This window comes from Pholis gunnellus (assembly GCF_910591455.1).
Source record: "Pholis gunnellus genome assembly, chromosome: 2".
Taxonomy (NCBI): domain Eukaryota; kingdom Metazoa; phylum Chordata; class Actinopteri; order Perciformes; family Pholidae; genus Pholis; species Pholis gunnellus.
The window spans coordinates 13454764-13526852 of NC_136536.1; the positions used below are offsets into that span (position 1 = coordinate 13454764).

The 72089-nt window shown below is 42.2% G+C and overlaps 3 protein-coding genes across 4 annotated transcripts in view; 2 read left to right on the forward strand and 1 right to left on the reverse strand.

Moving 5' to 3' along the window:
- Positions 1 to 17699: 17699 nt before the first annotated feature.
- arhgef25a (Rho guanine nucleotide exchange factor (GEF) 25a) lies at positions 17700 to 46727 on the forward strand. Of its 2 annotated transcripts, none has more exons than XM_079180820.1 (16): positions 17700 to 17821; positions 33345 to 33652; positions 34203 to 34313; positions 37545 to 37669; positions 38068 to 38134; positions 38819 to 38922; positions 39144 to 39213; positions 40734 to 40823; positions 41365 to 41457; positions 41912 to 41962; positions 42075 to 42152; positions 42282 to 42473; positions 42636 to 42816; positions 43299 to 43528; positions 43766 to 43900; positions 44774 to 46727. In XM_079180820.1, exons 1-16 carry the CDS (start codon positions 17716 to 17718, stop codon positions 44897 to 44899), a joined length of 2067 nt encoding a protein of 688 aa, XP_079036946.1. In that variant the 5' UTR covers positions 17700 to 17715; the 3' UTR covers positions 44900 to 46727. The 2 variants fall into 2 exon arrangements, with proteins under 2 accessions (XP_079036946.1, XP_079036947.1); XM_079180821.1 differs by having other exon boundaries at positions 44777 to 46727.
- Positions 46728 to 48572: 1845 nt separating this feature from the next.
- On the reverse strand, positions 48573 to 50124 carry sp5l (Sp5 transcription factor-like; the record flags this gene model as incomplete). The annotated part of the gene is made up of 2 exons (XM_079179623.1): positions 49981 to 50124; positions 48573 to 49613 (listed from the first exon to the last, which is right to left on the reverse strand). The coding sequence occupies exons 1-2, from the start codon at positions 50032 to 50034 to the stop codon at positions 48573 to 48575; spliced, it is 1095 nt and encodes a 364-aa protein (XP_079035749.1). The 5' UTR covers positions 50035 to 50124.
- Positions 50125 to 69278: 19154 nt separating this feature from the next.
- Positions 69279 to 72089, forward strand: part of slc26a10 (solute carrier family 26 member 10) — a gene marked incomplete at its 5' end in the record, with an annotated part of 5761 nt that continues 2950 nt past the window's right edge. Inside the window, 8 exons of the mRNA XM_079182084.1 lie at positions 69279 to 69543; positions 70015 to 70125; positions 70260 to 70417; positions 70563 to 70727; positions 70830 to 70982; positions 71078 to 71160; positions 71251 to 71398; positions 71492 to 71605. Of these exons, the coding sequence (XP_079038210.1) occupies positions 69279 to 69543; positions 70015 to 70125; positions 70260 to 70417; positions 70563 to 70727; positions 70830 to 70982; positions 71078 to 71160; positions 71251 to 71398; positions 71492 to 71605 (1197 nt within the window). The remainder of the gene's footprint in view (positions 69544 to 70014; positions 70126 to 70259; positions 70418 to 70562; positions 70728 to 70829; positions 70983 to 71077; positions 71161 to 71250; positions 71399 to 71491; positions 71606 to 72089) is intronic.

The following is a 72089-nucleotide window of genomic DNA, read 5'->3' on the forward strand; positions in this document are numbered from 1 at the left end:
TGGAGTGGGACCAATCTGTGACTTTGTGCATGTGAATGTAGCCTGCCTTATGCAACAACTCCTCCTCTGTTAGCGGGGTGCACTGTCCTCTTCTGATCAAACTGGGTAATGCAGAGTTGGACACGAGCCCTGTTTATGTAGTTCATCAAGATGTTTAGATAGCTCAAGTTTATCAAATTAATCCTCACTGAAGGTTCCAGCTGCTGTCTATATCACCTCCAAATATACCCACCAACTTACAACAAGGCACATCTTGTTTGCTCTGAACTTACATGTTGCCCATTGCACTTTGTGAAGGAACACACCATTAAGAAGTCAAATGCCTCATGCCAGCACCGTTACGAGCAAAACTATTTCAATATCAGTTGTCGATCATCGTAGAGCCCTGTGTTGACTGAGGAAAGCCACTGTGACAAATTGTGAGTCATTCAAAAGCTTTTTGATCCGGAGAATTATAGTCGCTGATCTGCTCTGTAGAGTTAACTAACAGAGACATGTTGTTAATACCAGCCATCTGAAGCGGACACACCTCCAGCAACATAATCTCACTAAATCCCATCAAATGCCCCAACCAATTACTTTTTAGAAGCTGCCTCTTCGGCTGTGAACCACCAAATCGGAGCTATAGCATCACACCAACCTGATCCATTACTCAAACGTTGCTATGTTTAGACACAGGAGCCTGAGGTGGGTCTTGACTTCTTACTGATATGAAACTCAGGAAGAGGAAGAAAGGGCACGCTCGGGGGTGAGGATTTATAGCTTGTGAAAGGCCAAAACAGAAATTAAGTTGATAAATGCAGAGGAAAGGGATGTCAGTTTGGCACAACAGGGTGGGGTAGCGGTGTGTGTGTGTGTGTGTGTGTGTTTGTCTTTTCCTTTATCCTGTTTGATACACAAGAATGATCCAACAGCTTTACCAGACGAGGGCAGCACAGCACACGTAGCACACAGCAGCAGTTTGTGTTTACCTCAAAAGAAAATCCAACAGATTTTTACAAACTATTACTAATCCGATGAGTATGAGTTAAAGAACATTTTGTTCTGATTCACACCACCTGATATACTAACACTTTCCTTTTAGGGTCAGAGTCATTTTACTCCTATTCTGCAAATTCCAAGCAGAGTCATTCACTCATCACTGCAAAAGGCTTTCCAACTTCTCCCCAGACGCCAGAGTACCCAGGAGAGGTCAGTGGTAGAGAGCAATAGAACTTGGAAAGAGGCTTGGGAAGCAATTAACTAAGTTTAGCCAGCTTAGTGACTGATTCTAAAGACAGCCATGTGCTGAGCTAATATTAGACTGTTGGCAGTCTCTTGAAGACCAGTCTTACTAGCACTTTGCTCAGACTTTGTGAGCATCTGCTATATTATCTCCAGCTATGTGGTTAAAAGACAGAACCCCCCCTAAGCTATACTTGTTCTAAAGAGTCTAAAAGCCTGCAGGGGTCATATAAATGGAAGGAAGCAGGGTGGAAACAGAGCTAAACGTGTTCACGTAAGACAAGAAGGAGATTCTGGGTCATTTGGCAGAAATTATTTCAATGAGAAGTGGAAGTTTGGCGTGTTTGTGCTTTGACTCAAGGGTGGGTGAATCAGGTACGAGCAACAACTACGAGCCAAAAGTCCAAGATATGAATCTTATATGAAGTTTTTTACATCCATATCTCATTTGTAATTTTAAATACTAAAATAACATTCACATGTACCAGATTTTTTCCTGGTTACCAGCTAAAAGGTGATTTATTGTTGTGATCTGGGTGTTTTAGATGTTATTTACATTTAAAGATTATCTTATTTAAAGATTATATAATGTGTATCTTGGCAAAACCATTAGTGGAGACAAGGGTTTTTCTGCCTCTCCCTGCACTGTATATTATTTGTTATATTTGTTTGTGTATTTTTAAACTGTGCAAATAAACTTAAACTTATTCAAAATGTTTCACATCATACCAAACAGGTGTGTTGATTTCTGATTGCTTCAGGTGTGTTAATTAAAAATTGACGCCTCCGCCTCCTGGGAGGTTATTTCTTCTGTGTGTGTTTGGCAAGCCTCTATTTGACTGAAAGCAAAGAAACTGGCTGTATTCAGTGGAGGGAAGTGTGTACATGCATTTCATCAAATATATTCAGGAGAGATGTCTTTACATGACTTGTGGAGCTTTCATCTTCTACACTTTTCTATCTGTTTTGGGAGCAACCCTCAAAACAAATGTGACCAATACATTAGAAGTACAACACAATCAAATGGTGGAAGAGACACAGAATAATTAAAGCAAGATTCCAATGACGACACCAAGATGGCAGCCACCCAAATAACCCTTGGCTTAGACTGTGTATGACCAAAACAGAACAGCGTGAGGATCGCTGCACTTGGGCTCAGTGGAACTTAAAACTTTGAGACATAGGTTGTCCAAAAATATTCCTGCAGCAATCTGGAAACACTCAAGTGTCTCAGACAGTTCAAAAGGATTTACAGAGTTTACAGGCAAAAAATATGCCAGTTTCCATGTGGTTTAAAGACGAATATGGTTTTAGAATCTACTGAGCTATTTTGCAAGACTTTGTATGTTTCTCCAGGTTCAATGTCAGCATGTCGGCTTTCTGCAGGGATGACATATTTTTGTAGGCCAACACGGAAATTAACATTGGTTCTGCAATCGTTCCCTCGACAAACCCCTCATTGGATATTAGATAAGTGGAGAAAATAAGCTCTGTGGCAAACAAACGTTTATGGTACTTTCACATTTTGTTTAACAAGATAATTGTCACAAATGAACACCACTGTTATGTTATTTGAAAAGCAAATACTGTGGCCAGAAGTAAAAAGCTGACATTAGACTATAAATGAACTACGGCCGCATAAATGTACATCCCCGCCACTAAAATAAAGGCAGGCTAGTGTTCGGTTTAGTAGTCTTATTTAGCCACTTGTTAGCAACCATGTTTTTTAACCCTCGTGTTTGATGCCAGCAGTTTAAACATCTAGAAAATGATTGTAATTGGAATTATTACCCAACTTTAAGTCAGGTTCTTTGTGTCGGTTTGTTGACTATCTAAATACCCCTTAAGATGAAATCCACCCGTCAAAACCCCTTTATACATCAAGAGTACCTGTTACGTGACTTTAAAAAAATATGCAAATCACCATAAAATCTCACAGATTGACGTAAAATTGGAAAGAAAGATGCGTTTGGTATTTTAATACAGAAGTTCTGGCTTGTTTTTTCATTCTGTCCCCAACATGGTAAGCTTGCTTTTCAGCAGTTCCTCACCCATGGTGTAAGATCAATTGCGATTTAGTGACCTTTCAGTCCTTCGACCATGTCTAGCGCACCTTTAGCGCCCTGGTTCTCCTCAGGTGCTTCCCCAGTATACACCTGCATATTCCAGGCATAGCTGGATTTTGCATCACCTGCTGCTTTTATTTCGATACCCTATTTGTACGGGTTTGTTTGCTATATATTGTCTGAAGGGATAGTGCCCACGAAATGCAACCAGACATTTATCCACAGTTACGTGGGGGCCTGGATTGTAAAGAAAGGAAATTGCTGAACCTACGTGTCCCATGAATCCTGTTTGTTGTTTGTCACAATGCATATGACACAGAAGAAAACATGGAATGTCTTCAGAGACATGGTGGCTCCCCTTCATTGTCAGCACTCCAAAGGCTCGCTGTTGCTTTGGCTTTTGACTTGGACACTCCAAAAGGATCCACCCAATGTAGGCTTGCAAGTGGATCACATGCAAGTCTTTCCAACAGTCCTCATACAGTGTCAGTGGGGAGAGGGACCATGATAACTTTCCATTTCTGGAAGGTAACGTGTCCACTCATGAATGCCAAGAGAGACAGACAACAGAATCTGCTGGCGTGACTGACGTGCCTATTTTTATGTAGAACCAAAAATTAAATTGATTTCAGGCTTCTAACCAAAAACCCATTCAAAAAAACCCATTGACTTTGAAATGAGGGAACCAGAAGTGAAAAACAATTGCATGTTTATTTTTTGCAGCAGCAGCTCAAAATACCATTCTGCCAAAGCACTGCCTCATCAAGCCGCCAACTCTGGCTCCTTTTCTTCTTGGTTATATTGTTCATAACTGTGCAGTCACAGTGTGCATATCAATAATATAATCTGCCAAGTGACATATTCCAATTTGTCTCATGTTTGTGAATGTATTCACACAATTATATACAATTATTTTTTAAGTAGCCACAAACAAACACTACTGGTTGGCAGTGGTGGCTGGTGGAAAATGTTCTAGTTAGGGCTGTGCCATATCCAATCAATTTCAGCAAACATGATTTAATGCAAAAACAATAAGGTATCAAACACACATTACTACTTTGCAGTTCAATATTTAACATTTATTCCAACAGGAAAAAAAGCAGTAAATAACACTGACAAACACGTCAGGACATCTTATTTTTGTCAACCCTCACAGGCAATTCAGTATAATATAATAATATATATATATATATATCATATAATAATATTCAGTATAATATAAAACACACACATATATATACATAGAATATAATAGAACATGTTTATTTATTGAGATGCCCCTATGCTGTGTGTGTGTGTAATTAGGAATACTGGTGTTAAATTAAGCTATGATGAGTTTTCACTGTTAATTTACCATTTCAATGAAATTGTGACGCCTCCATGACCAAGTTAAGCAGATGAGACTGAGGACAACTATGTACAAGAAGATTTGCCTAATATGTAGCTTGACAGAGTTCTCCATGTGTGCCCTGGTGTTCTCATGTTTCCTTGCCTCCTCATCCCTCACTCCCTAGCTGTCCGTGCTGGATCTGTCCCCGTTGTTTTAAAAAGCTAAATAAGTTATTAGCATGACTGCATCCAGCTAGCCAAACCTGTCTGGTGTACAGCTACTAGAGAAGCTTCGCATGTACTGCTTCCCTTCAGGTCAGGTTGATCTGGGATCAGCTCTTACAGCTGTAGTTTCTCCGCCAAAAGTCCTCCTCTCAAACGGGTCTTGGAGGAGTAGTGCTCGCGCTGGCCTGTAGAGACTCGTTCTGACGAGGACGCGCAATTTGGGGCAAAACCGATTCTGCCCCTGGCGGAATCTATTTGAGGACGCTGATTGGCTAGCGTATGTCACTCATTTATATCTTTAATCAGCGATTGGCTAAACTGCTTCACAGACCCGCCTCCTGTGGGCTATTTCTCCACGGCCCCAGCGCTGCTGAGACATGCAGACAGGCGGACGTGCAGGAAAAGCATATATTTTGCGCAGATATCATATTTTACACATATTACTGGATGCATTCCATATTTCAAAAACAAAAATATTGACAATTTGTATAATTTTTTATTTTTTATTTTGTGTTATTTTTTGTGGCTCAAGGGGGGGCGGCACCCTAGCGCCCTCTATTGACCAGCCGCCGCTGCTGGTTTGACTGATCAGTACTTCAGCAGCTAAAGAAGTTGTGTAATGAGTCTGTGCGTGTGCGTGTGTGCAATCGGTGACAGTCTCTTAAATAGTTGAGCTTCATGGACTGTGTATTTATACCTTATTTGGGGCTGCCCCGCTGCTCAAGAGTTCACACAATCCATGTGTCACTGCCTGAGACTTGGGCAAAGATGAAGAGCGACTGCAGGGTGCCAGGATAGTTCAAAGAAAGACTGGAAGAAAGATATATAGAAAATATTGAGATAGTTTAAGATTGGGGAAAAAAAATTAGGTAGCGAGGTCAAGGAGGAAAAAACGTAAGATGAGAAAGAATGATGGAAGGAGGAGAGGTTTTGGGAAGGGGGGTGGTGATCCTCTATAGCCAATGAAGAACAAGAAAGGAGGATTTCAGGGTGGGTTATGTGCTCAGTTTGGAAGTCATGGCTCACCGTTTCAGCATTTGGACACAAGGACAGGAGAAGACCAACCTCACAGAGAAATACTTCCACACTGTCTGGACTCCTCATTTAGAGCGACGGCAAAGAAGAGGACAGTTTACTCTGCTGAAGAAGGCCCAAGAAAATCTTCAATCTGAGTTTCCAGGGGAAGCATATATTTAGAGCACAAGGTGGATATTTTCACTGGACTAAGCCAGAGTTCGAGACACCTCCAGTCAGCTTACCTGTGTCTGAATTCGGGGAGTTGAGAGAGGGCTAAGGAAGAAAGAGCTCTGAGGCTCCTGTCCAGATGGAAACATGCCTCCCTCTTCCAGGATCAATTATTCATATGCATGAGATTTCCTGTGTATCAGGCTAGAACAAGGCAGGCTGCAGCTCCACAGTGTGCCGTCAGACAAGAGCTGAAGCAGCAGAAAACAGGGGAACAAGAGAGATAGAGGACCCAGAGAGCCAAAGGGTCACAACAGCAGGGAATAATTTGAGGACAGTGTTTTTGTTTGCCGTTTGGGGAGAATGAAGGCTCTACAAAAGAATCAGGGACGCACTGACCAGATGTTGGGAGCCATGGCTGACGTGCTCACTTCCGTGGCCATGCCCAATCAACAGTGGGTGAGTTGTGGATCCCACTGTGTGTTTACTGGCTGTTAATATGAAAGCATAATGAGTCAAAAAGAAGGTATTTTTCAGGGCTTGCAGAGCATGACGTCCAGCTTATCTCTGGCCAATATCATTTCATACCAAGTTTATTTTGTGTCATCTCTATAATTTGAGCATAAACCTAAAATGTCAAGACGAACAAGCAGAGAAAGAAGAGAGAGAGAGAGAGGGATGAAAGGATTGCTTGTCTCTGTTCAGTGCTTAGGAGGAATCTTGGATGTTTCAGAGGAACAGGAAGCAGAGTAGTGGTGATTAAACCATATGACCATAAACAAACTCATGCAGGTCTAGTGCCTTACTGCAATCCAGCACATTTCCAGCAATCCTTCCCTTAATCTGCCATTAAAACAGAAAAGGGTTTTTACATTACAGGTGATCTGGTTTCCTGAAGTAATGTGCTTTCTGGTTGGTTGAAGGAAACTGTGGCAGCCGAAACTATTTTCATTCTAAAATATGAATATCATTACTATTATCATCCTCCTCAAATGCAGTTCTACAAAACCAATATCGAGTGTGACGTTTGCATTTAATGAACTTGATTAAACTACAGCGTGTAGGTTTTGACACAGCATCTGGAAACTCAAACGTACAGAGGTCAGAGTGCACTCAAATATCTAAATGGGTTTCTTTTTGAAACTCTGCTTTCTCTTTAAAAAAAGGTTTATCTTGATGAATAATTTCCTCCCTGGCAGAGAGTGGTAAAAACCACAACAGTGGTTATAATCTCCCTCCATCCCCGCAGAGGACTGATAACTGCCTCTATTAACCTCCACTCCGGTGCTGCTGAGTTTTTAAATAGATTGAAACCGCTGTCTGACAAACAGTTCTTATCCAAGCTCTGTGGCAGAAGTTGGACCTCAACGATTTCTTTTGCATTCTTGCTCAGTGCGTAATGGAGAAAGGGATGAAAAAGATGCAGGGAATAGTGGAAAAACACAGCCACTGGTTTAATGTTTTGTGGTTATGTGACTATAAGCACTCTGTACAATCTTACCATCACTTCCTCCTTGAGAGGGCTCCACCGCTGACAAAGGCATCTCTGTGTGTAGCTCTCAGAGGGGGTTGAGGCGGACCTCCCATCAAGCGAGGAGGAGAAGGGGCCTGTGCAGGGCCAGTGGGAGCCAGAGGGGCCGGAGTGGGAGCAGCAGGCCACTACTACAGAAAACCCAGAACAGAGAGAAAGAACAGGTAAGACCCGAAAGGGCTGCACTGAGCGTGACAGACCAGTTTGTGACGTCAAACCCACAACGCTAGTCCAAACATTGGCCCTCACCAAACCAGTCAGCTTAGAGACTCACCGAAACACAAACTTCCAGACTCGGCTTTGATTCTTTGTGTGAAACAGATTTCTGTGCTGTGACGACGTCTGAAACAGCCTGCTCAGCCACTTCATCACTCATGAAAACTCCTTGCTGCAGTCTGTGTTAGTGTTAACATATATGCAGTGATGATGTATCGATAAATAAACAACCCTGAATCTGTTAGTGTGTACGTTCCACGTGAGCTGCTTTCAGTTTCAGCTCAGCCTGCTCTTGCATGCCAACCATATGCGCATTCAGGATAAAAAACAAGCCTGAGTCCCGTCAGCCATATTTGATGGTGGTCATTACGCAGTAATAACTTCAGGGAAAGTATCTGATTGGAGTCACTCGAGGGTTGGTAGTTTACTCTTATTAAACTCCGCCCTCTGTATCCTCTATTAGCACTGATAGCACTAAATTGCTTCGCTGTAATGTGCCATAAATAAGTATGTTTGAGAGAAAAATAGTTCTTGTGTGTATACACATGCAACACTTTCCAGATGGGGCACGAAAACATGTTCAGCTGAACTCCCTTTCCCCTCCTGCCCCAACCCTGTTGGTTCCACTGGATTTTGCTGGGAAAGGGTTGCGTACATTGCTATTCTCCTTGAGTGGAATTGAACAAAAGGATCTTTGTAGCTGGAACTGGGTTTGGGTTAGAGGGAGTGTGTGTGTGTGTGTGTATATATGGGGGGGTTTGGTGGCGAGTACCATGTGGCTGGAACATCAAACTGTGGGGTATATGGCGTACAGAAGGGGCGTGAGTGAGGCCAGAGGAAGCTGTCAGTGATGGCTATCTGTAATGGTCTTACTCAGATGGGGTGTGCTGTTGAGGCTTTTCCAAAATATTGTTTTCATGCACAGCACAGCGCTCAGAAAAGCCAAAAAGCAAAGAAATGCATTATTCAGGGCCATGTGGAAGGATAGCGGCCGAAGACTGTTTATTCCATTCATTGACAAGCTCCTTTGCTCAATTGTTTTTGCATAGCCCAATTTCCTCCGGATGGAAAAATGAAAGAAACACAAGGCAGAAAAACATCTGAACCACATCAACACGATACAGACGTCGTCGTAGCACAGAGTGAGGCTCGACGAGAACTGTTTTAATTCATTGGCTGTCCGTTTAATCGAACCATGACCAAATTCCCAGAATGAAATATCATGGTTCATAATTTCATCGTCTAAAAGAACAGATTTCATTTTAAGCATTTGAAAATAATAGCTTTTCAAAAGAGTTTTTTACATGAAACATTCTTTGTAAATATCATAATATATCAATATGAATTACTGATAGCAATTTTATATTGATATATATTATATACCCGATACACTATTTACAATCGAGCCAATTAGCGGGCTTGGCAACCTAGAACATCAAAACATTAATGAGGTGGACATTTTGATACACTCTAAATGAACTTTTTCTCCATAAGACATTTTACACACTTGCCATTTAAATAGATTGTTTTATTATGATTTATTTCAATAAGATAATAGTTATTAAAGTCTGTCTTAAACATGTGGAACACGTGAGACATGTGATTACATTTAGCTACGGTTTGACTGACGGAGGCCACGGTGTTGTTTCCATCCCTAGCTGTGGCAGTGAAAGAGAATGGAAAAGAGGAGAGGCCTCTGCTTTCTTTAAAGGCCGTGCTTCGTGGGGCTATAAGGGCCATCTGTTATATGTTAGACACGACATGCCTGCTAGTGGCTTTCTAAGAATCACAGGACAGTGCCAACCTCCGTGAATTCAGATCCCCTTTCCCCATTTCTCAATTACTTTGCTCTTCTTCCCCCCTCTCGGGAGTTAAACTTTTACAGTTTGGCCTTTTATTTTCCCCTGATCATCATGTTTCCCCTCTCTTCTCCCTTTTGTTCTCCCCTGTATATCTTTTATTTTTCCTTAAAGCCATGAAGTTGAGGTATTTTAAACCTGGCTTCCCCTCCAAGTACACAGAGCTGCTGATCATATTTCTCTCAAGTCAGTCTCTTGGCTCTTCAGACTCCCAGCAGCCATATAGTTCATGCTCTCACTCTCCCCAGACAATGTGTCTACAGCGCCTGTTTCGTAACACCGATCAGTGATGGATGGCTATGTTTGTCCAAATTTTTTTACGATCTTTTCTTTTTCAAGGTAAAATGCATGAAGCTACATCAACAGGAAACTGCACTGAACCAGTAGGAATAATATGAGTACTATTTGACACATTTGCACACACTGGTCATGTGAAGAAACACACACACTATGCACTCTAATCAACACATTATTATGAGTGTAAGAAAAGTTATGCCATTGAATTGTGTTATTTAAAGGAAACATGATATTCTGTTAGAGATACAGAAATAAATATGAACATTTGAGAGTAGCATACTCTCTGTGCTACAGTCTTTACAGTCAATGGACACAATTAGTCTTTTTTACTATTACAGTTACATTTTTTTTTCTACAAATAAAACCCTGAAATGTTAAATGGATTTGAAACACTAGAGATCAAAACATGACTTTGTAACTCCTACTTTAAAAAGTCAAAAGCCACTTTTTCTGTCTCCTGATGAAAAGCAATACCCATGAAAACATGGTTATGGTTATGAGCACGTCATTGCAGTCATTCATCATTCACCATATTCATGAGATGTGAGTTAAACTATGTGGAAAATGCGTGTCCTTGTCCATATCGGGTTTCTTGAGAGGCTGGGAGAGTGTGCCATCCAAAGAGGAGTGCTGATCCCAGAGGACCCTGGGACTGAACGGTGTGTGTGTGTGTGTGTGTGACCTTAAATGGGCAGAGATCAACCTGAAGCTGCATCATATTGTGTTATAAGGGCCAGAAACTAGACAGCATTACCTCACACCGGTGGATGGTGTAATTGTGTTTATTTACATGATTATAATATCTCACATGTTTTCTATTCTAATGTAAAATAGATGTACTCTGTCGGACGACTTCATAGAATCTGAATCACAAAATATAATTAGTCCTACCTGCATGTTTCCCATGTGTATAATAGCCTATCAATTATTAGACATGACCATGTTGTCAGACAGTTATACGTATTTAAGCTCTCAGAGTACTGTGTGTGTTCCCTTGGGATGCCAAGACAGTTTGTTGTTGTGCGATGTTGTTATAAACATTGCACAGAGAACAGGCCTGGTTCTGTTATCTGCACCTTTGACCTAAAGATCTGACCGCTTCTGAAAAGTATTCTTGTGAAATAACGGCCATTTACCTCACGTATATGTGGGCTTTCTGTTGAGTCACAACAACTGACTTTTTGGCAAACAGACGTTTGCAGTTACAGAGCAACTTTATTAATCATTTGGAGTCGTGTTTGTGAACAATTAGCAGATATGAGAACAATATTCACTCTGTTTTAGCTCTATTCCTGGTCTCTACCAACTCCTGAGGGAAATGTCTGGTGCTTTAGTCACTAGTCTCTAACCTTGTCTGTCTGCTGAGCAGGTGCTGAGCAGGTGTGTGTGTGTGTTTTCTAGAGCTCTTTGATGAATACAGCTGCCTGTTGTGCCCTAAATCGACACTTTGAGATCGGTCTTGACAGACTGGACAGTTGAAAGAACTGCAGATTTGGGTGATAATTCTCAGCAGGTTCATCACTACAAGCAACCCCTTTCACATCGATGCATCTTTAAAATGTTGAGGACCACAGGTTTATCATAAGCAAAACATGTGTGAGTGGCCTGCCCTCTGTGATATGAAAAACTGAAACATGTGAATCAGGTCCTTTTACATGAATAAGTGGGCTAAAAGAGTTGAATGTGTGTATTTTGTATGGTTAAATTGTAGAAATTCATGTTGTGTTTCAAAGTGGGTCAGGCAGGGCTAGCTGGAAGGCTTAGGTCAGGCAGGACACCGCACAGGTCACTGCTCTGCAGCACAGCTGGCATTTGGACTACAGACTGACCAGTAAGGAAGGAGGCATAAACACAGTGTTACAGGCACATGCATGTGCACAGATACATGTATCTATATACATTATTGTGCTCCCATACGTGCAACATACACTGACAAACAAATACAACAATCAGTTTTTCAGGGATTTACAGCATAATTCAGACGGTATTTCAATGTAGCAGAAACACCTTCTCTAATTGTCTTTCCTACAGAAAAATCTCTTTCCCTTGACAGAAAAACCTTTGGTCTCAGTAATAATTAATCATAGATAAAGCAGCAGCCGCGTCTCTCCGTGTGTGGTCCCTGGGTTTGCTTTTCTTTAATTAACAGTTTCTCCGTTGGGTGGTGTTTTGGCTCAGGCCTTGAACACGGTGAGTAGCAGTTCCAGAATCTCACTGCTGGCATTGCTGCTTCTAGAACAAGGTTCACAGAGATAAAGAGAGGGAGGCAGGCTGGATGTCAGGTGGGGAAGCAGAACTCTGACAAGCTTCAGATTAAGTACCATCACCGTGGTTTGCTGGAAAAAGAGGAGCTGGATGGGGAAAGGAGTATGTGTTTGTGTGAATGTACAACGTGTGTCTCTGTGTGTATGCTTGTAATTGTGGGTGGTATGTGAGTATCGGGAATATTTCGGGTGGTTGACCTCCCCTTTGTGCAGAGCTCCTGCTCACTGCATGGTGAGGTACTGTGTGGTACTGATGGTAAAGTGCACACACACACAAATGCGTGCACACTTGTGAGTCTCCCTGGTGTATGCCAGCAGTGTTGTTTAGCCTAATTGGATAAAAACAGCAGCTCTCTGCAGACCAGCAGCACAGAAGAGAACAGGACAGTTTCAGTACTCTGTGACTTCTGCCCCATGATGGGACCTCGGCCAAAAGGCAAAAACCTCCCCCTCACACCGCCTTGTCCAGAATGCCAGTTTGCCTTAATTGGCGCTCAGCTGAGAGACGACATGAGGAAGAAAGAGAGAGGAACTAAGGGAGGAAAAAGCAAGGGAGAGGGAGGAAGGAAAATCTAAGTGAAGCATATTTTGGCAGGCTTTCAACTGGCTGATGGGTTGAGGAGAGGCTAATGTCAGAGGGGGGTTGGGGAGCTCACTGCGAAAAAAGCTGAACGAAGACTTGCTGTCGTTATTCCATGCTTATGTAATAAATGGTGTATTTGCCTGTTCCTTCTGCAGTTTCAGTGTGTGTGCATTAATAGTGTACATTATGAATGAGTTTACTGTCCGGGATGTCTTGTGTATGCAATATCTGTATTCCAGAAATGTCACTACAGAAAAACATGAGGACATGCATCGTGTTCATTTACATGAGCTGATTAGCTGTTTCATAAATCATACTCAAGATTCCTCTCTGAACACGCCTCCTAAATGTGACTGACTGTCTCCCACACAGAGTGGAAAGACGATGCGTTCTCCCCGTTTGGCTGGCTCGTCTCAGACAAAAACACACACATCCATCTACTAGCGAGCTTATCTTTAGCAAGCTTTTAAATCCAGTCCGGTGTGATCGTACATGTATGGATTGTATTCATCCTATATCACTGTAGCAGTCCGGGTCTCTCTCTCTCTCCCTGTCTGCACAAGCATACGTGTGCGGATGAATCATCTTTAGTGCGTCCCGTGTGGGAGATGGAGAGAGAGCGAAGGAAGGAAGGAGTGAGGGAGCAAAGATAAAAGGAGAGAGATGAATGGATGTTAATGCACGCCTCACCTCACATCCCCCCGCTCCCCTCTGCAAGCCAGGGGAGGAACATTTTTTCAATATTTTTGATAACATTCAGGGCTTTGTACATGTCTCCCGGGCCAATTTGGGTGTTCACATATTCAAAGGTTTAATTTCACACTGAGAAAGGGAGCGTTCAATATATCAACTACATGTACATTTTTTTTTACATTCCAAACATTTGTGTTGCTGTCATTGCAAAAAATATTGATCTATGAAAGTAGAGTAAAACAAAATGTTCACCTCTGTGGTGCTTTGAAGAGGCTCTGCCAAGTAAGTGAACCAACCAATCTACCTTCTGCAACAAGTACAAATGCCCCCTACTGGGTGCCTTGTAGAAACACACTCTGGCATCCTTCAACTTAAGAGCACATGAAAAGATTTCCCTGCATTCACTTCATGAATTTTGAATGCATCTCAAGAGCAGCGTATTCTTCATAATCTCTCCGCTGGGTAGTCGGCGTTTGTGTAAAGCGCAGGCAGTGTTCACTGAATTTGTAATGCTTTGCCCTCCGATTCTCGTCTTGCTGCTTTTAAACCCTTTGTTCTGCTGTCAAACCCATTGCTTCTCAGCCCTTTTTGAATTGTGCTCCTATGCCTGGACAGTGTTTGGCAGCCAAATCGGCATCAGACAAGTGGAGACATTGAGCAGTGCTGTTCAATATTCCTCTGGTGAATTGCCCCTGCAATCGCAGTCGCTTAAAGCATCCATTGTAAGCAAAAGAAAGGGCGAGATGGAGGGAGGCCGGGAGGAGGAAGCGGGGGATTGTGATCTATCTATATCTATGCAGAGTGCAAGTGTTGCATGTGGAAACCCAGTGTGCTGTCTGAACCTTAGAATAGATGATAAATCTCCTCTCACTATAGTTGCATTATTCAGCCCTGTGTGTTTGTGAGTGATGGTGAGAAAGTAAAGTCTAATTCAACTGATTGTGTGTGTACCGTACTTGTGTGGGTAACGGGTGAGGCAGCTTCTTTGTTTACTCTCCTGTAGATGACAGAAACATCCTGACAGCAATCTGCCACCACCCTGTCACTGTGGAGATGGATAATGGACAGACAGCACTGCCTACCGTTGAAGTACGTGACAGTGCACCTCAGGGACGTGCGTGCTCGTGCATATGCATGCACGTTGGTTTAAGTGCCAGCCGATACTCAGCCTCCTCTTGTTTCCGCCGATGCCACCAAAGAGGAACCTGAGTGGGTGCTCGTCTTTGTTGCGGTAACCGGGTGGTGATATCCACGCCGTCGGATTGTAGCTTGTGTGAAAGCAGCATGGCGCGAGGACTGCTGCAAAAGTGAGATGAGATCACAAACGTGAGTCATAAACTCAGCGGCCTCAGGCTGAAGAAAGGATGTGTCAGAAAATAATTGGTTTGGGTCTCAGAATGTGCAGTATTTCAGAGTTGCATTATCACCAACCTCTTTCATCTTCCTGTCTCGAGTTGTGTCCCACGCTGACATGTCAAACATCTGTAAGGAAGACTAATAGGTCATGTAGTGTTGATTGAGATTAATGCGCTCTGAAGTACACATTTAAATGGTATATTGCTGAGTTAGCAATTACACAACCCCAGCAGCGTCCAGCTTCAACATAATCATGACCTGGATGATGAAAAGCTTCATGAAGAAGACAGATTGTGTGTGTGTGTGTGTGTGTGGGCACAGATAGTCCTGTGTTTTTTACCTTGACTCACACAACCCCTTCATAAGATCTACACACTCATGTCCTTCTGTCTGTCAACCTGAGCTTTCGTTCAGTTTTAGACACACAGATGTGCTGCACAATTATTTGAATATTAATCATGAACACGATTTTTATTTCCCACAATTAAATGAACATGACCGACTGTGATAATGACGTTTAAAAAGCCTGCTCCACTTAGAAAATTCTACTGCATATGAAATTAAGCATTTCCTAAACTAACAGCCAGCCACCAAGGGATAAGCGAGATGTTTCGGTTTCCCTTTGGCGAGCTGTCTTGCCGCTGCCACTCACCCCACAGCGGCAGCCCGTGAAAAACGTTCCTAAATGCCTGCAGTCCAGAGTAGAAGAATAATATTCTGTATATTACTCGCTTGACAGAGAGCAGACTGAATTCAGGTGAAGAAGAACCTTATTGTTAGTCTTATTTTGAAGGAAGGATTTGTTAATTAGCAGGAATATAGTTACCTTCCACGGTAGTTGGATACACTTTCATATCACATGAAAATCCATCTTGTTGGGGCTTCAATTAATGAACAAAATGTGTGTAAGTCAGTGCAGGGATGACACTGATGGCTTTACTAGATGGAAAATATGTCTTTGCTTTTCTCCCAACTGACTTGTGTAAGAGTTTGATTGACACATGGTTCATCCAATCACCTGCCAAGTATTTTTTGAAAGTGCCCTTTCCAAACAGTTTACAATGACTGCTCAGGTGGTTCGGTGTAACAAACAATCTGGCAGGTCAGGTTAGGAATGGAGCCTATAGACAATGTGAAAGGAAAAACAGAGCTATAATTTTAGGTATAAAGTTTCAGCACAATTTTGAATTTGTTTCTTTAAGATGCACTGTGAATAAGGACCCATATTATTTTGCTGCAAAGATCTGTGCAATAGCAGGAATATAGCACAACATGGAAGTGAAAGCAGTGCTCTATTCATAAAATGTGAAAGTGCAATACAAATATTTTGTCCCTAAAATCAATAAATAATCGTGATTTCATTATTGACCATGATTGAATCAAAATACTTGTGATTATCATTTTGGTCCTAATCCTGCAGCTCTATATCACACACACACACACACACACACACACACACACACACACAAATACATTATTTTCTGTAGAAAAAGAAAAGGTAAAAGAGTAAAATCAAGTCCTACAGTGGACGTAAACGTCTTAAAAACACACGCTTATTTGCCGTATCTGGTGGGAGTACAGCTGGACAAATTTGTCAGAGTAATGTTGTTGTAATGGATTTACAGAGTTCTTGCATCAATATGATAAAGTACCTTGTTTTTTCAGATGTATGTTCCAAGCCCAAAACTCATAAATTTGACTATATTATGATATACTATATATTGATATTGCGATTTTGAAGTTACATATCGTGATTGAAGATTTTCTCTCCCAGTAAACCTGGGATCTCTTACGTCTACACGTTTGCCCACTATATACAGCAATGAACTGTCAGGCTAAATGACGGCTAAATGTTTCATGTGATGGCTAAATGCACACGCACACATACACACACAAAGAATGCCAACACGCCAGCATTGGGAAATTTGAGACTGCCTTCTCGCTCCATGGAAACAAAAAAAAATAAATAACGCCTGCTTCGCTGGCCCTATGATCATAAATTAACACACAAGTCAATATTGTAGCTGCTTCCTAGTCAGGAAAGCCCTCTACGATCCATGAAGTGAACATTCACACTAAAACTGTCAGTTGAACACACTTATAGACGCCTTACTGGAAAATACATGACACCTTCAACCCAACATGGCCCCTCTGTAAATAGCATTATGTATCCTGACAGAGTTACTATTGCCAGGAGAGCTGGATTTCCACTAGAGAGTGAAGCATTGTGTCTGCTCTCGGAGTTGGATAGTTTGGGACAGCGGATACGCAGGGAAACAGAAGAAAAAGCAGCTGAGAATAAAAAAAACAGAAGAAAATAAGGGGAGTGGGAACCTTATCCTGGAATAGCAGCAACTAGAGCTGCAGACTCCACCCTTCTCACCCCTCCCCTTACTCTCTCTCTCTCTCTCTCTCCCTCGCTCTCTCTCTCTCTCCCTCTCTGAAGCAGTCTCCCAGCCTGTCATTTGACCAGGCAGTTCACAGAGGCGAGAGCTCAGCTCCAAAAAGAAAACAGAGGGAAAAAGGGAGACAGAGGGAAGGGGAGCACGTCCAGTATAACGATAAGCTTGCTGGAATGTTTCCGTGGCTGTTTATCACCATCTGAAAAGCCCTGTGAGTGTGGATTTCTTCTTGGCTGCTGCTTTTGTGGACTCTTTCTCTTCTTCTCGGTCTGGATGTGGACTTTGAGTCTGCCTGCGTTCAACTGAGGAGGAACATCGACTGACAACTTTGGGGATTTACACTTTGAGGAGTAAACCTCTACTTGTGAGGGTGAGAGAGGAACACTTAAGAGACAGGGGTAAGGGGGGGAGAGAGAGAGAGAGAGAGAGAGAGAGAGAGAGAGAGAGTGCCGGGCCATGCCCACCTCTGCTCATGGTTCAACAGCATGAAAGGGGGCCACCATCACCATCGCCACCACCGAGGCTGTGGCTGCCAACACTTGTTCCGTAAAGTCCTGGTCAAGTGTGGCTGCTGCTATGCCCGAGTCAGAGGTCAGTGTCACACACTTACAAATGCAACCGACTCGCACAACATGTTAATTTTCACAGAGTTTGTCATTATCCGTCTAAGTTTCTTTGCCCCTTTAAGCTGCTGCTGTACTTTAAAAACGTGTTTGTGAGTCTGTTTTGCTTTGAGTTTTTTTTTACGTGTGTTTTTGTTGATCATACTGAACTGAAGTGAATCCTCTGCTGTTAATACTGCAACATTCACTCGCTGCTCTTTTCCTCACCATTTTCTTACATGTCCACCCACCTCTCCCTTATCTCTCCCTCCATTCCTGCGAGCGTATGCTAATGGTTTCAGTGTAAGCTTCAATCCTCTCGCCTGCTCTCTCCGCCTCCAGCTAAAGCAACAGATGTGTGTCACATACACATCAGAGCAGAGGAAGAAGACTACACAGTGAGGAAAAGGAAAGAGGGCATGCATCATACATTCTTCCATTAAAAATAGAGAGCAAGAGAGAGTGTGTGTGTGTGTGTGTGTGTGTGTGTGTGAGAGAGAGATTTGGATAGTGACCGTCTTCATTATGATGAGTGTGTGTGAGTCAGGTATGTGCAGCACATGGATGGATGAAACCCAAGAGGGGGGCTGAACAAAACAGCAGTGATCTCCGCTCTCTATCTTCTCTGTCTTATCTATCTTTTAGCAGCAGCCAATAAGAATAGGAAAAGCAGCCGGTGGCATTATATGTTATTGCAACAAGGCTGGAGTTCATACAAAACTCAAGACCCATTGTAACATCTATCTGAGAGCAGGAACATATTAGAAATCAAATCTTTTCTCTCCGTCCCTGTCGCTGTCTTGTGCACACACACACACACACACACACACACACACACGGCCTCTTGCCACAGTGGCTCGGAAGCAAAGTTAAACCAACAACAGTGACCAATAGCACAATATGAGTTTTTGCTGCGGTACCACACTGTGTGTTTGTTACCTTTTTACAAGCCTACATCAAAAGGATAAACAGTGGACCCACCCGCTGAGGCCCTGCACATGGGGTGGGGGTCTTTTCATATTATTGGCCAGCGTTGTTGGATACATACCTCAGATTCCTTCAGTTTAATCTCTTATGTAATGGATATTCTCCCCTTCCATAGCCTGCAGCTCCCCGCTGCACCTCTACCATGTTCTTATAGCATATACACACACGCTTAGATCATGATGTCTAAACATGTGGGGGATTGAAAGAATGAAACGTTTCAGGCTATTAAAGGAAATCTCAATAAACATGCAGTAAGAGCATTATTCCAACAATCCAGTAGTCTTTGGATTTAATGTATCATTTGGTTGTTTTGGATCCAACATGTCACGATGAGAAGTTTTACATTATACACTGAGAAGCAGACAACGTCTTGATCTGAGTTTACAATCTGAGCAGGAGGAATATGAGAGCTCTCTGGAGAAACCACATTATACAACTACAGTAGTCTCTTAGACTACTCTTAACTATTTATGAGCTCTATAAAACCTCCTCATAGAGCATGTCAAGTACATTTCTATGTTGCTACCACTGGTTTGGCCCCACTAGGAGCTCACATACAGCCCTCTCCAATACTGTAAAGCAGTTTCTATAATTAACACGGTGTCAGGGGAAAAGGGTCGGCTATGGTGGACTTTTTTTTATAGTACTTCTTTATTATCTAATCTCTTCTCTGACTTTTTATTTGATACATTGACTTTTTGAACTCATTTTATGTGTCAAACTAAACTGACATCTAGGACCCTGTATGTTATGTTGTGGTGTTTACAGGAAAAACACCGAACAATGCAGGTTTGTACCCACTAGCCAAGGTCCTCAGCACAAGACAATGTTCCTGCAGGTCAAGCACTTCACACTATCAAATAATGTCTATTTTTGACTCTAGGGCAGTTATTTAAAAAACACTAAAATCACTAGCTGACTGCTTTTTCAGCGGAGATTATCAGTGTCAAAATGCACTGCTTGGTGAGGGCTGCCAGATTTCTAATGTGACTCTAGCATCAACAACAAACAAAGTCTTTCCTCATACAGTCATTTTCATCTCAGTGACAGGCTGTCTTAGTCTATTGTATCAGACAAAACTGTTTACGATGCATTCTAAAAAAAACCCCACTCCACTGACACAATAGGGAATGATAGTTTACTGCGTGATTCATTCCCTACTGAGGCATAATAACACCTGCTTGTTCGCTGAATGATGACACAGTTCAGTATGCCATTTAGCCGCACCATATGTGTATCTGGCATGCGCCTCCATTCACATGCACACTCAGATCAACACACTCACATGAAGATATCAGCGAATAAATGACTAAACTTGAAGTCATTTCGGCTGCTGTCACTCAGATTTAATGACTTGCCCACGATGACCATCACTTCCAGCCAACTCACTTGAATGCAGAAAAGGGACTGCAGTGCGTCAGAACAACAGGCAAATCAATGGCGTTCTGTGGCCTTATAAAAACTACCATGCCAACATATTTTTTTTTGAAAATGAAACAGGAAGAGCAGTATAGAGTCCTCAGCTAAGCATAATAATGTGTGAATGTGCGTCGCGCTTTGTTGTTGCAGTGCTGCATGTTTGTTCCATTAGAACATGAGTGCAGGGGGAAGGGGAGGGTTAGGGTTAGTGATCTGTGCAGCACTCAACATGATAGAGAAGTCCAGAAAGATGGACAGGTGGAGGGATGGGTATAGTGAAAGAGAAAAGCGTGTATCATTTTAGTTCTGATGATAGCACTGCGCTGCAAGGCACATTCGAGGATGGGCTGCCAGAGGGCCATTAGTGAGGGCTGCTTCCCAGCAAATACTGTTGACAAACCATTTAAAAATAGATGGCGTGTCTTCAGTCAATTGACTCCACTGGCCAGAGTGAGGAAATGCAACCTGTTGATTCACCAAATCACATCTGTATTGTGCTTTGAGAAATGTGTGTAATGTGTGAAGGAAAGGTGGAATAAAGCAATATCTAATATCTTAAATATGATAATACATCAAGGCATTTCATAAATGTGCGTTGCTTTTTGAGGATCAAAGAGCAAGTTTCAAATGAAGGAAGGAATTCAGATAAAAAGTGTGTCGAAACTCCCAATGATGCTGACAATGTTGTCCTTATGCATACATGGTAATGTTAAACACTGCAGTCTAAGCCAACTTTATCATTTCTACATCACATCTTTGCTGCAGCACAGCCTCCCACACACTTAATGGTATTAAGGATGCACCCTTACGTAAATCTGACAGAGGAAACAAATGTAGGTAAGATCACGCTTAAACAAGGCAGGTTCTTCAGAATGCCTTTGAAGATGAGTATTTCTATGTCTGAAATGTGCTCTAAAAAAAAGCATACAACCTGAATGTGTCATGGAAAATATATTGATAATGTAGCTAATTTTTAAGCAGCTTATAAGGAAATTATACAACTGAATCAGACAATACTTTTCTGAAATGCATTTTGAATTGGTTTGGCATACATTTGCAACAGTTTTAAAATGCATTTGAAAGACGTGAAGGAGTTTAAATGAGAAATACCTGAATATATTGGAAATGTGCTGGAATTGAAAAAAGAGTTAATCATACAATGTCAAAACATAAAGATACACTTTGAATGTAATTTTCTGTACAAAGTACTGTAAATGTACTGTAAATGTACTGTAAATAATAAATATTTCTGTTTTCCCAGGGAATAGTAATCCGGGGGGAAATAAGAGTAGCTTAGCTTTACAAGAAGGCTCTGAATAGCTGGTTACCAACCGTAACAGACTCATCCAAGCCTTTTTTCACTCTGTCATTATTTTCTCATACATTTACAGATATCTCCAGTCATCTAATTATGTGTTTTTTATCAACATGTAAGCAGCTTTACCTCTGTCTGGGAGTTTATGTTGAAAATGACTTGACTGCAGCTGTAACTGTGGCAGAGCAACTAAAGAAACTTTTCTATTTGTGGACCCAAAATATCCATCTCTCCTTCCATAGATATCTCTTTCTCCTTATACCACTTTCTTTCTCTGTATCTTTCTCTTATGTTCCTGTTAAAGGGAAAGGCTACGTGCCACTTTGCACGTGCATTGTACATCGATATGTGTTCCCTGTGCATCTATGAGTGTGTTTATCTGTGAATGTTTGGGGCTGGTGTTGACTCTTGCATGCAATGAGTTAGGACAAGGATCCCCCCAGCAATGACACACACACACACACACACACACACACACACACACACACACACACACACACACACACACACACACACACACACACACACACACGTACTGTATATTTACTTGGTTGAATGTTAGACAGAGAAATATATGGAAAAGCGTAAAAAAACAACAACGTTTTTTCCCATTGCACACATGCAAACAGAGTATCTGCATCAATGGCAACGTGCTACATCATTTTATCTGAAGTCATAATCAAAGCAACAAACCTCTACAATATAATCCTTTAGACCTGTGATGAATATTGGGAATTTGCTATCTTAAATTAGGGCTACAACTAATAATTATTTTTTAGCATCGATTCTGCTACTTATTCCTTTGATTAATCGAGTAATCATTTCTTGAACACCCCTTGTACTTTTCAGCTACTTGGTAATGTTAAGCTTCAACTCTGGCTCATTTGCTGCAGTTTCCAGGCAATTTAAAATATAATACTTGACCACTGTTGGAACATATTTTGTCCCCTCGTCCTCCTTCATAGACCCGAGAGGGTGATGGCGTTACAGCCCCTGGAGGTGGTCGGGCTCCGTGTCTTGCTCAGATGCAGGGATTTGATCCCCGGGTTTCCCTGAGACCCCTGAGACCCATGAATAATTTTGATAACAAGTCGAGTGTGCTCTTGACAGAAAGCAGCCCTGTTGGCAAACGCGAGGGAAAATTGCCGTGACAGAACCGGCGTGTCTTTTTATGTCTCAGCTGGAGAACCGTCTTTGTCATCAGCTTATAAGGCAGACTTCAGACATTATGGAAAAAGCAACAAAAATAGCTGAAATTGAAGGTATGCTGCTGGCCTGCTGTGGCCCAGCCCTGTGTTCGGCAGTCTGAGGTATTTTTAAACTTTGCACTCCGGCCCACCTTCATCTTCGTCATCGCCTCGTGCCCTCCCACCCAACTCCCTGTCTCCTCTCTGCGGTGCAACTGATCTCCTCCATATTGTTTCTCTCTCACGCATGCAAAAGGTAAAATGAGAGAGAGAGGGAGAGAAATGGACTGAGAGAAAGGACGAGGCGACTTGTATATCAAACCAGTGCTCCCAGTCTCCCAGATGAAGAAATTACACGGTCTGAATTTTGGGCTGAATGTTACATGATTTGCCGGCTTGGAATGTGAACACCAAATGAAGCATTAGGATCATTCCTGGGGCATTTTCATTTCTCTCATTCTCCTCCTCTTCTCTCCACTCTCTCCCCCAGCTCTCTCTCTCTCTCTCTCTCTCTCTCTCTCTCGCTATCTCTCTGACTTGTCGGCATACAGCCAGTCAGCCAGTCAGCCAGTTATTAATTATGTCTTCTCCCCCTTTCATTTCACCATCTCTTTTTCTTTTTTTCGCTCTAACGGCCTTGCCCTGACATATTTCCAGGTCTCCCATGCCCCTCTCCTCCTCTATCTCCCACTTTTCTTTCCTTCTTTTTTTCTCCCTCTTCCTCTGGTCTCTGTTTGTAAACGTGCAGAGGAGAAGAATGAGGGAACAAATTAGGAAACACAGGAGTGCATTCCATACCTTGTTTAGAAAGAATTCTCCTACAGCGCAGAGGGGGGGGGGGGGGGGGAAGAGCTGCTTCCCCCATGCGATTCCACCCCCACTTTCAGCCCATATGACTCTTTATATGTCTGCAAGTCTTCAGGGGTGTCATGACATTTGTTCATACACTATTACAACTGTTAATACTGTTACTCCCTCTAATGTTCGTTCAAAGTTAACTGTGCTTTTCTGAAGTGCCATTGAGTACAGTGGGGGAAAAAAACGAGTTCACTTTCTACTCTGAACATCTTTTCATCCAGCCAGATTGAAGCATGCTTGCTGTAAGTCTTAGCAACGGGTTAACTACAACGATTGCCTCAGTGACCCCTCAGGCTGTCAGAGTAGAGAAGCACTCTGATTCTGGCTGCTCTCCTCTGCAGTCCTCCCCAGAGAACGTTTGGTAGAGGCCTCGCTGAGAAACTTTCCAAAACAGTGCACAAAGCAAAGCAAACAATGGAAAGTGACAATATTGAAAGCGATGTGGAGTTGTGTTGAATAAGTGGGCTCGAGTTTTGACTACAATTTAGAGGAGATGAGGATGCTGATTGTAGATTTACCGATCCTGAAAACAACTGCTTGTTGTGTCTTCATGGCTACCTCGTTCTTAATCAAATTGACTGTTATGTTAAGTATGTTGAAGAGAATTGCTGTTGTGTTCTGACCTGGAATTCTCCCATGTGTCTCTCTGTGACCAGAAGTTAATTAGTTGCTCAAGAGTGTCTAATTATCTTAAGTATTACTCAATCGCAAAATTGTAATTCTTGGTAAATCAAGACTAAAACCTAACTTATCTAACTTCGTTGCTCTGTTCACTCCAGCAGGCAACCTGTGTCTCGTGGAAGAATGTAAAAAGGACAAGAAGTTTTTAAATGGGAAATTCAATGATTAAAGAAAACATTTCCCGGCAGTCTTTGGTAGACTTCTCCTCTAGTTTCTGCCTGCTCCGCTACATTGTCAGCAAACAAGAATTGATCTGACTTTCTGTCCTTTGTCAGCAGGCGCCATCGACACTCTCACGCTCTAGTTCACAGATAGCCAGCAGCTAGTCTATTTCATCTCATACTTGAGGAGGTGGCCTAGTGGTTAAGACAGAAGCCTACAGGTAACTGCTGCGACACAGAATGTCTGTGTTGCATGTCGAACCCCTCCTCTCGCCTTATGCTTTCTGTCAGCATCTTCACTGTAAACTATCTCATGTTTCTGTCGCTTTGCTTCACTTTCATAAAGTAATCGACACGGTTCAATCCGTGGACTTCGCCCACAGGTTTACAGGTGGACCTGAGCACCAGGTCTTCCTGTCACACTTGAATGGATTTTGTGTATTCATAAGACACCCTCTTAATGGCCACATGGAAAGATCTTCATCCAAAGGTGCAGATGGTTTTCTTCAATTTGGAATGAGCTTTTCAAAGGCATCCTTTGTGCGCACAGCATTGTTTAATAAATAAGGCATGAAAACATTTAGCGGTGTGATACTGTATAATTATTACACTTACAGACAGGCATGTGTACGTGTGTGTGCCCACATGTAGGTTGAGTTTATGATGGCCAATCTTTTGTGTGGCTGTCTCCCACTCTGTCTCCCTTTTGGGTTTTGTTGCTATGGTGATTAGAGTGGGGAGAGGTCTAGAGCCATGGAAAGGAATGAGAATGTGTGTCTGCAAAGCCCATCAAGTCTGACTGAGAATAACTGTAACAGCACATCTACATCCACAGTGTGCCAGATCAGCATTAGAGCTAGACTTCTTGTGTCATTGTGGTTTCAACACGTGACCCTTTAATGCTTAGCGCACATAAACAGTGTCTGAATGTGTAGTATGCTAAAGACACAATTCTATGTGAAGCCATATTTGCAGAATTCAGTTCAGGGATTTCAAACGAACGACCCTCAATTCACATCTGACTCGTTTAGGTATAGACAGAAGTGACCTTTTATGCATGCAGCAACTGAAAAACAGCAAGAGGTGAGAGGACTAGAGCTGTGAGGCAGACTGGGGCCCAGAGGAGGCACTCCCATGTCCCAGCAGGCACCACAACTCCGTCTCCTGCTCTCCTCGTAGGCATCCTGACTGGCACTGCCACAGCTGCCGTATGGAATCTCAATCGCTTTTAATTTGCCTTGTGTTCACAGCCACCTCGGGCATTGTGGCAGCCTTGTTTATCCCTAAATATAAGTGTGAGCCACTCTCTCCCTTTCCGTCTTTTAGAGTGTACGTGTGTGTCCAGATAATCATAGTAATGATGAACGGTACCCAGCTGGTGTGCACTGGTGCTGCCCGCTGCTAAAGAGGCTGAAAGGGTAGTGTAGAGATCACCACTATGATTATTAAACACACACGCGTGCGAACCCACACTAGAACAGAGTGCCCTGCAGACGCTGCAAGGTCATGCAAGTGCTATGATGTGATAGCTCCACCTTCACAAGCTGCAACATTAAATTTGTGTACACGTTAATGCATCAATAATTCTAATGAGCCATTCTGCACAATGAGTACTTTTACTTTTGGTATTTTAAAGGTTCTCTATGGCAGTGTTTGCCACTTTTGAAAAATAACAAACCATTGTGACCCAATTCACAACAGGCCTGCTCTATAAATCATGTGAAGAGCAGAATTTGTTCATAAATTAACATTTCTGATAATTTTCGGAACAATATGAGCATTCAGGGTCCTTCGTGTGGCTGGAAGGTGTACTGCAGATATAAATGCTAAATAAAAGAAGGAATATATTCGGCCACTCTAATGAAAGCGATTCTAGCGTCAGTAGGATCAATACAAAAAGGGATCAGTTTCTCTCTTCTGCACCAATTTGTATTTGATCAGAGTAGGACTGTCTGTGCAATGTTACGTTCTTTGCTTCTCACAGCTGTTGTTGTGTTGTGTATTCACACAACAACACGCTTCAGCGAGCACCCTATAGTTACTCCAGACGACAGATGATGGCGGGACAAAAAAAACGAGCTTTTTCACAGCTGTGAATGATGGTTGATGGTACTTTTGTGCTTTTATTTGCACTTTAATAAATGTTTGCACTTTGTTTGATTTAAAAAAAGTATAATTATTATGTTTGCAGATACAATGATTTAAAAACATGCATCTGATTAAGGGATTTACATTGTAAAGTAACATGAAAGTATAAGCCTAAACTACTTATGATCTGTATCTATCGGAGATTATGTCCCTATATTACTTGGTATTGGATTTAAATAAACAAACCGGTCAAATCCGCTCGTTTAGCACTGTTGCCAATGTTTGCGCTTTTAGCACAAATAGCTGTAAGCCACTAGCTCAGCCGTCACCATGTTGAGAGCCGCGCGGATGCAACGGATTTACTCTGAGTTTCAAATTTAGCACCTTTTGTAATTTAACTTCAGTAAACTTTTGAAGGCATGATTTTTACTGGTACTGCTACTTTTACAAAACCGTTGGAGTAGGCCTATTTCTTCTACCACTGTCAATCAGTGAACGATGGGAAGTGTTGCATACAATTATGCTTTGTAGATATAAAGTGAAGTTTGGTTCAGTATTTGTTATACTATTAGTCTACTTGACAGCACGTGTGTCTTGCTAAAACATCAAGTATTTGCTCTTCTGCTGCTTCTGAAAGAGTTACAGAAGAATATATACCTGTATGTGATTTTCTTATCACTGTATATTTGGACGAGGTAACATATCCCAGACCATACCAACCTTTTAATCACTCCTTTGTTCCTGATTATCAAATCTCTAAATGAATCATGATTTGTGTTTATATTCTCCTGATGTGTTTTGAGAGTGAAATGGACCACACTGGAACCTTAAGAACCTTCCCTAGAGTTGACATTAAGACAAATAAAGGCAGATGGTGCCAGGAACTTGACAAATCTCTCTCTGAATGGAGTTTTCAGGCCAAACAACCACAAACATGGTTGCAGTTTCAGACTGCCACAAGCCTGCTGCAGCTGCAGTAGCAGCAGAGGAAAAGGTGTCTGTGGTGCGTCTGCCACTGCATCCTTTTCTGTAAAAAAAGCAAGCTTCAGATGCATGTAGGTTCTGGGGGATTGACTGAAACCTTGGTTGAGATGGAAGCGGCAGCTGTGACGTGTTACAGTTTAAAAAGGTCTCATCGGGCAAAGTGTCTGAATCACTCTTTCACAATGTTCCATAGACAATAGGATTAATGCTAGCGTCATCTAGTTTTAATGAGAAATACGCCACAGAAGATCGACCCTGATGGCTTGTTTGTGTGTCACTTGTCTGTGTCTGCTGCGTATTTTCTTCTGTGCTCCTGGAATCACAGCAGTGTGTGTGTGTGTGTGTGCGCATAAACTAGGTCAGTAGGAGGACAGGAAATCTCTGTTCACGTGTCTGTCTGACTGCAAATGTGTCTCTCCTTGCACGCAAATACACACACAATAATGACAATGGTTGTGCTTCTGCATACATGTCCATGTTCCTAGATTGCTTATATGCTCTCAAGTATATATTTGTAAGGCGACATGTGCCCTAATCGCTCTCTCACTGAGGGTTTTAGCTTATATCTGGCATATGTGCTTACGCTTCATGTGCTGCTTGACTAAATCATGAATAATCCCTGCTCTCCACATCAGCCCATCTTAGCGTCTCCCTCTTTTATGCTGCTCATTTACATACACGTTACTATTCACAGCCTGATAATTTCAGAGGATTTCTAATGTTGAAGGTTTAGCAGCTTAAGTCGTACCGTACGTAATCACCACTAGGGAAGAGAAGAGAGATTTTCTAAGTACTTTTTCCTTTACTCCTGTGTCACTGTCTTCTCTGCCAGGGGATTTTGGATGTCAAGCTTGTGCTGATGTCAGCAGCTTTGGTGCAGAGCAGGGCCTTGCATCAGAGAAGGGAGCTGTGTGTGCCGATCCCAAGACACACAGCTAAAAAACCCTGCAGTGCAGAGAGGGGAAGAGTGGGTCAGAGTGCAGAAGAGGTGGCAGAGTAAAACAGAAATCTGCGGGCATGCTGTAAAGGGGAAGGAGTCAAGATGAAGAAGGGAAGAGGGAGGACAGTATAAAGAGAGAACAGCCAAGTGCCAGGATTTATTAATCAAACAAAATACACACGAAACAGCCTGTGGCCAACAGGATGAAATATAATGAGAAAAAAAGTGAAAGAGACAAAGATAACAGGCAGACTTTCAAAAAGATCCAAACATTCTCTTTTCATTCAGAAAATCACTGCTGACAGGTATACGATGAGATCTTAAATGTTGCCTTGTTGTTTCTGCAGAAGTTCACCAGAGGACAGTCAAAGGGTTTCCGGTCATACGCATCTGGTACTAAGTGCCTCATTGTCTCACAGGTCTATCAGTCTGCACATCTGAGTGCCTGGGTGCAGCCCAGGTCCTGCTAGTTGATGGGAAGAGTGTCCATTTCCTCTGAGTAGGTGAAATGTAATATACAAGCAGAGGCTGGACTGAAGTGCATAAGGTGGGGAAGGCAATGAACGAGTGAAAAGAGAATAAAGAAGATAAGCATGGTGTTCTGTTGAGTTGTCAGTGATGACTGAGGCAGGTGTCTGGTGCCTGTGTGTTGACCGCTGCACTCTCATAACCCTTGTGATCTTTGAGGTGCCGGCATTGATTGGCAGCGAAGCTGGACATTTAACGTGTTTGACACCGTGGGGACCAGCAGGTCGCCTGTCTCTGATTTGCTTTGTTTTGTTTACTGTGACAGACAGATGACACGGGAAGTCACAAGTGAACAGACTGCAGTCACACATCTGGACAGCTACCCTGGAGAAAATGTGCATGTACCATTTTTGTGCACCGGCAAGTGTGTGGGCACCTGCTTGTCTGTCTGTATTGCCCATACAGTCCCAAGAGGCTGTAGGATTGACAGAGAGCTCCAGAGTGGAGCAGCTGTGAACAAGTTTGCTCCATTACAGCCAACGCTTTTAGCCTGATTTGTTGGCTCAGCAGCACTCACTTATCAACTGATCAATAAAGGGAAGTTGGACCAAACTTCTTCAGGGGGGACCAACACTTAAAGCACATCCATCCACCTACAAAGTGGAGGTTGCTTTGTCCTTATTTTTCTTTGCACCTTACTTTTCTGTTTCAAGCATTAAATTGCTCGGAAATGAATCTTATATTCGATCAAATCCAAATCAAACCTTTGTGACCTTCAAAAGAATATTGCATCTGATGTTTTCCTTTACCACATGAAAGTCTGAATTATTCACGTAATCACTGGATAATTACATCCAGCAATTATATTCAAAACTTTACTGAGCAGCCATGGTTCACTGCAAACCTCATGAAAAAGACACATGAACTATTTTGATAATGAATTTATTGTCTTATTCAATGCTGGGCTTTCACCAGCCGCCCGTTCACTGTCTGAAAGGCCAATATGCAAAATATTTATTGGTTCCTGCTTTTTAAATTTGACCATTTATGCTTTCCCATGTCAGTAAATTGAATATTTTGGAGTGGTGGAACAGAACAAGACATTTGATGAAATCTCCTTGCCCCCTGGTAATTTCGAGGCAGTTATCTGACGTTTTATACCAAACAACGTATCGCTTAATCAAGACAACAATCAGCAGATGTATTGATACTGAAAATAATCGTTAGTGGAAGCCCTAAAATGATCAGACCAGACATGATGTCAAAAGCTTGATTTAGTGCAAGAAAAAGTGTTTATGGATAAATGAAGCATAGACTACCTACATTAGAGTCTTTAAAGTTGTCCTCTCAGTCGATGAGTTCTGTCAAACTTCACTATTGTGAGTGAACAGCATGAAGAGAATGTCTGGAGCTACTTTGCAGCAGAAACCCACTCGGCTCTAAAGTTACATGGTACAGCAACTTTTTGGGCAAGCCTTCCACTCGAGCTCCGCTCAGCCTGTCAGACAGTGAGTGGGCGGCTGGTGAAAGCCCAGCATTAACTGATCACCACAGATCAGGTCAGCTTAATGCAGCCCTGCTGCCCTGTGCCTTCAACTGTTAATTATCACTAGCACATAAACAATAGTCAAGTTGCATTAACAGAATCAGCCCGGGTAATCTTGTTTTCGCTGCGCCATTATGAAGATGAATGTCACATGCGGGCACTATCAGCATCCAGCAAGACAGAGGGAAGGATTTCTTTCTCAATCTTTTTTTATCCCAATTTCCTCTGTGTAGGTGGCACACAGAGGACTCCTCTCATCTTGAAATGTGTAGGGAGAGCGGAGGCATGAGGGGAAGCTCATCATCTCCCTTTGCGTTTCACAGTTTCCTTGCTGTTGCTGTGGAAATAAAAAAAAAGCTGTTAATGATGTCCCTGTAGTGGCCTACGGTTTTCATACAGAGATTCAGCTTTCCAGGGTCAACAGGGAAACGAACCCACATGCACGATAACGATTAGTGGGGGAACTGCAGAGTTGCCATGGTGACAGATGCAGATGTAGTGATCTTCATTATAAAACCGATAAATTATGTACACTCTGCACGTTGTAAATCTGTACATTTGACAGAGCCACTGTGTCATTCTGACGTCAAGTCGCAAATCATGGAGCTGCACTGCTGTCTCCACTCACTTTTAATTGCTTCCAGGCACAGAGAGGGTGTCAGTCTCTCTTCCCCCATTTTTTGTTGTTGTTGTGATAAGCTATCTCAGCCGATGTCTGGGGCTGGTTGGATACTGTGTTACTGCGGTTGTGTCTCTGCACTGCGACCCTGCCTGACTGAACCTGAGCAGGGAACAACACTGGAAAACACAATCCTCGAGGCCTGGTCTTTGTTAGAGGTCAGAGGAGCTGGGGGTTGGGGTTATCACATGTATCAGAGTCATTTTCACATCCTCTCTGTTCTCTCAAGCTGGGGACCCTCAGAGATGGTGTATGCTTTGCCTCAGGCTTTTACAGCTCCAGCCCACAAATACAATAGCTTTCTGAGGTTTTTGTTGTTGTTGTTGTATTGTCTTCTACAGCTAAGACCCTTCACAACAGGCAGAGGCTTGAACTCAGACTGATGGTCTTTATTATGTTGTCTTACTGTAGATGGACCCATCCGGAGTTTGTTTAGAGTTTCTGTCTATTCCCCGCAGGGTTTAGTCGTCTCCCTTCTTTGTACCCCTCTCTGCTCCTTGCCTCTTTCCTCTGTTCAATCCTCCATTCTGCCAGGCTCAGATCTCATTTTACTCTCTCAAGCCTTTCATGTGGATGGGGGTGGGGAAGGATTGGGAAATTGGCCACCCTGGGATCCTACACACATACACACACACACACACACACACACACACACACACACACACACGCATGATGCCTGTAAAATGTATGTAGAGAGGAGGAAGATTACAGAGGAAATGCTGTTTATGTGGTGAAAACAAACATACAGATAAATTAAAGTTTTTTCGCCAGATCCATAAACAATGTGTGGACTGGTATTGTAATGTCATGGGCGTGAGTTGTTTTGCTCTGAAGTTAGCCATCTCTCAAATATTTTGACTGAGGTTTGTGCACTGGAGAATTGGGGAAAGTTTTTAGACAGCGCATTTTCATTGATCGGTACAGTGGCTATTATCGCATTGCTTAGGGAAAGCAATAATGTTTAAAGCGCGGAAAAGCTCAATCTCTTAAAGTATGAAAAGTGAGGGCAATTGTGAATTTATTTTGGTTTCGCCTTTGAAGACGATACACTCACAAAATGGGCCACGCTGTGTCAATGTTGCTCCTGCAGTCTGGGTCTGGGTCTTACTGCTGAGTTTTGTGATAAGATCGTCCTCTGTGGCTCATATAAGGAACACTGAAATGAGGTCAGTGTTGTCTTTTAATGAACAAATGCATGAAAAATTCACAAACTCAATTCAAGCTTTAGGAAAAGTGCATTTTCTTGAAAACCAAAAGTCATTTAGTTTCCAGCTTTGTCACATTCATTTGACAATTGGTGTGAACTAGCAGCTGTATTCGAACAATATTAACCCTTGGCAGATAGCAGGAGAGAGTGTTTCTCCATCTGTAAAAGAGTGTTGATCGAGGGTCAGAGGTCAGGACGAGGCCAAGAAGATGAATGGGGAGGCATGACCGAACTGCGTTTGCACACAACAGATAAGACACTCAAGACACACAGTTTAGAGGAAGAGCTATCTCAGGACTGAGGAAGGGCGGTAGGGTAGGGTGGATGAGGCAGGATGGGAATGGGGGACAGGACAGAAAAAACAAACTGTCCCAAGCAAGGATCTTCCCTTCTACAAAGGCTTAAAGTGGATGTCCGGTCCCAGCTTGCCCCCCAGCTCACTTCCCATGTCCTCCTGACATCCCTGTGCAGCAGCCGTTCTGTAACCGGTCTGGAGTATTTTTCACGTCCACCATTCTGACCTCATCTGTCTGCCTTGCATCAGAGTGTGTGCTGGTCATGTGATTGGATGCACAGCTCAAGCATACGAAACATGGTCCGTGTGACATAAACATAATAGTGCATCTTTTATGTTGCAGCTCACAGCTGCACAGCTGTGTTTGAAGAGGAAGGCTATTTATATATCCACCCTTTGTTTTATGTCTCCCTTAACTTCTTCTCTCCTGTGTTGTCGACTCTCACTGAGCGGCGCAGCTGCTTTCATTTAATTGTCAGTCACGAGTTCTGTTGCCTGAAACAAAATGCTGTTTTTGCACATACATTAATTGATTCATTGACTGTGGAGGTCTGAATGAAGAGAGTCAGAATGTACTCTGCCCTTTGACCCATTAAACTCTTACATATCAGTTCTCTAACCTCCACTGTCTGCTCAGACACTCATTGTTTTACCAATAACCTTCTGCTCTATTTCTCTCCCTGTCTCTTGTCTCCAGACTCATACTCAGCGGCAGGCAGTGAGGGCAGCATCTCCACCTCCGTGGCGTCACTACCCCCACAGGCATCGGGCAGCTCGGCCCCAAGCTCCCCGGGCTCCAGACGCTCTGTGAGCACGCTGAAGAAGTGGCTCACGAACCCTGTCCGCAAACTCAGCGTCGGGGCCAGCGCCAAAGGGGAGCGCCAGGTCCGCAAACTTGAGGGAAAGCCTCCACCTCTTCCGTCCCACAGCCACAGCCAGGATCTGGGCAGCCCACCGAGGCTTGATGAGACTTTCATCATCCTGCCTGTCACCCACAGAGAACTGGTGAGAAGTGAGAAGTTGTAACAAGGATGCATCTTTTTTCTTCTTCTTCTTCGTCACGTGAATTAATCAAACAAGGTCTTGCATGCCAGCTTTGTGCTTCAAGTTCCCTTTTACATGTTTGAGATGAACCACCTCATGAGTAAACTCATGGAATTATTCCCACACCGTCTTATCACAAAGCCTTCGTATAAACTGGCTCTGAAGTAAACATGCAAAGCTTCGGTCTTGTATAAATACAAGCTAAAGCCAACATCTTGACAGTGTCTTGTTTACACTAGGTAGCTCAAGACTATTAGTGGAGACACAGGTTTAATGTAGAGCTGAGCCATGAAGGACTAAGTATCATGGCAGGTGGCGATGCTGTTACATAAACAGCAGCACTGCTGGCTCATCCCTCAGGAACTCATGGCGCCATGTTCTATGATTCATGTGCTCTTTTTTGCAGTTGTGCAACTGCCTGTGTGCCCGAATGCATGAGCATGCTACAGACATTTTGCATCATGTTGATATTGTGTTATTCTGACACTGTGTGTGTGTGTGTGTGTTCCAGGAGTGGAAAGATGGCCTAGCAAGCCCTGAGGACCTGTCACCGGCTACGCTGCAGTCCCCCAGCTACATAACTGACTCGCTGATTGGCTGCACGTCACTGCCAAACACCCAGGTCTGTCACCATCTAACCTGTTGTATCCGTCACCACATATTGTTTTTGTCACATAACATCTAGTCAAGTAGTCATTTGATTGTACCCCCCTGCTTTATAGAGTAAATCCACTTACAGTTCATTTTAGCTGACAATTTACTGTAGTTAGTGGCAGTAATATTTTCAGTGAGGATCCAGCCTGGCGGGGAGGGGACATCAGTACTGTTTGTCTCCATGGCCTTCCAGCCAGATCTGAAAATGACTAACTCTGCTGCTGCAGGCGGAGTTCAACTATCAGACTAAACAAACTCAAAGATGGACACAGGAGTGCTGGTTTCTGCAACTACACACACACACACACACACACAACCACAGATGCAAATATATAGATACTATATAGACCCATGCATATGGACATAGATATAACCCCACACATGTATGGGAGTCTAAGTGAATACAAAGCCCTCTCAGAGTAGATCGATGCACCAGAGGGCAGAGCTTGACCGCGACCTGTGTGATGCATGACTCACATTCAACACGTTACAAAAGGACATGCCTGGAGATAAATAAGATAGAGCACAAAACGGCAGATGTGATGAAAGATGACTCCACTTCTATGAGCTGACAAAGAATGCTGTGTGTGTGCACATACGCTTGCAGATCTCCATCAACACTCAGTTGGAGTCAGTTGCTCGCGGCGAAGGAGCGTCTTAAGTCGAGTGTTCAGAGGGTCCCTTTTGTGTTGGAAGCATGGCGGCGACTGGGATTCGCTAGAGCAGCAGTAATATTGCAGGAATCACTAGAGCCTGAGCCCTATCAATACAAAGTAAAACAATAATGGCCTCTGAATATTTGAGCATTGTGGAGTGACTCTTGTTGGTGAATCAACACCATGGCATTTAAATCCTAATTTTAGTCTCAACAACACATCAAAAGACATTGATGCGATTACATCAGGGGGATGAGGTTAGTGCTTGGTGTTTAGAGAGAGAGATGGAGAGGGAGAGAGATTACATTATGTAGGCCACTTATCTCTGAGCTGTGGTTTCTGTCTCTGTATTTCACCTTCAATGGCCTCATGTCCAGTGTTATATGCATTGTTGTTTTTCCTCTTTTCTTCATACATATCTCTAATCTCACAACCACAGCAGAACATAGTTTTTGATGAAATGTTTTGTTGGTCAATGGAAAGTTTAACAAAATGTGGTGTCAAAAAGGAAGCCAGAACTGCAGATCACAATATTTGATAAGTAGCTTGTCCTGAGCTTTTCAGCACTTAAGACTGTGTAACTGTGTTCCTCCTTGGCTCAGTACCATACCTTTGATTTATTTGTGCTTGCATTGTCTAAGTATTGATGGGCCCTTTGCGTTGTCTGCTCCATCCCGAAAAAAGAGAAATTGCTGATGCCACTGCTGGAAAAGTAAAAAAACATACCAGCTTCAAGCATCAGCCATTATTTGTGGGTATGATGAAAAACATCACATGTAAAGCCATAAAGAAGAGCATTTCTTTAAGTCGATCCATTTAATATCACTTTAATACTGCGGATTTGCAGCACTTTACGTGTTCCAACAGTAAGCGGTTTCGAAGTCCATAAAGTAGCAATGACCTTAGTTATAGATGTAAAATATTTAAATAGATACAGATAGATAAACAATTATAAAACAAAGAAATACGATACAATATCTGACATTTAACTGAATTTGTTCTTACTTGTAACTTGAAGCTTAAGATGTTATGACCTCCACACAAAAAAGTGTTTGTTACAACCCTGTTCTTGATTGATGGAATTGTTAGGACAGTATTTTTTTAAGATCCAACACAAAAGCATGACCTCAGTTTGTATAACTGTTGTCAGTCTTTTTCATGAGCTTCTGAGTAGAAAAACAAAACTTGTAACAGAGGGAGACGGGGTGAATTTTTCCTTTGGGCTTCGCCGCAGCACATCTGGAGGTGATTAGGGAGCCAGGGAGACCTGTCAGCCAGGCTGGAACACTCCTCGCAGGGCAACGAGGGTCTTTATGGAGCCTCTCTGTCTCTCCCTACACCCATGCCTCTCTACTTAGCTACGCTTTGTCTCTTTCAATCTTTTTCTCTCTCTCACACATCACTGTGACAGAACAGAAAGCTCACAACTTGTAGACGCCAACTAGTTTATCATGGAGATGGCAGGTGAACAAATTGAACTCGACCAGAGGGGAAACGGAGAAAGTTCCATAGCTTTTTCCACTTGCTCATATGTCTATCTATCTGATCAATGTAGCCTATTTATTTCTCCATGGGGCAGCCGCCTGCCAGGGGATTAGCTGTATGTCTGTGTATGTGTTTAAGGTGGGGAGGTTCTGCTTGACTAGGACAATTGGACATGGGGATCTAGGTGAGGACAGACGGCTGCTCCTATAAGTTTACACAGTCAGGAGAGAGTGATAGCATAAAAAGAAACCGCTGAGTAGCAAGGCTAAAAATAGAGGGAAAAACTTTTGTAAGCATACAATTGAACAGAAGGATGCCTGTGAGTCATTGTACGACCATATGTGGCATACGTGTGAGAAATAGGCCACACAAACATGCCGGTCTTGTGTATCTATTGACTTAGTGATGATTTTAATCTTTGCAGGCTTTGTTTCCACGTGCACAATGACTCTATATTCGCACCAGGACACAGGAAATTATATCAATTCCAGGAAAAAGCATGAATAGGAGGCCATGTACAGTATATAATGCATGAACACAATCTATTAGATCACAGTAACCTTGGGTTTATCCTGCGTGCATTTCTATTGGTTTTAGTAGATGCAGAAATAGAAGAAAAAAGACAGTGTGATGTATTTACATATTGGTTTAAATCCTCAGGTGGCAAAATAGGAAATATATAACTTATTAATTCACACGTAAATCAGAAAGGTAATTGCCAGCGGGCGATCAGTAATTGTACTTCATAGCTTTATTTGTCATCGAGCCTGTTGTTCCTCCAACTGTTTATCTTTTAATCTCTTTCTCTCCATCAATCTGTGGCCGACGTGCACAGCTCGGACCATTAACGGTGACAATCTGAATCTGATCTTCTTATCCTTCAATCTCTGTTCCTCGTGTCTCTCTGCTCTTTCTGGTCACCTTGGCAACCTGCATCATTATCATCTCTCTCTTGCTCTTTATCTCCCTTCGCTTTCTTTTTTCCTGGCATGATCCCCATTACTGCCAATGGATCTTTGATAAACAGTTTCTCTATCCGTCTGTCTCTGTCTCCTCAGGACACTCAGTCCACCAGTGTTTTGCAAGATGACAGCGGCTCTGTCTTGATGGATGACACCTCCAGCCAATGGTCAGCTGCGGCTGACACTGAAGAGGAGAGGAGGAGTGCCTTAGAGAAAAGCATGTATGTTTTTTATCAATGTAAAGAACCAAACGCATCATTTATCTCCCATGATAATCCTCATGGCAGCCCTATGCTAGTCATCGTTATCAATTTTTAAAAAGTAGGTGAGTGTAAACTTTCCCAATAGAATTAAGCCTATTTGCGTGTTCAGTTGATCTGTTACGCTTAAAAGTCTCTATAGGTTACTCTAATTAACTGAATATATTTAATGGAAAATGAACCAGTTGAAAACTGTCTCCATTTTCCTTTTTAACTTTTCCAGGAAACTTCCTACACAATTACAATGTCCTGTCCTTATTAGGAAAATCATTAGGAAAATGGGACGCATTTTTAGCAGTGTGCAAAATACATTTGGTAGCATAACTAACACTAATCTTCCTTTTTTTGTATCTTTACAGGTATGTACTGAAGGAGCTCATTGAGACAGAGAAGCACTACGTGGTGGACTTGGGGCTCATAGTGGAGGTAAACACACAATCTGCCCTGACAGAGAAGAGAGAATTGACTGTGCATCCCAATACCTATACTACCATATTATTTAGCATGTCCCAATACATAGTATGTGAAATGCAGTATGCTAAAATATAAATGTCCTACTGCATCCGGTCGCAGTGCTTTTCTGGCCATTTTGACCCACAATCCTCTGCACAGCAGATATACGAGCAAGAGGGTCAAAGTTCAAGTTGCCATGTTATGACAAAGAAGTATGTCCCAATTGAATGCATACCGCATGCAACAGTACATACTCTGTAAGGGCAGCTGCAGTATGTACTAAAAGTAAAAAAAGTATGTGATCTGGAGCTGTTTGTCATTCACCCAGTCTGTCAGAGACGGCCCTAAATCCTCATCATATTTCCTCCACTTTCCTCCATCCCGCTGTCTCCAGTTTTAAGCAGATTTTGTGAATTATTAGCTTGAAGGGTATTATGTTGCAAGGCAATCCATCTTACGGGTGTTTTTAATAGATGGAGTTATTTTGGTTCAGAGAAGAATTATTGCCATCTGAAAGTTAATAAAAACTCAGTATCAGCTGCTGTGTGATTGTTGCGGTGTGCGATAACAATCTAGGTGTATTTACTGGTGTTATTCAGAGCCAGGTGTTATTGTTGGTGTGAAAAGACGTCAGCGGTTCTGTTATTTCCATTGCAGGGCTACATGGCCACAATGCACTCCAAAGGTATGCCGGAGGACATGAAGGGAAAAGACAAGATTGTTTTTGGGAACATTCACCAAATATTTGACTGGCATAAAGAGTAAGTCTCAGATTTTTTTAAATGGACTACATTTGATTTGAAAAAACAAAACGTGTTTGCAGCTGCATTCAAAGCGAAAGACAAACTGATTTGCAGAGTATTGTGTTTGTGTCCTGAGTGGAGGACAAAGGAACAATGGGTCAGGAGACAAATCTGATCTTCCGTTTTGGGGATGATTGTGCTTGTGTGTGTGTGTGTGTGTGTATGTTTTCTCTCTGTAGCTACTTCCTGGGAGAGCTGGAGAAGTGTATAGCAGAGCCAGAGAGGCTGGCTCAGCTCTTCATTAAACATGTGAGTATGTATAGACACACACACACACACACACACACACACACACACACACACACACACACACACACACACACACACACACACACACACACACACACACACACACACACACACACACGTCAGTGGAAGTGTCTGGGTCTGCTTCCTTGTGCTGTTTGGCGTGAGGGTAAATAGAACTAAGAAAACATGCCGAGCTCCTGTTTATCTTATGCTGTACCTCTCTCCCTCTCTCTCAACTAACTGCCAGCGTCTCTTCTTCCACTTCCCTGTTACTGATACGTCTCAGTCCAGGCTGTGTTTTTACAACAGCGCACACGGCAACCCCTCACATACACAAAAACGACACACTGGCCGATTTTTCAGTCTGGGCTGAACTGCTCAGGAAACAGCAGGGAAAAAACAGCTAGAAAAGACAACATGAATAAGACGAGGAATAACAAAACCTCAGCTTTCGCTCTTTGATACGAAGGCTTTTTTCCACCCAAAACGGCGACCGACGTCTTCCTACATACCCTGGCTCAAGAATGAAGGCGAAGCGCTGCATGCATAGAAAGATTCACTGTGAAGTCTATTGTTCTTAGAATAGAATAGAGCCTGAGTTAGGATAGGGGTCACACGGCTTATACGGGGAGCAAAATTAGATTTATGTATATTGGTTAAGTGGTGGCACATGCAGACTAAGCAGACATGATGGATAATTTGACCAACTTGTCTTTTGTATCTTGCCTGAAGATGATTAAGTTAAATGTCTGTGTCTCTCTTTTGTATATTCACTCTCTCTGTCTGAAGCTCTTTTAACAATCCAATAAGGCTCAGCCCATTGGATAATTAACTTAAAAAAGCCTGCGGTGGAATAAAGAAACTTAACTTAATCTAAGCATAGTGTCAAACTTTGAAAACAAGCAGACTGGGAACATGGCCCTAATGAAAAGCAGAAAGCCCAATCTGCTTTTAACAAGGGCTGTGTTACCAATATGCAAACATGGGTGTGCGCTCACTCACGCACATGCAACATATAAACACCTGTAAACATGCAGCCACACTAGTACACTGAAAGCTGGTCGTCGGGCTGAGCTCCTATTTCACATGCAGCCATATTCTGCTGTGTTACACGATGTCCATATTCAGGTGGAGCAGCTCACTGGTCTCCAGGTTACAGAGCCATGCAGCTCGTTGCTAGGTACAGCCTTATATCGGCAGTCTCTCAAAGGCTCAGGTTTCCCTGAGTGTAACCTGGGTGAATTATATATAACCTGATGCTCATCTACATGTAACTCCATAAAGGCTCTCAGCCACATCTGCGCTCCCATGCCAATTAGCCACAGAAGAGTAAGCGCTAACCAGACAGGGCCAGCTTCAAAGGACCCGCACTCTGAGACAAATCATTATTGCTCTGCTCAGGGACACAGACATTGATTGTTGAGGTTTTTCATTTATCTGTATATTTTCCACTGTGTTACTAATTTGTACCAAAAGTTCAACTCAATGGTTTTTCAACGAGATGTTTGTTTGGATTGTAGGAGAGGCGTCTGCATATGTACGTTGTGTACTGTCAGAACAAGCCCAAGTCGGAGCATATCGTATCGGAGTATATTGAGACTTACTTTGAGGTGAGTACCTCTTTCTTTGATTGAGCGATCAATATTTAGTTTGCTTTCCGTCTATGAATGTCAAAAAATAGGGAAAAATGTCCTGGAGTCAACAAGCAAATTCTCACACATGCTGACGCCAGCAAATATTTGAGCTTTTACATGATTGACTTAAATTATTATTTAATTATGAAAGTAGTTTTTACTATGTTTATGTTGAACTACTTATTGATACAGGACAAACACTTGCCTACTAATGATAGAGCAGTCACCTGCCACTCAGGCCTGTAATTAATAAGCCCTTAGGTATGCATGGTTGTTCTAAGTGTCCCTGTACAATATATTATACATGGCCATGTGGGTGTCTTTTCAGATGCCATTTATTATTCAAATTGTAATCAGTTCCTATTCATTGAGAATAAACACAACACTAATAGACAAATGGTATAAACCCTGTGATAAACTGTTTTAGAGGGATTATATTGGTCATTAGCTGCTGTGGTGTGTGCTGTGGCTGCCATGTTGACTGATGTTGTGTTGTTGTGTCCGTCTCCGCTGACAGGAGATGCGGCAGCAGCTGGGCCACAGGCTGCAGCTCAACGACCTGCTGATCAAACCTGTCCAGAGGATCATGAAGTACCAGCTGCTGCTCAAGGTGAAAAGCAGGGCACTGCGTTGCTGTTGATCACACACACACACACACACACACACACACACACACACTGGTGCAGCTGTCTGACACACAGCAGGTTCAGTCACAGTATTGTAAACATACAAGCACGCACAAAAACACACACACACACACACACACTGCTTTGTACAAAAAACGGCCGCATCTGTTCAGGCTACTTTCCAGTCAAAGAGGAAGAGGCAAATTACATGATAAGATTATTACCATAGGATTTAAACAATAATATGTGAAAGCCTTTGAAGATGATCATAAAATGACATCCTTGGTATAACATTTTGCCTAAATATAAAACTTTGCCCTTTGGCATTCAAATGAAAGATGGGTTCAACACCCATAAACACTCCTCCAGATGCCCTCACCTTACTCTGAGCAGTAAACCCGGAATACTCTGGTGAACATGCTGTGTTTATTTGAGCAGGACTTCCTGAAGTATTACACCAAAGCTGGGATGGACACAGAGGAGTTGGAGGTGGGTGTCCTGATTCATAAATATAAGGTTTAAAGTGTTGATTTGTGTGTGCAAAGCCCTACTTTTTGTACTAGTATTCTTTGTAACAAACTCACTTTGGTCTTTTAAACAGAAAGCAGTAGAAGTGATGTGCTTTGTGCCAAAACGTTGCAATGACATGATGAATGTGGGCAGACTACAAGGCTTCGAGGTACGTCTCGGGAATTTAGACCATCCTTCAAAGTCTTCAAACTATTTCTCATGCCGACTATTCAGCCCAAGAAAATCAAACCGTAACCACTTCCTCGGTTTATTGTGTTTATCTTTGCCGTGGTACCAGGGGAAGATCACAGCCCAGGGAAAGCTGCTCCAGCAAGACACCTTTACTGTGACCGAGCAGGACAGTGGTTTCTTGTCCCGAGCCAAGGAAAGACGGATCTTCCTGTTCGAGCAGCTGGTCATCTTCAGTGAGCCAATCGACAGGAAGAAAGGTTTCTCGCTCCCTGGATACATCTTTAAGAACAGCATCAAGGTGGGCTGAGCCTCAGTGAATTCAGATCAGATACAGAGGATGTTTTTGCAAAATAAAATACCACAAAATTCCCAGAGCAGGGACTTTTTAGAGGGTTGCATTTAACAAGCAACCCGGCTGGATGGACTCCTACAAATGCTAATCAGATGCGATATGTTCCAGGTGAGCTGCCTAGGGGTGGAGCCCAGTGTGGACGGTGATGACGCCCGCTTTGTGGTGACATCGCGCAACCCTGATGGAAGTGTGGTGCGCTTCCAGTTGCAGGCCTCCTCCTCTGAGATCTGCAGGGCCTGGGTCAATGACGTGGTTCAGATCTTGGAAAGCCAGCGCAACTTCCTCAATGGTCAGTCCCGGCTGAACTATGCCACATCACCCCTGATCTATAAAACATTTGTTTGATGAGATGATTTGTTTGTTTGACCATGTAGTCTTGTCTTGTCTTATCAGCCTTTTTCTGGGTGGAAATGAACTTTCATACTTTTTAACCTCTTTTTTAAGGCTTTTTGACAGGCATCCTTATTTGTGCAACACGGACACAACTAACGCTTTACTGTAACCCCCATACATAGCATTATAAGCACTATACAAACCTTTAATACAATATTGATAACACATTATCAGGTAGTTGTCAGCTAATTGAAGTGTTAATTAATCATAACTCATCCTGTGGGTATCCAGAAGTGGAGGCTGATGTATACATAGATAATGAACAACGTTATAGTAGAACACAGTTGTAATATGCAAAATGTGTCTTCATAGGAGAAGTTCATTCAAGAACTAGGCACAGAGTTTTATTAGAACTGTCTTTGTTCCTTTGTCTTTCAGCCTTACAGTCACCTATTGAGTACCAGCGACGAGAGAACAAGTCTAACAGCCTGGGCCGCAGCATGAGGCCCCCTTTGTCTGCTGCCAGTGCCCTGAGGCCACACTCTTCTGCCTCTATTGACCGTCATAAGCTGCCCTCCCTTCACTCTCACAACACCTCCCTGCCCACGCTCTACCTGCCCAGCCAAGGCCAGGGCAGAGGAGCCAGCGAGACATACTCACTGCGGGACGTAGGTTTCTTTAGCTGTCTCTTTCTCTGCCCTATAATGGGACACCGTTCTGCAATAACAATCAACTCAAACACAGTATTTCTATTTATAAGACACTGGCAGGCCTGCTTATCTCTTAAGCTTTTTTGGCCACGAGACTGGTCTGTTGCACAAATGGGATAACAAAAAACCGCAAATGGTATTGTGTGCATGCACTATGGTGTTGGTGAGTGACCTACCTGTTGTTTGCATCTGCAGCCCACTGTGGTCCAGCCATGCCCTGCTGACTCCCACACTGTTTCTCCGTCACATGTCCAACTGGGCTTCGCTGATCAACCAAACTGTCAAGCTGTGTCAAACGGGCTGTACACACCTACCACACCAAGCGCACAGGTAGAGTATATGCATGCATTCAGAGACTAAGCCGTCTATGTAGCAGCCTCAATGTTACATTTAAAAGGTCATTATTTTGCACATCGCTGGACGTGGTGAAAAGTCATTATTCATCACAGCGTTGGGAAAATGAATGACAAAACAAGCCACAGGAAGATCACCCCCGGGAAATACTGGGCCATTGTACAACATCTAACAATTATTACAATGTGCTCATTAAGGGTAATTAAAAGATGAAAGACTTCAGTAAATGGGAACCATTTATTTAGACACATACAGGGAAGGGATTTGTCGAGTCATTAAAAGAGTTATTTCTCCCCCTATTGGATGAAAAAGGAATATTGTACTTGTTTCAGTTAGTTGAATATAAAGAAGGGACATTCTTACAGCTCAGTGTATTGCACAAAATATGCCATTTACCATGTCAGGCCTTTCTGCCCTTGCTTTGAAGTTTTAACCATCTGGCTTGTCAACAATGGGAACATCTTGTTGTTGGACTTTAAATTACCATTAGCGAGGTCTCCTGTCATCAGTTGCTGTTATCGTCAGTGAGGCTCAGTTGTCGTTCTCCACCCCCTCCCCCTCCCCCCCCCCCCTCCCCCCCCCACCCCCCCCCTCCCCTCAGGCTGACGAGGAAGTCAGAGATGCCAGATCAAAGCCAGATAATCGTTTCCCGTACTTGTGCTGGGATGAATAGATGGAACCTTGGCCATTTCTTTTTAGACTGTGGCTTTAAAATAATTCCAAGGTTTTATTTATACTGTTACTGTTTGGTGTAAAAGTTTAAAAAAAGATATATTTATTCGTAGATATGTGAGTGCAGTACATGAAAGTACTTTATATCTGTGTGATGAACGTTCCCTCCATCCCCAGCAGAGAGCAGGAGAGGGCTGCCGAAGGGGTCAGGCTGCTGATGCTGGAAGCCAGGCTTCACTGTCGGGCCCCTTAGCTGGACGACGCCCGAGCAATCTGGCTCAGCTAGCAGAGGATGATCTTTGAACTCTGTTGCCATCTGTCTCCTGGGTCAAGAGGACAGCAGCTAACGCCGCAGCTGTGGAGACAAGAAGACTTGTCTACTGTCTGTTAATGCCAGGCAGAACCCTCACCTGGTTCAGTGGTGATTTCTGGAGGATTCTTAAGGAACATATGAAGGAATTATGGGCTGCAACTATAACATGACTTTGCTCCTGTTGTTAGAGGGCCATTCAATGGGAGGTGACTAACCTTGGCCACCTCGAATGTACATGAACAGCACCCAGTGAGATGTTTCTGGGTTCAGAGTAAAAAAAACTCAAAGGACACTCAGTGCTTTTTACCTTTTTGAGAGTTTGTACACCATACTCTTCTCTTTTTCAAAGGGCAAGGGGAATATGTTTTAAGACATATCCATTCCTAATTGGGGCGGTCACTGGAGTTACGTGTGTGCCTGAATGTATCTTTATGCAAAGATGGGTGAATGTGTTTGAGTGCATGAGAGTGTGCAAGTAGTGGCCGTGGCACCTCTCGTATCCGCTGGTAAATTTCCTTGATCAAGTTTTGTTTTCCTGGTTCCCCATTGTGAAGACTAGTACATTTTGTCATTCCCCTGCTGACAACTGAGTTTGCTGTTTGTGTCGACAAGAATGGAAAAGGCAGAACACTTGATGTGAAAAAGCCACGAGGACTTTGCTCACTTGAATTTCAAATGAAAGTGAAGAACTTTCTGTCTTGCCACAGTGTCGGGAGCCCCTGTGCGCTCTCTTATTCTGTTTGACCGACCCTTGTTTGATCTGGACAAAAAGAAAGGTGTGAGGGAGCCCCCTGGAGGTTCTCTGCAAGTATGACGTCACTTCTGAATACTTCAGATCTTTGGGCAACTCCAGAGGAGTTGCGAGATACAGTAGGTGCATTCAAAGGGACTGCTGTGCTGACCCAAAGTGTTGCATGCAACGTCTCCTTGGTGGTTGACTTTCTTTACAGGCCCGAAGAGTGCTTGTGGTTTGGGGGGGCACTTGTCCTTAAAAGTGCATTGGTTTAAAATAATACAAATTGTTTTATTAGTCCACTGTTGTCATGTCATGGCTGTGCACCATTTCTATAATAGCTTTTAGCTTTTGCCCTCATGGACTAAATACTGTACAGTGCATACCATAAAGGCAATCATACATTTCCACTTGTAAGATGAAGTACGGCCCAGATATGCCAAGAAGTGTTACCGTTTCACTTGGTTAAAATGAAGGATGATATGTTGCTTGATAAACAGAGTGATGCTGATGAATCTGCATGCTCCCTCTTCCTCAGACAACAGTGCCAAAAAAAGCAGCTCACCACTCAAACGTTTCATGCTCTTACTAATTTCAGTTTGCCACAACTTACAAAACAATCATAGACATTTGTGTTACTATCTTGATTTTTAATGTCTAAGTGACAAAAAGAGGAGAGAGGAGTAGATGGAGACGGCTATCCTGTCAATATCAGGTCAGTTCTGCTCTGTGGCCAGTAGAGGTCCCCACAAGGCTTTCACTTTCAGTTTAAGATCACACAGCTGCACCAAAGATCTATAGGCCTCATATTTCAGTGCTCACAATGACGCTAAAGCTGCTCAATAATCTGTCCGAAACACCATTAATTACACAAAATAAACTGAGATGTGAGTGGAGCCATCTCACAGAATCCATCTGCAGTTAATGTGAACTGGTGTGTTTTCATGGGAACGACTGATCAGACAGTGTTTCTTTAATACAAAATAATACCACTACAGAGAACCAAAAGCAAGGACATAAAACCAGGAGAGGGTTGGTTAATGCCATGTACGACTGAGTAGAAACTGTTGTATAATATCAAATAAAAAGTGTCTTTTTGAAACTGTGTGCAGTGTTTGTTTTTCTCTAATCTGTTGATTAAAATAGATGTGCATCTAATGTCTACAGAGACTTATCTCTGCTGTATTGAGGATTTTTTTTTTGAATACTGTACGTTCTATGTAACCCCTCATGACGACTAATGCTGTCATCCTTTTACATTCTCACAGTGTGCTCATTTCTTATTAAATGAATTAATAATGCATCTTCAGTATTATTTTTGCTGTAGACCCAATGGAAGTCCTCAGACTCCACTTTTAGGGAGCCTCTGAAGGAGACAAAGGCAAAGCACTTTGCTTGCTGTGGCATCCCCCTTGCCGAAAGTTCAAACAGGATTAAAAACAAAGAGAAGAAACCCCTGGATGAGCAGACATCTGGTTGGCTGGCCTTTGAATAAAGCCCCATTCTGGGCAGTAAAGCAGGGCCGATCGTAACACGGCTGTGATATATGGAGGCTGGGGACGGAGGGGGGGGGGGGGGGGGGGGGGGGGTATAAACTTTCACAAGGGTGCAAAATCAAAGGGAGTTCCTGTCACCACTGAGGGGGTCTCAGCAACAGGGGTCCCATTCACGGGGAATTCCTCTCCAGTGCCCTCTGTTGCATCTGTTGACTCAATCTTCTCCATTGAGAGAAAGAAAACACTAATTAAAAGCCACATGACTGTGAACTTGATTGCAGCAGGCGAGACAAACAGCCCCATCAATGGATTGAGTATTTACTTTGAGGTGTGAAAATCTTTGAACAGCCCACCATGTTCGGGCTTCTTTAGGAGCTTCTTCCTTCAAGCCAACAACACAATGAGCAGCATTTGTATTCTGAAAGCAATCAAATTATCATTTAAATAAAATGTTGGATCTTAAGGAGCTCCGGGGCATTAGACATTCACACGATTACTGAATGAGCTAAGAGGGTTAAAACCATTGTCTCTCACAGTCAATCCGAGATATTTACTTCACAATCAGTCGCCAAGATGTAAGAACATAACATTATTAGAAGCAGGGGAATTGTTTCAGCAAGGACAATGTTTATTCAAATTTACATGCGGCCATAACCTCAATAAAATTGTTAATGATATTTGTACATAATTTACAAAGAATTGAAACATTTAAAATGTTTGCTGATCTGGAGCAACGGTGCTTCACATGACTGCTTAGACAAGATAAATCTGTAGATCAAAGACTTACATTTCAAAAAAGATCCCTACCTTAAAGCTGACAAATGAGGGTGTTTTGGAATAAAAATCGAATTAACAGCGACAGAAGCATATTTCCATTCTGAACCTGTTAACAAGGGCAGGAAGGAGTTTTTTTCCGCAACCCTTAGCTGTACTAAGGCATACATTTATTTTGAACATAATATGGACAACATATTAAGATAAACCTTGCGGGATTTCTCTCAATTCTGTTACATCCTTCTCAAAATATTTACAAAATGAATGCAGAAAATGTTTCGATTTTTCACATCAGTTGAAATTGTATAAATTTAAAATGAATTTGAATCTTAAATTGTTAAAGGCATAACATTTGTTTTGTTTCGGGGGGAATCTGGTTGTGTGGCATTACACGGAATTCAGCAAAACTCTCACAATATCACTGATAAAGGCTTCAAGTATCCTTTAAAGGTGCCTCAACCAGCACACAATTACTTTTATTAAAAATGGTCTTCAAATGTATTTTTATTGGACTACTTGAAGTCAAAAGTCAGGGCTTTGACAAGAGAAGATTTCCGGGCAGCTTGAGGCTCACCCTTGAGTGCAAACCTATGGCAGTAAGTGTAAGTCACACAGTCTGTTCATTGTTGAATATTATTTTTGAATGATGGATCGCAGAGATTACTCTCTCTTAATATTGGTGAGCAGAGGGTCCGAGCTCTGTGAAGGCTGCCCAGACCGGCTCTTCCTGGTCTGGTGGGTCTTGACGTGTTTGGAGAGGTGGTCACTCCTCATGAACCTCTTGCCGCACTGCTGGCACCCAAAGCGCTTCTCTCCGGTGTGTGTGCGGAGGTGCCGCTGTAGCTCGTCTGAACGGGTGAAGCTTTTACCACAAAAGAGCCAGTTGCAGATGAAGGGCCTCTCCCCGGCATGCCAGCGCAGATGTGCCTTGAGGTGAGAGGTCTTCTTGTACACTTTGCCACACTCTGGAATGTGGCAGATGTGCAGTCTCTTCTTTCCGAACTCTAACCCCCCACCATTCGCCTGACAGTTGGGGCATTTGCAGCGGCGGCAGCGGCGTGTGGAGCTCAGAAGGCCCTTGGAGGTGCCTTGGAGAAGAGCAGCTATCTGGGGCTGGTGGCCCAAAACCAGCTGTCTGCCTAGGGAGAAGGGATGGTTGGTGGGGGGGGCGTTGGTTTGGGGTAGGCTCCACCACTGCTGTCCTTCGTCCACATGGCCTCCAGGCAGGTGGTGCCTGGCCGAGGAGTTCTGGATGAAGCTGGGGAAGTTTTGTCCCATACTGGTGTGCTGAGGATAATAGGGGCCGGTGGCCTGCGGCTGCGAAGACAGCACTTTGACAGGGGAGAGTTCGAAGGAGTAGGAAGAGGGAGGTTCAGCTGGAGGGGTGAGAGGCAGCTCATGGTGGTGGTGATGATGGGGGTGATGATGATGATGGTGACCCAGACCAGGCTGCATGTGTCCCGGGAACTGCACCTTAGGCACTGTGAAGGTCATCTGGTGTGTGCTGAGGGCTGTGCTGGGCGCCATGTCGTTGCTCCAGAGCTGGAACATTCCTGATGTGGCGCTGACGGTGCTTTCGTAGGGGAACTGGGAGCCTTCTGAGCCCATAGCGCCTCCAACCTGCCAGGCCTGGCTACAGGTGGTGGCCAGGAAGGAGAGGGCGTTGGGTGCTCCCTCTGGAGACGAGCTGGGCGTCCGGTCCTGAGTGGTGATACACAAAACATACATCATAAGTCACCTATTGGATAACTAAAAGTTTTAAATCTACATTCCTTTTAATAATAATTAAAAAAATTACATTATATAAAAATATAATGTAAAATATATGTAACCCAAAGAGTTTAAACGATTAAATTTATCTTTGTCCTGATATCGTTTATTCTAACTTGCCTCTTTTTCTATTATCTGTTGTTTTTAAAAAAATACTTTTACCACTAAAACAAGTTTGATTATGTTCACACAGTTCACACAGTTCACACAGCACGCGAAGCATATTCATTCATTACGCACAAGTTGCGGAGTTTTCACTCCACGTGCAATGCGTCAGAAAGATAAATATACAACAAACCTGTAAAAAGGTGTGTAAAAAGTTGTCAGTCCTTTGTATCGCCAGCGCAGCCATCTGTCCTCGCGCTCCTCCACGCACCTGCAACACGAACTGCGCCGAGAGGCGAAGACGTACAAAGTCTAAACTACAGCTCGGAGCGCAGAAGAAAAAAGATGCTCACATTCGGGTGTCGGATGACTGAGACACTTTGGCAGAGTACACTGTGAAATCCCGCGTCATTCAAATGTCCCTCAGTCCACTACGTGAATACTTCTAGTGTGGTAGCAGTCCAGATCATGTAGTGTTGAAGCAGCCGAGGATGACCGTCCGAAGTTAGAAGCAGAGTGGCGCGCAGTAAATCCTTGCGATCATCTCAAAGGCGCCTGAGCTGCATCTTCTCTTTATAGAGAGAAAAGATCCTCTCAACGGGGTCTCCAATATGATGCAGGAGAGCGAGTCAATAGAGAGGCGACGTGTGGGAGGAAAGGAGGGAGGGGGGGGGGGGGGGGGTTGTTAGGTGAAGGGGTGGGCTACTCATAATTTCACTCAATTTCAACCAAATGCTGACCCCAAGAGCTGACTCCTCCTCCAATTGTTCTGTAATATCTACATGTGAGAGTATCTACCTCTTTGGACATGTCATGTCATTTTTTCCGACTTCTTTAAGTTTCAAATAAACCCACACAACTTTATGATTCGAGAAACATTTCAAAGTGTTCACAATTAGTGTTTCAGCAAATTTCAACTTCTACATTTAGGACCGCATTTTGCACAAGAACAAAATGCTTAGTCTGTTAAAAGATCTAAGATTAATATAGCCAGCTTAGTCAAGCTATTTTTCACTCTGGGGGGTATTTGCATACTGCTTCAACTCTGCTGTGGGATTTCAAGTGAAGACAGTAAATACAGGGATTTTATATTTTTGGCAAATCAGTGATACAGTTTTGAATTACAAAAGGTGGCCAAACTATCTCTAGTCAACAAATATCAAGTCAAACAAGAAGCAAGATACAACATAATGAATTTATACTTACAGAAAAGTAGATTTCCATACATTTTGCGTGATTTAATGCAACAAAGTATATGGACACTTTAGGTCAGAGAGATTGATTTTTTTTACATGAAATTTCTGATCACACATGCACTTTAAGTCAAATTTTACAATGTGAAGTGTGCAAAATTCTTCTAAAGTGATGTTTCAGTAGATTTTTGTACAGTGGTGAATAAATACTTAGACTGCAGTTTGGAGGTAATTTATTTCATTCTTTGATTGTTAGTTTTCTCCAGATGACACAAATCCTTTGTTTCTTAATGCTGCAGCAGGCAGCTCTCCGTCCCGGCATGCGTGAGGCTCACTCACACTATGAAGACAGTAACAGTATTTTCCCTCACAAAGCTAATTGATAAAACTCAATCAAAGCCTCTGAGTTCTCACCAGTGGGTGACATGTCAAATAGGCTGCCCTGTGTGACATTCTCACATTTCAGAGTTCAAGTAGAGGCCGCTTCAGATCTGCTCCATTAAATGCAGATTGAGGCTTAATCTCATTCTGTAACTCTGCTCACCATTACAATGTTAAGAGTTTAAATCCAGGCTGGGAACCTGTTTCTCATGTAAATGCCTAGTTCCTCACTTATCTACTGCTCCCACTTTCTGGATTCCTCTGTGATCCTTAAATAAACATACCTCAAGCAGGAGCCAGCTAAAATTAGAAATTAAATTAACGAATACTTTATAATTAAATTTGAACAGAAATGAAACAGTTCTTGTATTCCACTTGGTTGTAATTGTTAGAATTTACAGCTTTAAAAAATAAAATAAAATAAAGTCAGTAAAGATAATCATTTGGTTTAGACCTTTCTGAAGTTATTGGTATGAAAGCAGAGCAGACAGAGTGCAACTTTCATTATGTCCTTGACAGAGACACCTCAGCTTGAAACAAAAGATTTCTCCAGACTCACAAAGGCGTGCAGACTTCAGCTGCAGCGTACTAATAGATCACACAGATTGTGTTTATTTTAGGTGAGGGCAAAACAGAGCAAATGTGTTGGAATTAAAACACGACACTAACATTTATCCATAAAAATAACTGCAGGATGTTAGACTAGAATAATTAGCCCATTAGATTAAGCAAAAGCAAGAGATGCCTCTTGATCAAATAATTGTCCAAATGTTCTAATGCTTCTGGCTTGATAAACAAATGTAACAAAAATCATTTCAGAAAGGTTGAACATATGCAGGCCCATACTGCAGTTAGAATAAGTTGAAATAAATAAAATGCATTGATTTTTGTATGATACAAATCTCCAATGCAAATATGAATATGTGTGATGTAACTCCAACAGCATTGAGCTAAATAGTCTAATTCCTAATTAAAGTGAACATTTAGGATGAAAGAAAACAGTAGTAAAGGAAAAGAGAGTGGAGGACTTGGAAATAGGAGTGTGTCTTGGAGGCAGAGGTATACTGTTATGTCTCTGGTTTATTACGGAGCAGAAGTTGTTAATTACCCTGATTCTTATTTCCTGTCCCCTCTCCCCCACACCACCCCACCCCCACTGTACTGCCTCCCAGATGAGTGGCTTTGAAGTGCAAAGTACCCTCTCCTCACTTTGAACTGTGAAAACAATGCTCATGTGGTGGTGCTTACCTTCCCCATGTTACCTCATTTAAATAGACCTGGATACGGCTTCCACAGTTTTCAAGGGAAAACTCATTCCAGAGAAAGAGGTCCCTGTGTTCATTAAACAGCTGGTGAGATTGCTGGTAATCAGGTCCGCTCCGTCATACATTGCATGGCTGCTCCGACTGGGTGGCTACCAGCAAATTCAACTTCAAAACTAACACAGGCTAAATCCCAACAAGGCGATGCAGACGCTCTCAAGCACCGATTTTCTAAACAGAAAGAAATCCGAGAAAAACAGAACACACATTAAAACTCAACGGGGCTTTTAGTGATCGTGTAATGACCTGAAATCTCTTGGTCCTGAATAGTTTTTAGTCCTTTTGCTCATTGTAAAAGACAAATGGTGCTGTTTTTGTTGCAGACAAAATCTTACTCTTAAACTCAGAACGTAGAATATGCAAGTGGCTACTCAAGCTGTTTTTATCATGCCTGCGGGGCAGTTTAAAAGTCTCAGATCACTAAATTGTCCCAGCTGTCTTGACCATCTGCACTCGAATAGGGCAGCCACAGAGGAGAGCGGCTTTTGTACTGGTGGCCATGTCAAAAAGCCAATTTTACAGCACCGTGCCGACTCAATGGCTCTCATGTGACAAATGTGGCCTAATGGATGAGACAGACAGCATGTAAAAGACTGCTGCTAACAGTAGTGCTTCCCTCTTTAACCATTCAAATCCAAGACAGGACAAGATGGGGTGTGATTACCATGACACTTAGTTTCATTGGGATGAGGAGCAACACCAACAGCTGGACTTTACAGTGCTACAATCTGATACCTCATTCAGGAGTCTCTTTCCTGTTTCCTATTGAGGTCGAAATGTATGGGTCTGTTTATGAGTGTTTGAGAGGGGGTGGCAGAGGGAGTGATGTTTAGAGTGAGGCATATTGATAAGGTTTACCTCATCCTATGCGCCTATAGCTCGGTGGTGCATTGGAGAATTTGCAAATCACATGGATCATGACGCGATGTTGAAACTTTTCACTTCAGTCACATTTTTTCAGTTGAGCCTCGTCATCTGTGCAGATATATGTCCTCCTCCATCAGCGAACATTGTGGAGACGGAAAACTGTAAAAGCCCACTTGCACCCACCTTGCTTCATGTCAGCATTCAGACATTTTAACTAAAACTCAACTAATCTAAAAATGACTTCTAGTATCTTTCAACAAGTATTATTTGGTTAACATTATTTGTTTCTAAGCGGGTGAAACAAACTTCTTTTGCCACTAATCACGCAGGTATAATGCAATTATAAATGAATCCTGTAAGACTACCTCAATTAAAATCAGTCAGTTATTCAAAACATATTTATTTTTTCTTGGAAAAAAAAAAATCTCCACAAAAAACTTTGAACATAAATCACTAATTAATTAATACATTTTGGATTGTAAGCATAGTAGCTTTTCTTCTAGTTGCTTTAAATGATTCCATTGAAGGTTTTCATCACTGTTTTTTTTAGCTTTTTTTATTTGCAAGCTAAATAAACTGGTACATTCTAACACGCTTAATCCGAATCTAACAAAAATTAAACAACAAATCCCAGAATTGCAATGTTTTTACATTACTACAGGAGTATCTTGATATCGCAGCAGGATTCTGTGATGATTCCCCCCCGTACTACAGTTTACATCGCTAGGTGTGTGAGACGTAGAAATCTACAATAATTCCCTCATCTCTTGTCCATTAGCATGTACGAAAACCCCAAAATCTCCAGTCTTGGGCAGACAGCACGCATCTCCACTTGTCAAAGAAAACTTTTATCAATACCAAGAGCACTTGAAGTTTGTTTGCATTTTGTTTTCCAGCACTCTTAACAACTTCAGAAGTCAGATCACAGGAGTATCTGATCAAAGCGCTTCGTGGTTAGTTCTGGAAACACAGGAGTGCTACGCCACGCTTTGATACTCCACATCAATATTTCAATTCAACAATCACTTGACATGCACCCATACTCCCAGAGACGAAAGACGGAAGGGGAGAGAGAGAGAAATCCAGGGAAGATGGAGGGGAAGCACATAAAAGAAATGGATTGAAGAAATCGCTACCTTCTTCACCTTTAGTGGCAATGCTATAAAATGAACTGAGATGCCCTTAACACTTTAATGTCGCCCTAATCTACTTAAATCTTGAGTATGGCAGTTAAGTCAATAAGTTTGATCATGAAACAGATTTTAGTCAACAAAATGTTGTGCTGCCTGGCAACTTTGTGTCACAGAAAGAAACCACAAAACTAGCATGAACCTTTTGTTTAATAGACTCACAATAAACTCACTTATATCTATATATCAGTGGTGAAGCTGAAACACTTGTCACAGACTGGAAATCTGAGCATAGGACGTGTTTCATGTTTTATCAAAGGAAAGTCGTACAGGAACTCTGTAGTGATAAAGATGGATACAGTCCATCTGCCAAATGTCACTTTCATAGCGCTTCATAATCATTTCATCATCTCGACAGGAAATGACAAGCTTTGAAGGTTTCATCCTATAAAATATGGCGTTTGATCTGAAAAAGAGACTTGTGGCATAAAAAGATGTGTAGTCAATCAAGAGATAATACGTGACACTGCTACTAGTAAAGCCTCAAGTATGGCTAACAGCACACTGTTACAGAGAACTAAATGGAGTCATTTACTGCTAAAGGAGTAGTTCAACATTTTGGGGAAATATACTATTTTGCTTTTCTTGCCGAGAGTCAGATGAGGGGATTCATACCCATATTCTAGTTATCTAGTCTATGTTATATATATTATATGTTTATACATTTTTCAACAATGTTATCTCCATATTTGTTGTTTATGTATGTATATGTGTTTTATTGTACCTGCACATAATACTTATTTGTGAGACTGCTTAGCTTTGTTGTCTTTGTTTGGTTTTATGTCTATATTTGTATCAGATTCAAATTCCTTACACTCTTTAATAACATACTTGGCTATAATAATGTTGATTGCTGTTGAATAAAACACACTGACAGTGTGTCTGTCAGTTGTCTGACATCCTATCTGAATTTCCTGTTGGTGCTAAAGTATCCACTGTCACACCCTTTCTGAGCCCGATACGTTTATGTTAGTACACATCCCCAACACAGCATTTAAAATTAATGATAACTAATTTACCAGGAAAGAAAAGGATTGTTTATTCATAGGGTTTGCTTCGTAAACTCCCTTAAAAGATGAATTCCCTACAATTGCCTGTCTGTACAATGCCACATAAAATGAATAATATAAAAGCAAACGCAGAGACAAAAGGAAAAAAAAAAGAAACAATGGGATTATCAATCATGAAGTGTCTCCATATGCATTAAGACAAAGATGAACAGAGGTAAATAATTAGCTGTAACACTTGACAATATCATTTACAGCCATCAATTCAATGTGGGTATTGTAGCATGCAGGGACCCCTACCAATTGATCTTATAGCCTTGTTCAGTGGCTGTGGGAGATGGGAGCACCTGTCACAGTGATACTAACGTCTGATCTAAACTACTGTAGTCAGATGGGACTGACTCCAGGAGGAAATAGGAATAAAATCACACGAGTTATCAAAAGAATGGATTCTCTAATGTTCATATGCTCATGTTTAACATCACAGGAGAAAATTACTGTGTAGAATATTACTGTTGTGTGTGCACAAGGCCTAGTGGCATTAAGAAAAGAAACCAGAGCTAAAAAGCTGTGGATCCCATTTCATAAATATTACCCATGAAGCCCCAACATGCCATCTGGGAAGAGGGACTCACATCAGTACGGTAACTGGATCTTATGGCAAGGCTCCAGCTGAAATCGGAAATTCAAAGCAGGAGCAGAGATACAAGGGCTACATGTGCAGAGGAGTGCCGCACAGCCAGAGCAGTAGATTTATTTGTAAACGTACGCTTGTGATGCCACTATCTGTTAAGCCCCTCCGTCAGCTCAGCCTGCGTAATGTGAGGGGAAGTGTCACCCTGTCACCACCATGCCAGGGATCAGCCTGCTGTTTGTGTGTACTGTGAGCCAAGCCAAGCTTTGAGAAGGAGGGGAGAAAATGACACAGAGGCTCTTTCATCTAATCCGTGTGGTGTAATTTGCACCTCAGTAAATTTAATTGATGACTACTGATCAAATGCTTGCCTTTGAAAATAAAATCTTTGGGATTGTTATTTTCCCCTTCAACCTGCAAAAAGAATTCTTAATGCACTTGATGAGAGGTTTCTAACTGATGGATCAGTTTTTGAGAGTTTGAACTTTGGTACAGTATATTGAGCAACTAACCACAACTTCTGCCAATATTGTGTATATTTCCTTTCATTCAATACATTAACTTTGGAACTGTACAAACTTCATTCAGCAAACTTGCGTAGACTTTTCTTTCTACGGCACGCAGCGGTAGCATATGCACCTAGGTTCTGTGTGTGTACGGCTTCCTCCAGAGATCCAACCTGAGCATCAATGTCATTCAGACAAATGGATAGTGACAGGCCAAGCTTATCAGTGTCAACGTCAGGCTGCTCTCCGGGACTTTGATTCCGCACTTTTCCCACAGCTGAACAGAAGGCTGTGCTTTGCAAAACAAACCAACAAACAGGGAACCTGAAGAGTGTGATGAAAGAGTAAACAACACGGCCCGGTAACATGCCCCACAACCATGACACTTCCTAAGTAGGTTACCATGGAGGGTAACCCAATTTAACACGTGTGTCTGATTGTAGTCAGAACATGCTGAGCACTTCAGGAAGTTCACGCCACCCCAGCACAGTGAGGATGATGAAGATTGATCCGTCTCAGGACCTTGGCCTTGGAAAATCAAATGGGCCCACCACTAATGCCCTTGCACGTGTACAAAGCAGTTCATTATCAAGAAAAATTATAGGGAGTCAATCTATTGATGTTGCCTAACTAATTGTAAAGCAGGGGATTCAAAAGCAGATGTTGCATTTCAAAGCAGTTGTGAGCAAGGAGACAGGTTATGATTTATGCTAAAATGTGTGGCTTCAAAGCGTCGAACGCGGCTTCTAAACAAATTGAACAAGTCAAGCGCTATTCACCGAGGACCAGGAGGGAGCCCAGCGCATGTAGATCAGAGGCGCACGGCTGCCGCTTGTAATATCACTCAGTGGAGGAGGGGGTCCCACTGGGGGGAAGCAGCACAGAGAGGCTAACACTGAGCACTGCTCGCACAGAGAGGAATTATGTACGAATGCAGCTGCAACACCTGCGCAGAAACTACTCCCCCCCCTCCTTCTACCCTCCTGGAGCATCATCCACACAGGGGGAGTGGAGAGGGGTGGGCAGCACCTTGAGACTTGACATCCTTTCTGTGCATGGCACTATTATTTGGGAGGAGATTGCAGAGTTGGTGGAAGATACGGGGCCTATGTCAACATACTGATGCAATTTTAGTAAACATGGATAAATCCGGGTTACTTGTTGGGAAGATTGGTGAAAGGGGGTTTAAAATGTGTTTATCCCTGCTGTCTGCCAAATGAGGCCGGCTGTGTGAAATGTCTTTTGGAAACCAGATCCTAACTGACTGGACTCACCTCTGATCTTTCAGTAACATCATAGGCCAAAGTTACTGATTTGGAGAAACATAAATAAGGTAATTCAAAGAGTAGAAATGATGGATTATAATCATAATTTAACGTTTGATGAATTGTTTTCTGTGTGTAAAATATACATTTACAAGATTGAATATAGTCATTAATGATACATCCTGTGTAAAGAATGGCAAAAAAAGGCGTAAAGGATTGGTGTATCATCCTGAATTTCACATTACAGAAGTGTTCCTCCTTGTTGACGCTGCCATACATGTGAAAAGACAGACAGCACGGACTTCTCTCATAAGTCATTTTTCCGTCTGTTTTCTTCTATTTGATGCTGCCTAAATTGGGACGGGAGAAACGAATTGCTAAATTTTTAATTAACTTCATAACATCTGCACTTGTGCTTTGAGAGAGCAGCGAGATTTCCTTTTAACCTATTCCAGCACATTTGCACACCAAGGTAAATCTTGATGCTGGCACTCTTACAGAAAGGAGGAAAAAAAAAAAGAGAAAAAAATCAAAAATGGAAATGAACTCTCACTTGTGTGTGCAGATCAAAGAGGCAGAATTATTCAACTTTTTGCCATTGCTTGATCTTCAAAAAAGAAGAGAGGAAAAAGTAGGGGAGATCTAGATGGATGAATCAGTTTGAGTTAGTGTTCATCAGTTGTTTTAGGAGCTTTCGTTTTCTCATCTGGTGTGTTTACTTGTACACCCTCCTGTCCTGTGCTGTGCTGTTTCATTGTGCAGGTAAAACAGGCATGTGCTTAATAAGTGTTGTGTTGACTACACTCCAAAGCATTCCTTGAAAACATTGAATTCCCTCCCCTCTCTCTCTCAATTAATTTTACTACGTTATTCATCAGCATTTAAGTTCTCCTGCCACTGATATTTCTCTGAAAAAAAAGACACATTAAGAAATGCAACCAACAGTGTGAATGCATCACATTAACTTTGTGCATCATCATTTTGACCAGGTATTTGTGTATTGATGACTACTTTAACCAACGTGCCAGTCACTATTCTCCTTTAATACAGTAGCACGTGTATTAAATGCAACCAACGACTGTTCGATTCTGGACTCTGTTAACATTGTAAAGTTAAATGTCTTTACAGCTATCACTTTTTTCCCCTCCTCTTTTAGATATTGCTGCAATAACTTTGTGACGAATAGTTTTTGTCACCTCTCTGCTGTAAAATAAAGTGCAATGTAACTCAAGGAGAATATTATTGCTTCACTTTGCGAATGTGTAACTTGAATGTGAATTTAATCAATCACTTCTACAGATTTGATCCACTCCTCTCTCCATGTTCCACCCAAATTACAACTAAATCTGTTTCACACGCTGTGTTAGAATACAGTTTGATGCCTCCCCACTAGAGAGGGCTGTTGACGAAGCAACACAAGTAACTGAAAGACACTGACTACTTTCTGTTACGGGATCGTTCAGGATTACGTCCCTACAGAACGTAAATATTTACAATTTCACATGTGAATTTTAAGGAAGCAGGAGATTGCTCTATCATTAGCTTAAAGTCAGCTGAAATGTGACTACTGCTAGTTGTGATATCTTCCCCTCTGATATTACAGTCTTTCAGGTCAGGTCAGGGGTCTGTGAAATCGGAGCAGGTGAGTCCAGCCCTCCCTCATCCCCCCCCGGTCACAGGCATCTGCACGGGCAGCCCTGACTGATGTGGGTGATATCACAGCACACCAAAGCTCCTTTAACAAATCTCCCTTTGATACAGCACACACAATGGTGTCTCTATAGGAACTCCTTTGCCTCTGTGTGTGTGTGGGAGGCAGAGGCTCACACAGAAAAGAAAATGGCAGAGCAAAAAAAACAACAAAAAAACGGCTAAATGAGACAAAGCTGGTCCTGGATTTAGAGGGAAATAATGTGGTGCATTTTCTTTTACCGTATCCCCCCACAAGAGGACACTGCTTCCATATTGGATCTATGCTGAAACCATTTCAGTCTCTCACGTTTCTTTATTTCTTGTCTTCTGCATGGTTGCAAAATGTACAATGAATAATTAATTATTAGGATTATATTATGGTATTTTTTTTATACATGAAAAGAGTCATAACTGAACTGTAGTAACTCTTTGGTTGACAAAATACATTTTACCGTTTCTCTTCCTGAGGTTTCTTTTTTGTTTCGTTTGTTTTTCTTTTTGATTCGATGGTAGAGAGTAAACCCTTTGAGTTGAATTTGTGATTTTTGGCTTTAGAAATATAGTTGAAATATAGTCAACAGAAATTGTACAGGTCTTGATGAAATCGGAGCACCTCACACTGATACAAAACTGCTCAGCAGCATTTCCTGTATATTTTTAAGGAAATCTCTTGAGCAATAAAGCTCCCACAACACATTAATGCTCCTATCTATACTGTAAGGCCTGTCACAGTAAGATGTTTTGTTAGCCAGGTGTTTGAAAAATCATACAACCGGCAGCTCCGGCGTTTTCAGTGTTCACATTTGACTCCTTGCAGTTTGTTTGCAGAGGATGAAAACCTTGCTGAGCTAAATGAGCACAACGATCACACAAGGCTCAAGTTATAGACATTTAATGTCCTTTTAATGCAATTTAAAAAAGTTTGCTTGAAAAAAACCTTGCATATTCTAATGGCCACATCTATGTCCCGGAATGGATTTAAACTTTATTGTCCGATTTGTGAGTTTGGAGGAGGACAGTGTCTTTTAAGCTTCACTCATCGACTAGTTCACCCTGGCAATGTGTTTCCTCTCATATATTATTTACACAAAGCATCTGTCAAAGCAAATGTTACAAAACCATAACCCAAATTAATCTTGTGTAAATGATATGCATCTGGATACATTGCTTCACATCAATGTATGCTTGCAACCAAATGTGAAATGTGTTTCTAAAAATACACAACAAAGCTTTTGAGGCCTGTTTTGGGAACATCTGGCCAGTGAGCTGACAAGCTTGTGTCATGTTGGACTGTCTTGCGTCCTGTCAACCCGCTGCAGAAGGACTTCTACAAAAACATATAAAGTCTCTTCTGTTTTCTCAACAATTAAGATGAACCTGCACGTCACATCCAGCTGTTTAAGCTTTTCTTAATTTAATGTATTTTTGTTTGTCCGTGTCATTTTCGAGCCTGTTGTATATTGCTCATCATGCCTGTGTGTGTAAGGCAAGGCAAGGCAAGGCAAGTTTATTTGTATAGCACATTTCAACAAGGCAATTCAAAGTGCTTCACATAGAACCATTGAAAGCATCAAAACGGCAAAATAAAGGCAAAAGAAAAGGAGATTTAAAAACAACATTCATTGAAACATTAAAAAGCAGTGTAAGAAATAAAATACAGTAGTAAAATGCAGAAATGCAGGAAATTGATTAATATCCTTGAATCTGGTTCAATTAAAGGCCGCAGCAAACAGAAACGTATTCAATCTTGATTTAAAGGAGCTGAGGGTCTCAGCAGACCTGCAGCCTTCTGGGACTTTGTCATATGTGGAGCAGAGAAACTGAACGCTGCTTCTCCATGTTTAGTTCTGAGAAAGTAGACCGGTCCCAGACGACCTAAGGGGTCGGGATGGTTCATAAGGTAGCAGCAGATCAGAGATGTGTAATCATAATACATTTGATAAGACTAAAAAAAAAATCTTCATTCATTAATGTTCGTGGATTTACTTCTTTTTAAGAGAAATTGAAGTCTACCTTGGCTTGCCTTGATCATGTTCATCCACATCACTAGTAACTACTCCGTTCATATCGGTGTGATCTAGAGGGCTATGAATTTCGTTGAAATGCCCAGAAAATGTGTTGTGCTTTTATGCATCTATCAGTGTTTACAGAGCTCCTTTCTTGAGCTATTGACATGTTTAAATAAATTTAAAAAAATCAGTAGATCCTTAACATAGCCAGTGAGGTGGGGGCGGGGGAAGGCTCTTGGCTTTGTCTGCCTGTTGAGTGGGGCCATCAGATAACAGCCAGGACAATGGTGCTCCATTCTGAGGGCTCTCTTAAAATGAGCAGGAAGTGGCGGTGAGTGCCGAGCGCAGGCTTCTGGTGGACTCCCTGGGGTCCGCTCAGCCCTGACGGAGCACGCCACCGCTGAATGGCTGGAGACCATGAGGGGAAATGAGAAGCTAGTGGCCACCCAGCTGGTGCCACGGGGGCCCTTTGATGCTGAATAAGTATGGATGGGTGCAAGGTTAAGGTGATGGAGAGGCAAATGAAGAATAGTGGCATAATACATTATAGAAGCTGATCTCATTGGTGTACAAGGCATTGTACTTTGCAATAATATCTGAGCAGCATCCGTGTTCACTGTCATCGATGATGGTATGACCTGGGCCATTTTCTGTTGTTGTATCATGACGTGAGGCTCACTCGGCCTTATATGTTGGGATCATGTGGCTCACAATAACATGCATAATAAACTCTTTCTGGTCACCTAAGATTTTTGCAACACACTATATGTTCTACCTCTGCTTTTACTGTTTGAATCTTCTGCATGTGACAATGGCTTAAGATAAGAGGGGATGCAGGAGGAAAAAGAAGGTTTCTCAGGGGCTAAAAAATAAAGAACTACCGCCTAACAATGCCTAACAATTTATTTATCCAGTATTTATTTTTATTTTTTGCACTGGTTCTTAATTCTAGCACAATGTAACAATACAAAACCCCTCGTTCTTGCACGTGGGGCAGGAAGGTATAGTCTGGCAGTGGCCGCCAGTACAGTTCTGGGTCCACGTCTCCCTGCCCTCCACCCTGCTGCTTTCAGCCTGGTACGTGCTGTAGAGGGTGTCTGGTGATACAGCAGTCCTGTGAACCACTAGCTGAAGTCCGGAAAATCCAGAGATGGAATATTATTGAATGGTATTCGTGACGATAGGGGTTACATAAGAAACTGTTAATGAATGTGTGCACAAACCCCAGCAGGTTACTGTTCTGCACTTGGAATATTTATTATGCGCTTGTTGGAAAACAATATTTTGTTTCTTATTGGACCTTACTTGTTATATAGACTTGTTTTTGGTTCTTAGTTCATCAAGTCATTACATGAAAGGTGAGCCAAGTATTTTGTAAGTAAAAAGACCACATGCAGGTCTTCATAATCAATGTGCACTTGGCCCGTGGGTGAGATACTTTTATTTAGTATTTAACTTTAGTTAAGTAAAGTATCTTCCACACAGGAAATTAAAAGCGCTGGCTCCTATTTAGTGGGGGAATTCAAAAAATGTATGTTGCAGTGTGGAACTGCTTTTTGTTAGCCAATGATATGCTCCTCTTCTGAAACAGGGATCTCTGTGCATCTTCCAGCAGCATGCAGCTGAATGCCTCTGCTTAAGAACAGCAAACTTTCAAGGGACAAGAAGGGACATGTGTGTCTTCATCAAAGTCAAAATGGACAAAGGGCAAACACATAAAGTGTTAGAACATTGGATAATTGGTTGAACAGGCTTTCAAATCTATTGGATAGTGGATTTGAGGGTGTAACGTTGACAATGGCAACTCCCACTTTTGGATTGTCCAGTTACCCAATCAGAGTTGAACACCTGTTCTAGATTGACTATATATGTGTCTGCCTTTTGTCTTTTTCCCTAACGAAGACACACTAGTGTTGAAATGTTGCTATATCTGCACAAATCAGTCTGCACCAGTCCCTTCGTTTCCCTTATGAGATATGCTCCTTTGCCTTTGTAGTAACTCCATGTTAGTGTTACTGCTGCAGGGAGTTAGCTCTTTAGCATGCTCAAATTTGAAACTTACATTTGAGCAGATAAACCCCCTGTATTATGCAGGCACAGACCTTGAGGATAACTGTGTTAGTGCACACAAATTCAAACTACTAAAAGTTGTTGAGTCAACACTTTTGGGCGATGAGCACAATATACCTGGCCTGAACTCTGTGAGGTGAACCTGGCTGCACCGGTGACTCTCAAGGACCTACTCCATCAGAGACTCACGCACAGGACAAAATACTAGAGTCACTACAGTGGATCAAAATCCCATTCCCTTCAACCCACATCACTGTGGCGGATATCACAGTCTGAATATTTGGTTCTGTGTGCATCTTTTACAGTTTTTTGAAGTTGCTAAAACACAATTTCTCGAACCAGGGCCTTCTTGTTTGAAACTCTACACAAAAACAACAACATATACACAACATACTAATTGACATACTATTGTATGTGTACATCTATTCTTTGGTGGTGTACATTCACCAGTTGTGAAGAATCTACGGTAGGGTTTTGCCCGAGAGCTTTGAATGACAACACATGGAGCTGCTGTTTCTTCGTCGTGTTGAACGCTATAAGTGCTCTACAGCTGAAAGTGAATCTAGTGTTGACAGAAGTGTTACGGTGAAGCAGACAATGCAGCAGCCGGTCTTACAATGTGGTTCAAGGTTGTGTCGCTGTTGTGTACTTGAGCTGCACAATGCTTTGGCATGGGCTAGGAAGTGACACATCCCATAACCCAGGCGCTCTGTGGGTCAAAACAGCTCCCCTACATGGTTGAGTAAATCTAATTGTTATTCTGGAAGTGAGTGGAAAAAACTGTGGCGCAAAACTGTTTTATACAAAGAATAACATATCTCTGCATTGACGGAGAGTGGAGATTGTAAGAGTGTAACTCAGCAAGAGGGACAACTGTGACTGTCAGACAGAAATACCACAGATGAGACTAAACACAAGCAAGAGCTTTATTTTTGTTCATGTGTGGCACAGACAGGAGACACACAGGACATAGACTTTCAGCAAGAAAGGGAAGGTCGGATGGGAATACAGGTCTCACCTTTTGTTCTCTTCAGATGATGGACAGGCTGACGTTGACCTTTTAAATTGCCTCATGGAAGCAGAAAAGCGATCGTGCGCTCCCATTACCAGCAGCACACAAAATAGTTACTGTTCATAAGCCACTCTTCGCTTAATCAGGTGGAAATGGCAAGATGATCATGTGCTTCAACGCAGGTTGAAATCCATGACATCCTTAAATCATTATCTTAGTTACCTTAATGAGAACATAAAACTTAATTGTGGCAGATGCTTCGTGAGTGCACTCGGAGGAGCCTGTGGATGTAGGCGGGTGCTGCCTTACCCGCCCAGAAGATGCATGACCCAGATGTTTGATGACTGTATATGACTGGTGGAGGGGTGGTGGAGGTCAGGAGACGTTCTTTAAGAGTGATCAGGAAATTAGCAACTCACACCCAAACCTACTGGACGTATAGAAAAAGAAAACTGTACTAAAAGAGAAGGTACAAAAGAAACACTGAAAGCCTTCACGCTTTACAAGCAAGATGTAGAAGAATCTGAGGGAAAGTCTTAACAGATCTTTGACAAAAAGTAATAAGATGTTAGTGTGTTGCCCTGGGAAATCAAGACATGGCGAATCACAGGTAGAGTCATGAACAAAAGATTAAGCTGAGAAAAAAGTGTTTGATATTGGTTTAACAATGTAATATTTGTTTGTATATTGTATTGCCTGAATAAGAGAGCCCGACAAGCCTCCATAAAATATCCACTTTTCAACACACATCAAAGGGCCGTTAGACAAATTCCTGGGTTGTGCTCGGCTCTTAACCCCTGTATAAACTTTGTATGGCGTGAGTGACAAATAACAACAAATTCATGAGCTGGCAGGAAGAATTCTTCAGAGAGACATGATTCTTGAAGTCAAACAATGTAAATACCTGGACAACACGAGGAGAAGCACTAATAGATGGAGAGGAGAAGCAAACGGAAAGGGATGGGAGAGGTAGGGAGACAGGGACACAAGGAGCAGTTTGGCTGCCAGCAGTCTGCCTCATAGAAAAGGTAATTTCCAAACTAGCATGCCATGGGGGGTCGGGACAAGCGTCCCATAAAGCAGATAAAGAACAATAGCAGGAACTATAGTCTGGAGCCTCTCCCTGGACCAGAATAATAGAAAGACCCTGTAAGATCAAGACACACAGGAAATATTTTTATGATATGATTAATGCTAATGCAACAAGCAGAATTGGATCATGAGGAATGCCAGACATAACTACAAGCCTCACAACACTCAATGAGTGCTTTTGATGAGTCGAGAATAATTCCTCATTTTCCAGGAAAAGGCTGCATTTTAAGGAACATCAACAATGTAGAAAATGAAAAGAGACATACTACAGAGTGACAGAAAATTATTCAAATTCAATTAATATCGCACACGTAAAAACTTGATCTTGTGTGACTTCACAATTAAAATATGTACTTTTTTTCATTCACAAATGGTCATATCACTGGACACATTTTGCGTCCACAGAGGTGTTACCCTGTTTGTTGTTAATGTTGTTAGTTGTTGATAATTGAACGCACATTGGCTCACAAAAGTGGCACAAGTGTAGGCTGCACTTTGTGGACCTGTGTGCCACTCAGGTATTCCCATTTTCATTGTTTAAATATATAAAGAGCTGTCTGTGTTATGATGGAGCAGACGGGTTTCGTCTAGTTTGGGGTTAACACTTCATATCCTTTTCTATTCAACGCATTGTTCCTTTTACTACTGATAAATATCTTGTTTAAACAGCCCGCAGACACACCATGCCGTCTGTATGTTCATAAATCCTCTGGAGCTGATCAACACAATGGCCCACATTCCTGGCATTTAAGGAAGTCCCTTATATCACTGCATCTCCTCTCCACCAGAGACACAGGCATTCTAGGAATATGACACTGGAACAAAAACAACTCTCAATGCGTGTGTGTTTATTTCATTTAGTTTAAGACATTAGCGAGACAGGGACACATCACACTTTAAGGGGTGTATATCCAGTACTTTGCCCTTTGTAACACATCGCTGGACTTCTCACCTACACCCTGTTTGACTCCAGTTACGTCTTTAGCAAAGCTTTCTCTAACATGGAATAACAGCATTTTCCTTCAACATTAGCCATTGTTTTCCTTTTTTAAATTTAGAATAAATAATGGTCATTCAAAAGAAATGGAGACATTTATCAGGGTTAAATCATTTGACCTGACTCTAGCATTGTCGCTGTATGTGGGATTACCAAACACCCCCTGCTTATTATGGCTTCTTCTGGTTGTGAAAGTAAAAATGACTTCATATCCATTAGATTCAAATTAATAAGAGCTAATGACGATTTTTTACTTTAAGAATGAGTCAGAGGTTTGTCGCAGTGATGAACTCAGTTATCATCCAACTCTGCAGCTCTACACAGCATTTTATCTCCTTTTTAGCTCGTCTTCTTCAACGCAAATGTATTGTTTGCTTCAGTCTTACCACGGTCATCAACCCCATCTCCAGCAGGAACTTATGACCTTTGTTTTTGTCCAAAAAAACCCAACAGAAACTGAAAGTACGCTACATGTCCAAACGACATGTCAGACAAAGTGAGCATCTAGCTCGTAAATAAAGTGCTCGGTCAAACTGACACACCGATAGCAGCACACTCTGCACACAACAGGGAAGAGAGGCGTAGTGCTGTGGACACACTGGAGGACATAAGAGCACATCAGTGTCAAGGCATGACAGCAGCGATATGGATATAAATGATGATTGAGAGGGATTAATTTAGTCTATACATCGTTTTTTTCAGAAAATGCTGCATATTATACTTTTCTTTTTTGTTGTTGTTGATATAACATTGGGTGAACAAACCTTTGTACAGAAAGGTATTATGGGTAGCCGTGCACACCATCAAAATCTAAATCTGCACGTCAAGCAAGTTGATTGGTTGATTTAGCTCCTGTCGGTACGATCCGGAGATGAAAACATAGAGGGGAAAAACAGGGTTTTCTTCATATTTGACCTTTTAAGAAGCATCGCAGCTTTTGTACTACTATATTGTAATTTCATCAGTATGATTTGTGAAAACATTGATCCTAATTGTTCGGTACTTGTCAAGTTGACAATCTACACTGTATGCTTGTGTTCATGTTACCATGCTGGATAATTGATAAGGTTTTCTCCTCAAATAACAACAAGGTAAAAACAGCACCACAAATACAATGCTCAATGCTTTGTCATCTTTTGAACGGCTTTAAACTTTCCGCCCTTCTAGCCAAGGTCAGGGCCCATTCAACTTCAAATCCTTGGGTGTTGTCCTTTGCAAAAATAAAAACCCAAAAACGGTGGCACTGCCTGCACTTCCTCACGTAGCCCCATGAGATGGTAGAGGTTCACTCACAGCACCCAACACTGAGCTTGCACCAGAGATGAATTTCCTTTTGTTTTATATCCACCAGTCAGACTGAACCTCTCTTGAGGTTGTGATTTCCTTTTCAAGAAGTAAAGTTATATTTTAGTAAGAAGTTATATTTTGCAATCAATTTGTTATCGCCTGTAGACACACACATCCTGTTTTCATCTTGTATTTATGCAAAACTCCCTCGTATTCACTCCTGTCTGACAAAGAACAACATGTCACTCATCACACGCAATCTCTGATCAGAGTCAATGTGTGGTTTGATCCATGAAGCAGGCTGCCATGTGTGATTGAGTTTCACAGGGGTCTCATGGGTGCCAGACCCCTTTTCCTGGTGGCTACACGGTTTAAACGCCCACCCATTACAGACATCCATCCTTCTCGGAAATGAACTCCTCGCTAACAGATAAGGTTTGAGGTTACACCTCAGCTCCACCAACAATAAGACTTTGATCTCGTCGGGCGTTTCACAGTGGTATACATTGTATGACTTAATTGTGCCTCCTCTGAGTTTGTACCTCCCGTGTAGCTCTCTGGAGGACATCAAGAAGGATATATTGTGTATAGTGCAAAGAATAGTGTGTGTGTGTGTGTGTGTGTGTGTGTGTGTGTGTGTGTGTGTGTGTGTGTGTGTGAAGGGAGGGGTTGTGAGTGAAGCAAAAGCTGTTGTAAAAATTCTTCCAGCAGTAGGACCCAGAGGATTTTTGTAGGAAAAAAAACTAGACCAGCACACCTTCATGATATCTGAGGCATGACAAAGATGTGGAAAAAAAGTTGTTCAACACCAACAAAAAAGCTTTGAGCCATGTCATTGGCTAAGAAGAGTCTGACAGGAAAATGCCATGGCTCTTGAGGTCAGCGCGGAGTCTGCTATAAATTGCAACAGACCTTCACTGACTCTGCAGCAGGGTGAACTATCATCGCTCATCTTATCAGAGGCAATATGAGCGCTTCTGTGGCCGTGTACAGGAATATTTACACGGAGGACCGCTTTAAACAGGCCTACGGCTCCGATGATAACACGAGTGGAAGTTTGCGGCTCCGGGAAAAGCTCGCAGGGAAGTGCAGGTGTTCAAGGCGAGCCTGCCTTCACCTGTTGAGGGAGAGAGTGCCCATTTTTGACTGGCTGCCAAAATACAGACTAAAGAAATGGATGTTAGGAGATACTATAGGGGGACTGACAGTTGGTATTCTTCACATTCCACAAGGTGAGTTATGTATTATCGTGATCAACGGGCAAATAAGGCTCGTTTTGTCTTACATTACTTCAGTATTTTACATTATTATAACAAGTAAATAATTTCATTTAGAATCAACTGAGCCAGGATTTTATTATAATGATTATACCTTAACAATAATATGATACAAAAATGATGATGATTGTAACCATAATAATAATAATGAGAAAAGTCAACAATACACAGTTATTATTATGATTATATTCATATTGATAATTATACAAAGAAACAACCACAAGGCTAAACTGTCAAAATTGACATGGTCACAGGGTAGATACTACATACACTATATTTCTTCTATTATTATTTTTTTGTACTCAGTTAACTTCACATACTTCAGCCATATAAACCTATATAAGTACAGATTTTACATTCTGAACATACATTAGAAAAAATGTGTTTTCTGCTAAACTGTGTTTTTGAATTTCCTTCCCGATGCAGGCATGGCCTTCGCGTTACTCACATCCGTAGCACCAATATTTGGCCTTTACACCTCTTTCTTCCCCGTGGTTCTCTATATGTTTTTTGGCACAGGTCGCCATGTGTCCACAGGTAAGACTTGTGTCATATCATCTGTATATTCTAGATGAGCTTCATTGATCAGCAGGGTTACATTATCTAATGCTTGCATCCAGAACTCGACGCTCTCCACTGTTACTGAGATGCTGCTGTATGTCTGTTCTCAGGTACCTTTGCTGTGGTGAGTCTGATGACTGGTTCTGTGGTGGAGCAGCTGGTTCCCCATCCTCTGGAGATGAACTCAAGTTCGCCCGAAGCGGCCGACTTTGAGGCCCAGAGGATTGGAGTTGCGTCAGCTGTAGCGCTCCTCTCAGGAATTATCATGGTAAGACGGATGCACAACCTCTATGGATTTAACACAAAATGAAAAAACAATGCAACTGTGACGGCAGACCTGTCTTTTTATGAACGCCGGCGGACTTGATTCCCCAACACAGCTCATAATTATGTGTTAATCTCTTGTGCCCCAGCTCTGTATGTTCGGTCTTCAGCTGGGCTTCCTGTCCACCTATCTGTCAGAGCCAATTGTTAAGGCTTTCACCAGTGCTGCTGCCTTCCATGTTACTGTCTCACAGCTGCAAAGCATGCTGGGGCTGCGGCTCCCTCGCCACACCGGGACTTTCTCCCTCTTCAAGGTAGGCGGCGTTTCTCGATGAAATCTCGATGGTCTAATCCACCATGTTGTTATTTGGGGGTTTTGTGCTTTCTGCTCACAGCTCACCTACTCTTGTGTTCAGACTTTAGCGTCAGTGATGGAGAACCTGCCCCACACCAACATGGCTGAGCTGCTGATCTCCTTGGTGTGTTTGGCTGTTCTAGTGCCAGTTAAGGAGATCAACATGCGTTACAAACAGCACCTTCGTACGCCCATCCCTGTGGAGATCCTCACGGTTAGTCAACTGCATTTATGAATGTGCAGGGTACATTTGCTATTTACAATGTAATCAACAGGTTATAAGTAATGGTTTTATACTTGTTTCTTCAGGTGATTATTGCTACAGGTGTGGCCTATGCCTTCTCGCTGGACTCTACTTACGACATTGAGATAGTTGGTCACATCCCAGCTGGGTAATCTTTTTGGATTTGAAAAAAAAAACAGGCCTGAACACTGAGCTCAGTAGCTTTTAGGAGTTTGACTTTTAATTAATCTCTCCTCAGATTCCCAAAGCCACAGATGCCTACCTTGAGCACCTTCCCCGACATTGCTGGCGACACCATAGCAATAACATTTGTGGGTTATGCTGTGTCGGTCTCTCTGGCAATGATCTATGCCGATAAACATGGATATTCCATAAATCCCAACCAGGTAAAGTGTGAACATTTCCCAGCTGCTTGTTGACATGTTAGACTTTCACCAATGTGTTAACTTTTTTTGTATGGAACCTGTGCTTTATTTCAGGAGCTCCTGGCTCACGGTATCTCCAACACGGTGTCTTCTTTTTTCACATGCTTCCCCAGCTCAGCCACTCTTGCTACCACTAATATACTGGAGAGTGCTGGAGGATACACACAGGTAGTGTATACATGATATCCAGTCAGTTCTGTGTGTCACATTCATTAGCCACTGGTAGGCTTTTTGTATTATAAAGGTGCAATCCGCAATTCAAATATCAACAGAAGGGTCACACCAAGGAAACTAAATGAAAACACTTCACTCTCAAATAGTTTGAAAGGTCATTTTTATGTTACTGTGTTTACTGATTGTATATTTAATTATGATCAACAGATAAATACAAAATGTTGGTTTTCAATCTATAATATCTGTTCTTTTATGTATTTGAATGCACCTTCAATTTATGCTGCCAAAGATAACAGATTGGGGTTTTATGAGTACTAATCCACTTGAATGCAGTTTACATCCAACTGTTTGGAGTTTTTTCTGCATCCCACAATATGGAAGCTCAACATGCAAGAAAATCCTTAAACAAGGAGCAACGCTACCGGGATTTTCAGTAAGGGATGTGTGTGTTGTGTGTGTTGTGTGTGTGTTCCTGCAG

What these genes read in the sequence shown, in the direction of transcription:
- arhgef25a (XM_079180820.1), top strand. Translation starts at nt 17,716, where the DNA reads ATGAAAGGGGGCCACCATCACCATCGCCACCACCGAGGCTGTGGCTGC. An exon ending in CTGCTATGCCCGAGTCAGAG is followed by an intron (nt 17,822 to 33,344) that starts GTCAGTGTCACA and finishes TCTTGTCTCCAG; the next exon opens with ACTCATACTCAGCGGCAGGC. An exon ending in TGGACACAGAGGAGTTGGAG is followed by an intron (nt 41,963 to 42,074) that starts GTGGGTGTCCTG and finishes TCTTTTAAACAG; the next exon opens with AAAGCAGTAGAAGTGATGTG.